Genomic DNA, 70,679 nt, shown 5'->3' with positions numbered 1-70,679 from the left:
AACCTTGATATTCTATGATTCTAAGTCAAATTAGATGATCACAATGGTGCCTTCTGATCTTATAAATCTATGAAATCTAGCTATAACTGTAATCCTTTAACCTAATCCCTACCCTGCACTCCCATCCTCTCACTAGAACTAAACCCTAAACTAATCACTACCACTCACCCTAAACCTTACCCTTATAATCTAACCCCTTAACTCCTAAATCCCAACTAACCCTAACCCTCACTCTAGGGGTAAACCATAACTTGAACCCAACTATAAATTCTAACCCTTAACCCTAATTTAAGCACAATTTCTAAACCTAATCTTAACCCTCCATTCTGCATTCTAGGTTCGCCATAGCCACTGTGTGCTCCCCATATCCCTCTGTACCTCATCTTCCCGCATGTTTCCCACTTCCAATTGCAACCACTTAGTCACCACCTGCTCTGTACATCCCCCATCTTCTTATAGTTTCCCACCTATGAATCGGCAGCCACCTTTTTTTTTTTTTTTTTTTTAAGAGAAGTCTGGCTTCTGTTTCTGAAAACAAAGGAAGTTGGTTACATCATTAGTCTCAGCCTCACGTCTACATCTAAAGATCAAATAGAATTGCAAGTTATTTTGAGTATTGAATTCTTGGCTTTAATCATTGTCAGTAATGAGAAAAGGCAGACATTTTAACAAAGGAAATATTCACATGCTAAATGTGCAGAAAAACAAGATAGTGTGAGACATACAATAAAATTGTGAATTGACATTAACCCTCCCCACCACATGTGCTCTCCTTAAAAACTTTTATCTCAGGTGCTCATCCTAAAACTGTGTGTCTGCACACTAACCCTAAAGCACAGCCACTGGGTGTCTCTCATTGCCTTGGAGGCTCACCCTAAAAAGCACTGGAGAGATATGGGGGTTCTGTTAAGTTTTTAATTTACCAGGACAGAAACATGACAATGACCTGTTTTAATAAGGTTAATATAATGTATATATCCAGGAACAAAGAATGTGGGCCATACTTACAGGATGTGGAGACTCTATCCTGAGAAAGCAGAGACTCTGAAAAAGATTTTGGAATCACAGTGGATAACCACCTGAACATGAGCTCCCAGTGTGAAGCTGTGTCCAAAAGGGCTAATGTGATCCTTGAATGAATAGACAGGGAATCCTGAGTAGGAGTGGCAAGGTTATTTTACCTCTGTATTTGGCACTCGTGTGATCGCTACTAGAATACTATGTCCAGTTGTGATGTCCCCAATTCAAGAAGGATGTTGATCAACTGGAGAGGGTTCAGAGAAGAGCCATGAGAAGGACTAAAGGATCAGAAAGCCTGCCTTATCCTGATACAGACTCAAGGAGCTCAACCTACTTAGCTTAACAAAGAGAAGGTTAAGGGGTAACTTGATTACAGACTATAAGCATCTATGTGGAGAACAAGTATTTGATAGTAGGCTCTTCAATCTATCAAAGAAAAGGTATGGCTGAAACCAATGGCTGAAACCTGAAGATAGACAAATTCAGACCTGAAGTAACGCATATAGCAAATAGCAGGTAATTAGCTATAGTGAGAGTAATTAGCCACTGGAACAATCTACCAAGGGTTGTGGTAGATTCTCCAGCACTGACAATTTTTACATCAACACTGGATATTTTCCTAAAAGATCTGCTCTAGAAATTATTTTGGGGTAGGTCTCTGGACTGTGTTGTACAGGAGGACAGCCTAGATCAGCGGTTCTCAAACTTTAGTAACCCGAGGACCCCCATTTTGATTTAAAATTTTGCTGTGGACCCTCAAGGCCCCTGCTCAGGCCCAGAGCCTGCCCCAACTGCACCCATTCCCCAAAGGCCCCACCCCTGCCCCTCCTCTTCCCCGCCTCTTTCTGTTCCCTCCCCTGAGCACCCCATCGCCCCTCTTCCTCCCAGGGACCTGGGCTTTAGCCCTGCACACAGCACTTCAGCTTTCTGCCATGGGCCCCAGTGAGTCTAACATGGGTCCTGCTTGACAGCCCCCCAGAAACCTGCTTGCGGCCCTCCCAGGGGACCCTGGATCCCTGGTTGAGAACCGCTGCCGTAGATTGTGAGCTATGTGGGTGATGGAAGAAGATGGGTTTTCAAGGCTCAGGAGCAGCCTGAAAGCTGTTCTGCGGCATGCAGAAGGCACTGGGAGGGAAGAGTTGATCAGCAGGGCCCATGGACCCCCTGGAGTACCCTTGCAGATGCCCAAGGGTCCATGGACCCCAGTTTGAGTAATGCTGGCCTAGATGATTGCAATGTTCCCTTCTGGCCTTGGAATCTATTAATCTATTGTGAAGCATGGCAATGTGAGGCTTCAGAAGACTCTCTTTGCAATATAGAATAATATAATTAACAAAGGAAATTAAGTACTTTATATTCCAAAAGTAATTAGGCAGCATATTAAACAGCAACTCCTAAAGTTAAACATTTTAAATCCACAAGCCCAGATAAGATCCAGGCAATAGTTTAAGAAAAATCAGCTGTGGGTGCTCTCTGAGCCATTGACGTTAATATTTAACAAACCGTCGCATACTAAAGAATTTCCACCAGACTGAAAAAAAAGGCAGTCAAAAAAGCAAATGGGATGTTAGGAATCATTAAAAAAGGGATAAGATGGAGAATATCTTATTGCCCTTATATAAATCCATGGTACACCCACATCCTGAGTACTGCATACAGATGTGGTCCCCTCATCTCAAAAAAGATATACTGGCATTAGAAAAGGTTCAGAAAAGGGCAAATAAAATGATTAGGGGTTTGGAATGGGTCCCATATGAGGACAGATTAAAGAGGCTAGGACTTTTCAGCTTGGAAAAGAGGAGACTAAGGGGGGATATGATAGAGGTATATAAAATCATGAGTGGTGTGGAGAAAGTGAATAAGGACAAGTTATTTACTTGTTCCCATAATATAAGAACTAGGGGCCACCAAATGAAATTAATGGGCAGCAGGTTTAAAACAAATAAAAGAAAGTTCTTCTTCACACAGCGTACAGTCAACCTGTGGAACTCCTTGCCTGAGGAGGTTGTGAAGGCTAGGACTATAACAGCGTTTAAAAGAGAACTAGATAAACTCATGGAGGTTAAGTCCATTAATGGCTATTTGCAAGGATGGGTAAGGAATGGTGTCCCTAGCCTCTGTTTGTCAGAGGGTGGAGATGGATGGAAGGAGAGAGATCACCTGATCATTACCTGTTAGGTTCACTCCCCCCGGGGCACCTGGCATTGGCCACTGTCGGTAGACAGGATACTGGGCTGGATGGACCTTTGGTCTGACCCAGTATGGCCATTCTTATGTTCTTATGTTAACGTAAAACTTTAGAGCCTACAAGTCCACTCAGTCCTACTTTTTGTTCAGCAAATCGCAAAGACAAACCAGTTTGTTTACATTTACGGGAGATAATGCTGCCCGCTTCTTATTTACAATGTCACCTGAAAGTGAGAACAGACATTTGCATGGGATGTTGTAGCTGATGTTGCAAGGTATTTATGTCCCAGATATGCTAAACATTTGTATGTCCCTTCATGCTTCGGCCACCATTTCACAGGACATAGTTCAATGCTGATGATGCTCATTAAAAAAAAAAAAAAGATGCATTAATTAAATTTGTGACAACTCCTTGGGAGGAGAATGGTCTCTTGCTCTGTGATTTTACATTCATTCTGCCATGTCATGTTATGGCAGTCTCAGACGATGATCCAGCACATGTTCGATTTAAGAACACTTTCACCGCAGATTTGACAAAACGCAAAGGTGGTATCTGTGACAGATTCCCCCTGGGGTGCCACCTGGAACTGGGGTACCACTGAGCTCACTGATCCACCAGCCTGGGTTCCCTCTCACACTGTAGTGCTGTGACAAGCTGCAAAGCCCTCCAGCCTGCACTTTTACCAGCATTTCCTACAGCTAGGGACACACCCAGCTGCAGTTACATGCAGGCTCTCTGACCAGCCCCTGCATAGGAAGGCTACAGACAAGGCAACTCCCAGCTCCACATGCTCACACCCGCTCTGGAGTATAAACCCAAAATTATACCATCTTGCACTGCACAGGGAACTGTACAGCGTAGGCTCACAACGTTCACCCCCTCCCTCAGTGTGGAGAGGAGTATGCAACAGCCTTTGCCCCTTGAACTATGATTCCCATACACTTCACTCCAACTCACTGATTTAGATAAAGCAAAACAAGTTTATTAACTACAAAAGATAGATTTTAAGTGATTATAAGGGATAGCAAATAGAGCAAAGCAGATTATCTAGCAAATAAACAAAAACGCAAACTACACTTAATATACTAGATAGACTGGATATAAATTAGCAGATTCTCACCCTAGGAGAGGATACAAGCAGGCTGCAGATTCTTACAGGGCAAGCTGCACTTGCTTTACAGCTTGGAATCCCAGGTGTTTCATACATAGGCTAGAAATCTCTTTAGCCTGTGTCCAGCACTTTCCCCAGTTCAGTCTTTGTTCCTCAGGTGTTTCCAGGAGTCCTCGTGTGAGGAGTGAAGAACCACAGATGATGTCACTCTCTTCCTTATATAGCTTTTACATATGGCGGGAACCTTTTGTTCCAAAGCTTGATTCCCAGACCAGTCTGTGGAAAAATACTGACATCTCAAGATGGAGTCCAGCATCATTGTGGCCTGATCACCTGTCCTTGTAGAGTCATAGCAGCTTCACTTACAGGCTGTTTGGAGTGTTCTCAGGAAGGCTCATCACCAGGTAGGAGATAAGCTTCTCCTAAGGCCTATTGTTTTCCCTAATGGTTCACTGTCCTGAATAGGCCCTTCCCAACCAATTATCTAGGCTGAAAGCATCTTGTCTAGTGGGCATTACTGAGGTGTAACTACATCTGAAATACAGATACAAAATAATACATGCATACAAATAGGGTAATCATATTCAGTAAATCATAGCTTTTCCAATGGCAGCTCACATGACCCATCTTGCATAAAATGCATCATAATTATGCTATTACAATATCCTAATAATATCACTATGAAGAATATGGGGTGCAATGTCACAGTACCAATGTGAGATTTCTAAAGGTAGCTACAGCACTTGACTCAAGATTTTAGAATCTGAAGTGCCTTCCAAAATCTGAGAGAGATGAGGTGTGAAACATGCTGTCAGAAGTCTTAAAAGAGTAACACTCTGATGCAGTAACTACAGAACCCGAACCATCAAAAAATAAAATCAACTTACTGCTGGTGGCATCTGACTCAGATGATGAAAATGAACATGCGTCAGTCTGCACTGCTTTGGATTGTAATCAAGAAGAACCCATAATCAACATGGAAGCATGTCCTCTGGAATAGTGGTTGAAGCATGAAGGGTCATCCAAATGTTTAGCGTATCTGGCACGTAAATACCTTGCAGCACCGCTACAACAGTGCCATGCGAACGCCTGTTCTCACTTTCAGGTGACATTGTAAATAAGAAGCGGGCAGCATTATCTCCCGTAAATGTAAACAAACTTGTTTGTCTTCGTGATTGGCTGAACAAGAAGTAGGACTGAGTGGACTTGTAGGCTCTAAAGTTTCGCATTATTTTATTTTTGAGTGCAGTTATGTAAAAAAAATTTATATTTGTGAGTTGCACTTTTACTATAAAGAGATTGCACAACAGTACTTGTATGAGGTGAATTGAAAAATACTATTTCTTATGTTTTTACAGTGCAAATATTTGTAATCCAAAATAATAAAGTGAGCACTGTGCACTTTGTATTCTGGGTGGTAACTGAAATCAATGTATTTGAAAATGTAGAAAAACATCCAAAATATTTAAATAAATAGTATTCTATTACAGCTTAACTGTGCAATTAATCGTGATTATTTTTTAATCTTGCAATTAATGTTTTTAATAGTTTGACAGCCCTAACATATACTTAGTTGAGATTTTGCCCAAACCACTTCCAAAATTAAATTAAATGATTTCCCTCAATTAATATTAACTGTGTATCCAAAACTGATTAAATGTTAGATGATTTAATGCCTTTCTTCAGATGAAGAGTTTAAAATTAGTCTTTATTTCTGCTTCAAGATTTGTTCCTTCAAAAATTGCATACAGAAGTATAAATAACAGACAAGCTTCAAAGGCAGACATATTTGCTGTGGTGAATTTCATTAATAATTGACTCTTCAGTACAACAACTAGAATTTGATTTTAAAAAAGCTGTAAATTACAGACTGTAGAAGCAGGTCTGTTCCTGTTGTGTGTGTCATGGAGTTACAGAGCATATTCTTCTGAACAGGCTACTACCACGATGATTCCCTCATTCTAATTTTCTACTTCTATTTTCTGTTTTTAGATTCCATACTCCAATGCAAAAGCTCTACTCCAGTGCCTTAACCAAACAGCTGGTGAGAACTCTGCCATTCAGATCAGAGCACAGGTAAATCTATTGACAGAATAATTCAGGATTTCACAGCTGACCCAAAGATAGGTCATTTTTAGAAGTAACCCCAGTTCTCTGGGGTTTCCCAGGATGATCTGCACTAATGAAAATTAAATCACAAAAAGATTCAGACAAGTTTTCAAAAAACACAGAGCTGCAAAATAGCTTGGAGGGGTGTCGGGGGGAGAATACAAAGACAACAACAAATCAGGGGATACTAAAAAAAAGAATGCAGAAAGCATGAGAGAATTTATGCCATCTTGATTTCCATGCATTTGTTTTTGAGATGATGCTGAGATTTCCTTAAAATGTTTAATCAGTTGTTATCCTGAGTTTAATCAAGGTTTAAAAATTAAAGTATTAATAAATACAAAGGACATTTTCCATCTCCATTAATTCACCTTTGAAAGACATATAGTTTAACACATAATATTTACAAAATGCAGTGTTCAGAACAGCTCACCTCAGCTGTAAGTCTGCAAACTGACAAATCTCATGCTGCATTTTTCATTTGCTTCACATTCTCCAGTGTGCGAAATTGAAGAAAAAAAACAAAACCTTCCATCACTTGAAAAAAAAAAAAATAGCAGCTAGGACTAGGATTAAATTTGACAGCCAAATCTTTTCATGCTACCTGCACGTTGCACAGTAGATAAATAAAATTTCCAAAAAACCTCTCAAAGTAATATGTCTTAGTTTTTCGGATTGAATGATGACCAACTGAACTGGTTTCTTCGTCTTGGCAACACTAAATCCAATGACAAATCTTTTTGCTCTTTCTCAGAATCCAGAAGTTTATAGCCAAGCATATTTATAGCACCTTTGCAGACTTCTTGTACTTTCTTAATTTTTTGGAAGGAAAGAATATTCCTCCAGGCCTGGGAAACGTTAACCGCATCTCGGGAGGTGATTTTGAAGGCTTCCTTTTTCTTTCCTGGTCCCTGGCCATGTGTGATATTATAGATCCAGCTTTCAAGTTTGGGAGTCAGTCTAAGATCTGCAAATTTATACATGTCTCTGATTTCTGATAAGGGATCTTGAACCAGATCTTCAAAACGGATCATCAAATAGCGATCTTTTAGAAATCTTGGAGGTTTCTGAGTAGCTGTTTCATAGATCTGGACATGACTTCTACAAATTTCCTTCATTACTTTATATTTGCTATCCTCCACTTTAGTGCCATTGGTGCTCAGAACAATCCCATTGTCACGAGCTAAGGCTTTTACTGATTGTTCTCGTGACTTGGCAACAGCTCTGGGATCACGCACCAAGTGAATGATTTTGAGATTCAGGGAGAGGTCAGTGAGAAGGGGATAGAGAACTGTCAGATCAAAGAACCGGACCTCCTTGAGGACAATGTGGCTGTAGGTCTTGCAAGCTTCCTCCACCTTGCTGAATGGGTACTTGCCACAAAGGGTCTTGCAGGCCATTTCATTGGTAATGTCGGTGCGTTGAAAGGAATCACAGGCAGGAGCTGAACAGAGTGCCCGACTCACTGCCCACTGGAAGAGATCGGACAAGTTTCTCTTCCAAGGCATGTAGGCATCAAACACAGACATGTCACACTTGAAGACAGACCTGACTAGGTCTCTAACAGCCATATGTAAGACTTTGGCACTGTTCTGGTACATCGTTACCCACACATGCCAGGCAGGTTCCATCAGGTAGAAGACATCAGGGTGTTGGCTAAACAGTTGGCCAACAAAGGAAGATCCTGACCTCCAGGAAGAGAGAATAAGGATGTGCACCCGAGATGGCTTCTCTTCAGACTGAGGCATGAAGCTGCTATGTCGAGCATACATAAATAGTAAGAATCCAGTCTGAATCATAAGGAAAACTACAACAATGGTGCTGGAAAGCCGAAGTCTCACCATACTGGCTGAAGGAAAGCAACTAATACACTGAAAAGGGAGAGGAAAAGGCTGTTTAGTATTTGGTAACAACTGCAGTGGCATAATAATGATACAACTCACAGCAGACAGACTCCTGTAAAAGACTTTTCTTTTTTGTATTTATGTGCTATGTTGGATATAACTTGTTTCTGACTTATGGAGACTGCAGAGTGAGTCTATCGGCAAGAGAGCTGAGACAGGCAGTAAATGGACTGGGAAAAAGGCAGTGCAAGACTGAGCACAGAGTAAAAGAAAGTTTGGAGTGGGTATCTGGTGTTGCAGAGAGTAAGCTGTTCAACTGTTAGCATACAAAAGTAAAGAAAATCTGAGACAGCAGACTGCGTAAAAACCATATGGCTACTGAGCCCATGTGCATTTCACATTTTGATGTGTCAGTTAGCTCACGCTGACCTGAAGTTCTAAACTTGATCTTTAGTCACTTTTTCAGTATTGCTCCCCAAAGGGGCAGTATGCGCTAGCTGAGATAAATCCCAACCAGTTGAGATCAGTTTAGGCAGGAGTAGAGCCATAGTCTGAGCCCCAGATGTGCGTAAAAAAACATTTAGAAGAACAAAGTGATTATATGAAGAGACGAATTTTAGGAGGGGAGGCAGCATCTTGAGAACCCCTTGCACAGATGACCCAAAATTTGGACCCCAATCCTACCCTGTAACTCCATGAAGCACAGAAAATGTCAAGACAATCACAGTCTTCATTTTAGAGTCTTTATAACTGTCATCTTTTAAAGATTAAGTGACTCTCAACCTTAACTCTCCTATGAACTTCCACATACATCTCTGCTGATATAGACACCCAAACTATTTTGTTCAATTTTACACATATGAAATGTAAAATATATAAGTATAAAAACTTTTACTTAGTGTCAATAATTAGTTTTTGTAATTCACATGTCTGCCTTGTCTTCTTCCCAGACTCCTTTTGTTTTATGTATTATTGTGGCAATTAAAGGGGCATTGTAAATTTTTGAAAAAATTATACTTCTGTCTGAAACTTTTGTTACAAATTACAACTAAAATTAGTATAATGAAGGAGATTGGAATAGAGAAAAAAATCTCTAATCTAAAGTATGATATAAACTGCAAGGAAGCACATGAAAGAAAAATAAGAACCTCAGTAGAACAGACATTTTCAATACATTAGATTTGTCTCCTATTATTTTGCAGGGAGGGGCCTATTCCAGGAATACACATATACACCCAACACCATCAAAGAGTTATGGAAATAACCATACCACTTTATAAGTTACATAAATTCTCATTTTTTCAAATCATAAACCAACCACAAACCCATTTCACTGGATTTCCTTTCAAAAGATGTATTTCCTCACTTGGAGGGGGTGGGTGGTGTACACTTGCTAATTCTGCTCAAGCTAGTGAGCTAAATATATCAGCGTGGCTTGACAGCACAGACAGCAGCTGAAGCTCACCACCTAAACACAACCCCATCTGAGGTAAGTACTCAGCTGGCTAGCCTGAGCCGCTGCCCATGCCATCACAGCCACACTGCTCATTAGCTTGAGCAGAGCTAGCTTGTGTACATCTACCTGAGGTGGGAACCATACCTCCCAGCTGTTGTGTGGACATATTGATCTTGGGGTGTTACTGGTATTTATATGTATTTCTTGGTATTTAAACATTTGTACTATTTTCAGTTGCATTCCCCAGCCATGCTATTTTGAGGCCACATTAAATCTATCTCCATATTAATTGTGTAACTTGATACATTTTTAAACTCTTTCACAAGTTGTAGCAAAGTAAAGTAAAGTGGGTTTCTCAGAAGAAGCATCACGTATCATCTGAATATAAAGATTTTTTAAAATACTTATTGTTTATTTATATTGATATGCCAGGATTCACCAGATGGTGCTGTTACACAAGTTCTTACAATTTCTTTTTCTTCGCACAGAAATAGCATGCAGTCCTTGCAGAAATGGGGCAATGTTGTTAGTTTTGTAATGCAATTTCTTTTGGGAGAGCTTTTGCAAACAATAGGAGAAATTGCTCTCTGTGCTAATCTCTCTACCTAGAGTTAATTATTTTGGTAGAGTTGCTTCTTGGGAACCAGGCACTAAAGTTTGTGATCAAATTTCTGAAAGAAGGGTTTTCATGTATGTCATATGTGAACACTGTGCTCAAGGACTGGTGTACACAAGAATATACAAGTCCACATCATTGATTTCTCCTCCAACAAGAAGCTAACTGTAGGTCCCCAACAACCGCTACTGGTGATTGGCAAAGGGCTGACAATATCTACCGGTCCCACTCTCAGTTGTGCTGGTCACTATTCAAACACATCATAAAAAAATCCCTGTCCCAAAGAGTTTACAATCCATGTAGAGTGTTTTACAGATACAAGGTGGGAAGGGAAACAGAGGGACAGAGAGATGAAGTGACTCACCCATGTTTCCACAACAGGTCAGTGGCAGAGCAGAAATGGAAGCCAGGTCTCCTGAGTCTCAATCCAGTGCTCCAACAACTAGACCAGTGGTCCCCAAACTGTGGGGTAAGCCCTGCCCTCCAGAGGGGTGCAGAGGAATGTTTGAGGGGGTGCAGTGGGGCTTGGGCCAGCTCCCACGACAGGCGGGAGGAAGCGCCACCCTTGCTCTGCCCCCAGCTCCACTCTGCCTCCACCCCAGCCCCGCTAAAATCTGAACAGGCACACCTTCAAGCTCTCAATAAGGCAGATTGACTCTTGTCAGCTTTCCATCTCTATTGCTATTCACAATGTTTCTCAAGCCCTTACCACAGCCAAAGAAACAAATTCTCCCAAACTCATGCCATACATTTGCTGGTTTTGCTCACCTGCACATGGGGAGTCAGCATGGTCTAGTTCAATGGTCCCCCAAACACAGGGCGTACATGAGCCCCACCCTTTTCAGGGAGGCTAGCCATGCAGACCCAACCCCTTGTGCCCAAGGCCCTGCCCCACCAGCCCCCGCATCCGCTGGAGCCCCGAGCACGCCCCCCCGCACAGCTGGAGGAGCCCTGGCCGAACTGCCCCAGGCCGCCCCCAGTGTTGAGCATCGGCCTGCGGGCTGCCCCCAACATCCGTGCCAGCCAGCCGGCCACTCCCAGCGTTGGTACTAGCACCAGTCCACCGGCCGCTCCCAGCCCCAGCCCCAGCGTGGGGCCACTGGCTTCTGGCTGGAGCTGAGCTCCCACCAGCTTGGACGCCAGTTGGTGGAGAGGGCGCAGCATGGCAGGGCCAGGGCTTGGCTTAGGGGAGGCTTAGCCTCCCCTGGCCTCATCGCTGCTGGAACTAGGGGTGGTGCAGCACTGCCAGGCTGGAAGAGGTTTCCATTATGTGCAGGGTTTACAGTTTGGTTCAATGGCTCTCAGCACCCCCACTATACACATTGTTTAGCATTCCTTCCTGGTCTATTGTACCCACTGCCCATGTCCCCAAACTTTTTTGGTCATGTCCTCCCCTTACCGGTAATGGAATCTGTCTGGGGCTCCTGGGGCCCCCTCCTGGACCCAGCTGCAGCTCTGGCCCTGGCCTCAGCCCTGAGCTCCCAGTCACAGCCCCACTCTCAGCCACGGCCTCAGCTCCTGATCACAGCTCCAGCCTTGGCTTTGGCCTCTGGTCGTGGCCCCATCCTCTGACCACAGCCCCAGCAGGAGGGAGAGACAAATTCCATAACAGATAAGGGGGCACGACAGAAAAAGTTTGGGGACCACTGAGCTAGACCATGCTGACTCCCCAGGTACAGATGGGCAAAACCAACAAATGTATAGCATGAGTTTGGGGAATTTGTTCCTTTGGCTATGGTAAGGGTTTGACAAAGCTTGTGAACAGCAATAGAGCCAGAAAGCAGACAAGAGTCAATCTGCCTTATTAGAAGCATGAAGGAGTGCCTGTGCCAGGTAAGATTTCAGTAAGAGAGTTCCTTCATGGTGTTTTGCTACAGTTTAGGCAGATGTGCTGAAACACCAGTGCTTCCCATCTCTCTGTCCGTTTTTAACTTCATTCCCATTGTTTTCTCATTAGTTTCTTGTGAGGGCCATTAGAATTCATAAATAAATCACAGGCAGTAGTTGGGCTTCAAGCCTTTTAAAAAAGCCTCCTCCAAGCTTCCTAGCAGAGACCCATCTTACTCCAACAAGGTGAGCTAGCTGGTCCCTGTCGGTACTACTATTATACTTGTTTCAGAGTAGCAGCCGTGTTAGTCTGTATTCGCAAAAAGAAAAGGAGGACTTGTGGCACCTTAGAGACTCACCAATTTATTTGAGCATGAGCTTTCATGAGCTACAGCTCACTTCACTGGATGGATTATACTTGGCACTCCACAGCACCTCACTCCCGAGGACCACAAAGCATTTCAGACATTAATTAATTTTGCATCACAGCCCACAGGACAAACTAGGACAGGATCATTATCCCCATTTTACAGAGAGTGAATGGAGGCACAAACAAGTTGCCACAAGTCACACAGAGACCTGAGGAAGAGCTAGAAAGCTGGTCTCTCCCCCCACAGAAGCTGGTCCAATACAACAGATTCCCTCACCCACCTTAAAGAAAAGGAGGACTTGTGGCACCTTAGAGACTAACCAATTTATTTGAACATAAGCTTTTGTGACCTACAGCTCATGCTCAAATAAATTGTTTAGTCTCTAAGGTGCCACAAGTCCTCCTTTTCTTTTTGTGAATACAGACTAACACGGCTGTTACTCTGAAACCTGACCCACCTTGTCTCTCCAACATCCTGCGGCCCACAGAGCTACAACAAGCTACATGGAGAAACAGGAAAAACCCCTGGGAACCCTGACCCTCAGCCCGTCCTCTCCACTCCCCTTTGCCCCCCAAACTGGCCCCAAATGCCAGTGGAGGGATTGGAGCTGGGACCCGTTGCTGGGGGGCGGCTCCCTGGGGGCCAGTTCTACTGCCCCGGGGCGGCAGGGGAGCCGGGCTCCGGGAGAGTCAGGCGGGTCTCGCCGGGGGGATGGAGCGGGCAAGGGGCGAGCCCAGAAAGGAACGGGGGCTCGAATACACGGAGCGCGCTCCCCGCTAGGAACCAGCGAACTTGCCATGTAACGACCCCAGCCCAGCCGGTACCTGCAGCCGCTTCCTCCGCTCGCTGGAGACGCCGCCGAGGAGGACGCGCAGACAATGAGCCGCTTTCAGACGTGGCTGAGCCCCTGCGCGGCGGGAGGAGCCGGGAAGGGGCCGGTCCGCAGGCAGCGCCCCCCGTGGAGCGGGAGCAGGGGGCCCCGGGAGTCAGACGCGCGGGGCGGAGCGGGGGTCGCTCGGGTGGGTAGGAGCAGGGCTGGGAAGAGCGGAGGGGACGGTATAGCCCTGCGGCCCCTAGTGGGGTGTCACCGTGGGCTGCCCCCGCCCCAAGCGCCGACTCCGCAGCTCCCATTGGCTGGGAACTGTAGCCAATGGGAGCTGCAGGGGTGACACCTGTGGACAGAGACCCCCCGCCCTCGCCCCTAGGAGCTGCTGCCAGAGTGGTAGTGGTGGTGGTGGGGGGTGTCGGTCGCTTTGGGAGCCGTGCAACATGAGGTAAGCACCACCACCCTGACCCCCTTCCGCACCCGGACCCCCAGCCCAGGGCCCACACCCAGCACCCAAACTCCCTCCCAGAGCCCGACCGCCGCACCCTCTCCTGCACCCCAACCCCCTGCCACAATCAAGGTACCTCACTTTATTTTCATTTACTTCCCATTACTTATAATATAGGAGGAAGATTAAAAAAAATGAAAAATGGGGAGGGGGGAGATAAGAGAGAATGTTCTTTTTCTTGGCTGTGTCCTGAGGGGAAGGTTGAAAATAAAGCTGCAAACAGAGCCCCACTAACTCCAAATCCGCCACTGCCTCGGGAGCAGGGGACGAGGACGTTTTGATGTGTCATTGGGCATTGCTGCATTTTCTGTTATTGTCTTTCCCACTTCATTGAGTAATGGACCTACACTGTCCTTAGTCTTCATCTTGCTTCTAATGTAGTTGTAAAAATTTTCTTGTTACCCTTTATGTCCCTAGCTAGTTTAATCTCGTTTTGTGCCTTGGTCTTTCTACTTCTATCCCTACATGCTTGTGTTGTTTTTTTTTAATGCATCCTTCATAATTTAACCTAGTGTCCACTTTTTGTGGGATTCTTTTTTGAGTGTCAGGTGGTTGATGATCTCCTGGTTAAGCCAGAGTGGTTTCTTACCATACTTCCTATTTTTCCTGTGCACTGGGATAGTTTGCTCTTGTGCCCATAATATCTCTGTAAACAACTCTGAAGGTTCCTATACTCTTTTTCTCCCACTTAGACTTGCTTCCCATGGGATCTACCAATTCTCTGAGTTTGCTAAAGTCTGCCTTTTTGAAGTCCATTGTCTTTATTTTGTTTTCCCTCTGACCATTCTTTAGAATTGTGAACTCTATTGTTTCATGATCACTTTCACCCAAGCTGCCTTCCACCTTCAAATTCTCAACCAGTTCATCGCTGTTTGTCAGAATTAAGTCTAGAACAGCCTCTCCCCTAGTCAGTTTCTCCACATTCTGTTAAAAACTGTGACTAAGCTTTCCATAACTGTTGCTCTTCGAGATGTGTTTCATGTGCCCATTCCACTATAGGTGTTTGTGTGCTCCCGTGCACAGCTGTCAGAGTTTTTACCTTTAGCAGAACCTGACAGAGTGGCCCGAGTGCCCTCTGCTGTCTTGTGCACATTGCATGGGCATAAAGGACTGAGCTGCCCCAGACCCCCTCAGTTCCCTCCTATTGGGATTACTCCAAAAGAGTGGGGAAGGAGGGTGGGTCGTGGAATGGACACGTGTAACACACCTGTTTTTTCTTCAAGTGATTGCACACATCCATTCTACTGGAGTTGACTCACAAGCAGTCCATGTGGAAGTGGGTTCACAGTCTATTCCAACAAGGACTGGAGGACCACTCATCCAAATTTAGCATCATCTTTAGATTGTTGAGATTGTATAATGGGAAGCAAACTTGTGATAGGAAGAACAGGTTGCCACTTGCCAAACATCTAATATGGGCACATGAACCAGAAGTGCCACAGAAGCCACTTCGGATCTAGCTAAATGACCCAATACTCTGTCCAGCAGTTCCATGTTAGCCAATTGGTAACACAGGTGAATACAACCAGCTATCCATGAAAAAATCCTTTGTGTGGAAATGGGCTGCCCTTCATTCTGTCCTCAAATTCAAAAAACAATTGAGACAAAGACCAAAACACTTAAAGTTCTTCTGTCTAGAGTGTGCAGTAACTCCTCTCCCTTTTCTCACACACACACACCCCAAACCCACTTACCAGAAGGAGAGTGGGTTGTGTGTGTGTGTGGGGGGTGGTGGTGGTGGTGAGAAAACCTGGATTTGTGCTGGAAATGGCCCAACTTGATTATCGTACACATTGTAAGGAGAGTGATCACTTTAGATAAGCTATTACCAGCAGGAGAGTGGGGTGGGAGGAGGTATTTTTTTCATGCTTTGTGTGTATATAAAAAGATCTTTTACACTTTCCACAGTATGCATCCGATGAAGTGAGCTGTAGCTCACGAAAGCTTATGCTCAAATAAATTGGTTAGTTTCTAAGGTGCCACAAGTACTCCTTTTCTTTCTCTTACTGTGACAGTCTGAGGCCCTCTTCTTAGGCTAAGGCCTTTGGCTAAGCAACAGAGGCAGCCATAAGCTGGGAAGCAAACCTCACATCCCAAACTAGTCACATTGAAATAAGGTGCTATTGGGCTGTTAGGAATACAATCCTGTCCTGAGCCCCCAGAGAAAGGGAAGTGCCTAGAAGATGTAAAAGGAAACTTAGTTTCATAGCATCCTGTCTGGCAAGAACTCACTTATCAATAGCTGAGATGTGAAATCCTCATTTCTGAGTTTGTTCTATCACTGTAGTCCCCATTTCCCCATTGTTTGTCTGTATAATCTCTGTCTGGTTCTGTGATTGTTTCTGTCAGCTGTATAATTAATTTTGCTGGGTGTAAACTAATTAAGGTGGTGGGATATAATTGGTTAAATAATCATGTTACAATATGTTAGGATTGGTTAGTTAAATTTCAGTAAAATGATTGGTTAAGGTATAGCTAAGCAGAAGTCAAGTTTTACTATATAGTCTGCAATCAATCAGGGGTGGGGGAATTGGAATCATGTTTGGCTAAGGGCAGGAATGGGAACAGGGACAGAGGTGTAAGGCTCTGTGGTGTCAGAGCTGGGAAGGGGGACACTGGAATCATGAAGGAGGGAAGGAAGGAAACTGGAATCATGCTTGCTGGAAGGTCACCCCAATAAACATCGAATTGTTTGCACCTTTGGACTTTGGGTATTGTTGCTCTCTGTTCATGTGAGAAGGACCAGGGAAGTAAGTGGGTGAAGGAATAAGTCTCCTATCAATTATCATAAGGCTTTGGGAAGAACATCTGTACATAAATTGATATGAAAAGAGGAAAACACTTTCGTAAGGAACCTTGAATGGGAACAAAGGCAGACTTTATCTGTGTAAAAAAACCTTGTATATGGAGGATGTGATATTAATGCCCTCAACTCCCCTAATCTCATGGCTGATGTAATGGCTATTAAAAATGCTGCCTTCATAGAAAGATGTAACAGAGAGCAGGTTGCTAGAGGCTCAAAGAGGCCCATCAGCTTTGTTAAGACTAAGTTCAGTCTCCATGTTGGAATAGTGCTCTGTATAAGTGGAAACATCCTGTCCAAGCTAAGACATTATCTGATTAAAATATGACCATATCGATCATTGTTGCAACCACTATTATTTATTTGCAACAAATCTTGTACAAAATGTGGCATGTAAGATGTCTATGAAAAAGTTATGATTTGCTCATTATGATTATGCTATCCGCATGCATGTATCTTTTTTGTATTTGAAGTTATAAGTATTGGCCCTATACCTGAACTTCAAATGTTTGCTCCTGGGGTAATGCCCCACAAGGTATTTAGCTTGCACAACTTGGAGGGACTATTCAAATTAAGTGGCTCATAAAGAAATACTTAACTAACAATGGGCCATGGGAGATGCCCATCTGAATGGACTGTCCTATAAACATACTGTCTGAAGTATAGGTAATGGCTTCCTGCTATAACTAAGTGAAATTGGGCATAGACAGGTGACTTGCCCATGTGACTCCAAACTCCCATCTTTTACCTGTAATTTTCCACTAGCTGTGCTAAGGTCTTTGTTTAAAACAATGGGTTTCCCTCCACATGGTGTCCTAGAGACACCTCCATTTTGCCTCTTTCCTGCTCAAACCTCTAAACTATGAACTTATACTAATGGAAGCATTCTAACCAAGGGACTGAGGTCCTTCCAATGATTTGAAAGCAACCAGAAACTTATCAAGGCAGCAGTTTATTCCATCACTGCTACAAGCCTAAACCAAAAACTTTGCAATTTACAGTATGTATTTAATTCCTTTAACCATTTTAACTCTCACCTTTCTCTTTCTTTCTTTTTATAAATAAACTTTTAAATACTAAAGGACTGGCATCAGCGTAAATTTTTGGGTAAGATCTGAGTTATATATTGACCTGGGTTTGTAGCTGGTCCTTTGGGATCAGAAGAACCTGTTATTTGATTAAATTGGTTTTAAAGAACCAGTCATCTCTAAGTCTAATGTTTTCAGTGGTAATACAAGGACTGAAATGCCTAATGAAACTGCTTTTATGACTTCTTGTTAGCCAGTGTTGTAAAACAGAAGTTTACTTTTGTTGTTGGTTTGGTATATCCTATGGGGGATTAGCTACCAGTCTTGGGGTGTTTTTGCCCTATTTCTCAGAACTTTGTCCTGAATTTGGCATTCTCAGTTGTGACCCAAAAAGGCACGGTTACAGTGGCGTAGTCAGCAGGATCCTGCTTTGAGCAGAGGGTTGGACTAGATGACCTCCTGAGGTCCCTTCCAACCCTGATATTCTATGATTCTATGATCCACAGAACCAGGTCAATTAAGCTTTGGATCAAAACATCATGCTATTCAAAATTTGCATTTTGATATTGAGAGTTTTAAAGGTTAAAGATCAGTGACCATAAGCCAGAAGGCATCAGCAGAAGCAATCAAACTGCAGGCCCTGTGTATTGAACCTGTACAAAGAATGGCATATTTTCGAATGCAAGAAAAGCAAGCTGCAGAGAAAGCTAAACAAGCTGAAGAGAGGGTTCACCAGATGCAACAAGAAAATGGCAGACTTAAGCTCCAAATTAAAAAAGCAATGGAAAAACAGCAAAAACGGTATCACCTTGAAAGTCCAGTTTATAACATATGATTCTAAACTGTTGCCTGTGTTTAACTAGTTTTTCTTTTGCCAGGGAAAAGGTCTGTCTAACCTGGAGAAGGTGGAAAATAGCTGTTTGTCTGTGCAGAAGAGCAGTTTATATGTGAATAAAGTTTCTAAATGTCTAATATCTCAGAAGTGAATCTGGAATTAGATGAAGCACAGGGAGAACTCGTTGATCAGGAAAATGTTTCTCTAGAGCGGATTAAGGTTGATGGTCAGGTTAAAGTCCTAATTGAGGAAAAAAGGGGTAGATTTTTTGTGGATGATGGATTGTAGGCAAATAAAGCTTGTGAAAGTAAGCCTGAACAAGGTAGAAGTGATTTGTTTGAAGTAGTTCAGTGTAATAAGACTATCTGTGGAGAATAACCACCAGTTTGGGTTGTTTCAGAGCCGTGTTAGTCTGTATTCGCAAAAAGAAAAGGAGTACTTGTGGCACCTTAGAGACTAACCAATTTATTTGAGCATAAGTTTGGGTTGTGTCTGCCCTATTTCTCACCAGTTTGTCCTCAATTTGGTATTCTCAGTTGTGTCCCATAGAGGCATGGTTACACAAGCCCTTTAAAAATCTTACAGCCATCAGGTTGGAAAAAGGGAAGTAGTTATCCACAGGCAGATCAAATGCCAATATAGCTGCTCGGTGTACACTAATTGAGCTGCTCACTAAACCTGGATATTTCAGATACAAAAGATAGTCCAGCACATGCTGAATAGATGCAAGGATTGGGGAGAACCCTTTCAGCCTCGACCCGACAGAAAACCTTTTCCACTTAGCAAGGTAACTTGTCCTTGTTGATGTTTTTCTACTCTTCAGCAGTACCTCCTGCAACTCTCTGGAGCAGGATGCCTCCGCCGATGTTAGCGATGAAGTCTCTAGGCCCTCTGGGGACGAGCTTGGAGGTTAGGTTGAAAGAGGTGGCTGCGATTCTGCAAAACTAAGTCTGTGTGAAGTGGGAATAACAGTGGGGGACTGATTGAGAGGTCCACGAGCTATGAAAACCAGTGCTGAGGGGGCCATGTAGGGGCGATCAGTATAAGACTGGCCTTGTCCTGTTTAATCTTGCACAGAACTCTGGGCAGAAGAGGGATGGGAAGAAAAGCATAGAGCAGACACTCTGATTATGGAAGTAGAAAAGAACTGGTCAGTGAGCTGGGGCTGTCTCCTGCTCTGGAGCAGAACTGGTGACATTTTGTGTTGTCCTTTGTTGCAAACAGATCCACTTGGGGAGCTCCCTAGAGCTGGAAAATGGACCTTGCGACATCTGGGCAAAAGGAACACTTGTGGTGATGAATAAAAAACCTGCTCAGGGGATCTGCCAGCATATTTGGACTCCCAGGAGGTGGGCTGCTTTCAGAAGTATAGAGTTGCTGATACAGAAGTCCCAGAGCAGGATTGCTTTTCGGCGGAGTAGTGAGGACCAGGCTCCCCATTGCTTGTTTACATAGAACATGGTGATTGTACTGTTGGTCTGCATCAATCCACCCCTTTCGCTGATGCAAGGAGGGAACAACATGCAAGCTAAAGGAATAAACAGCAGGGAGCAGGGGGCTATGCATAGACTGAGATCTTGGGGAGACCAGAGACCCTGTGTCAACAGGTGTCCCATGTGAGCCCCAGCACCCCAGCTACAAGGCATCCATTTATGACGAAGTGGGACTGTTCTTAATGTTTCCTCTGAATACTGTAGGGTGCCTCAGTTTCTCCTATGCATTTCTTAAGTCTCTAGGTGGTGGGATAAGGGCGTGTAATTGTTGCAGAGCAAAGAGCCAGTGTACATAAATGGCTGACACTCTGTCTCCTGGCAACTGATGGCCTGGGCCCTTCCCCCCTGCAAGGTGATAGCTAAAGGGTTGGAGAAGAAAGGAATCAGGTGACCTCCTGGCCCGGGAAAGAGACAAAGCCCAGAGGAGGAGGGGCTGGAGGGGGAGTCAGTTTGGGCTGGCTGGGGACGTGGAGTGAAGTGGAGACGTGGTTGTCTGGCTCACTGCCCCCAAAATGGACCCAGCTGAGGGGTCCTGTTCTTTGTACCTACAAGCTCTGTTTTAGACAGTGTTCCTGTCATCTAATAAACCTCTGTTTTACTGGCTGGCTAAGAGTCACATCTGACTGTGAAGTTGGGGTGCAGGAACTCGCTGGGGGAAGTGCATGGAGGGACAGAGGATGCTGAATGCTCCAAGGTCAGACCCAGGAAGGTGGAAGCTGTGGTAGCTTTTTGCCTGAAGACAGACTGCTCTCAGAGAGGAGACTTCACTCGAGTCCTGACTGGCTTCGTAGGGAGCAGTTCCAGAGCATTGCCCGGGGACTCCGTGACACCATTACTAAGGAAAGAGAGTGCTGAGATGGGGCTAAAGCAGGGATGGGCAAACTTTTTGTCCCAAGGGCCACATCTGGGTGGGGAAATTGTAAGCAGGGCCATGAATGTAGGGCTGGGGCAGGGGGTTGGGGTGCGAGTGAGGGGTGTGGGAGGGTGTGCGGTGTGCAGGAAAGGGCTCAGGGCAAGAGTGCAGGAAGGATGCGGGGTGCAGCAGGGGTCTCAGGGGGTTGGGGTGCATGAGGCTTGTGGCAGGGGTCTCAGGGCAAGGGGTTGGGGTGCAGCAGGGGTTTGGGGGCTCAGGGCAGGGGTTTGGGGTGCAGGAGGAGCTGTGGGGGGCGGTGCCTGCAGGTGAGGGCAGCACACAGAGCCCTCTGCTCCCCTCCCTCCCCGGGACGTGGTGCTGGCTGCTTCCAGGAGTGGTGCGGGGCCAGGGCAGGCAGGAAGCTTGCCTTGGCCCTGCTGCACCATGGGTCTGGCAATCCTGTGTGCTCGATTGCAGGCCCTGATGGGCCAAATCTGGCCCAGAGGACATAGTTTGCCCTCCCCTGGGCTAAAGGAACTCCCCTGCATACACTGGTTGGGTCTAGCCACAATCTAGGGACAGATATGTTCGTGCACATACCAAATGTTAGTTTCCTCCTCTTCCAGTCCTGCTGCTTTCAAGCACCCTCCTCCCCATTCCCACTCTTTCATTCTGTTGGGAACACTGGGGCATGGCCACTAGGTAACTCGAGGGGATGGAAGACCACGAGTGTCGATGAAGCCCCCTCGCTCTAGGCCCCGGTGTCCTTGGCCCCCCCCCCTCCTGCCTGGAGGCACTCGCAGCAGCTCTGCGTGCTAGGCCCAAGTGTCCTTGGCCCCCCCGCCTGGAGGCACACACAGCAGTTATGCTGAGAATCTGGAACAGTATGTTGCAGAGTCAGACTGCCTGAAACTAAGCAAGGCCAAACAGGGGAGATATGGAAGAACAATGCTGAATAAAGCAGCTTTATGTATAGTTTAACAAATGATACAGAAAATCAGGGAACTAGCTGGGAACTGGATTGGCTGGCTATATGGATACTTGGAGCAGCTTGCTATTGGATAAGTATGCTGGGAAAAAGGATGTATAAAAGCCTGTGTAACTTCCTGCTCTGTTGTACAGGATATGAGATTCAAATCTCCCTGTACCTTTTTGAAGCTTCAAATAAACTTTTCTGCTTCTCCATCCCGTTGTGATTATTGGGTGTAGCACACCGGGTAACGAACCAACTCAAGCTGTTGTTCAGCCTCTCGGCACTGGGTGCCGGCAACAGCTTTTGGCGTCCCTGGGTGGGCGATGAGGCTGCAATTTAGCCTTGCCCGGACCCCTCCTGGAGGTCGAGGATTGCGGCGAGAACCAACGCCCAGTGCGCACCGGTGAGTTCATCGGGGGCCTCGGAGAAGACGCGATTTGATCGACCCCAGAGGGCACAACGGTGCAACGCACTCATATAGTGGAGAAGCTGTTGTGGACGGCGGTGAAGAACCGGTCCCTTAGACGTGGGGGAGGAGCAGCTGCAGGCCACGGTGAAGAACCGGTCCCTTGGATAAGGTAGGAACCTTTTAAAATCTGGATTATATGCTCTGTTGGAACCTGGGGACGCCCAGAGTTACCCTGTAGGTATGGGACAGGGACAGAGCTCGGAGGTTAGGGCACGGTGTACGCCCCTAGAGTGCATTCTAGCAAACTGGAAGGTATTTGGTGCGGATCCGATGACTAAGAGCCAATTAAAATGATTCTGTACAGTTGACTGGCCTCAATATCAACTAGAGGACCAGGAGTGGTGGCCACCAGGAGGGTCAATTAATTACAACACGATCCTTCAGTTACTCCTGTTCTGTCAGAGAACAAGGAAATGGAATGAACATATGTATGCGCATTTGTTTCTGACTTTATGTACTCGACCAGATATTTTACAGTGCTGTAATCTGACTCCAACTGGTTCGGTAGCAGCTAATGTTAGTCCCCAGACCCCCACCCCCACTGTAATGGCAGAGCTGGTGTCCCCTTCGGCCCCTACACCCACACCTTGTAAGTCCCCAGTAGTTGGCCTATACCCCTTAATCACCGAAACTAAAGTCGCCCGGTCTGGATCAGACAGGCGTCCTGCCACAACTATGCAGGTTTATACTCATGTGCCCTTTAATCCTGTGGATTTGGCTGCTTTCAAAGCACAGGCAGGAGAGTTTTCCACCAACCCAAGCAGGTTTATATCAGTCTTTGAGGGGTGCCTCAGTAGTCACAAGCCGGACTGGGATGATTGTAATGTCCTCCTGCGAACCCTATTGTCTGAGGTTGAAAGACAACAGGTTGTGTCCAAGGCAAGGGAGGAGGCGCAGAGACGGTACGACCGGGATCGTATTAATGTCCCTGACCCGGATGCACAAGTCCCCCGAGCAGACCCCAGGTGGGATCCAAATGATCCTGGGGATATGACCCGCCTTACCTCCTATAAGGAGTTGCTTTTACATGGACTCCGTCACTCGGCTGTCCGACATAATAATTGGGCAAAGCCATATGAAGTAATGCAGGATTTAAAAGAAAGCCCAGGGGCCTTTCTACAGCGTATTCGGGACACCATTCGACAGAACACTAATGCAGACCCCGAAGATCAGGCAACTGAGTCAATTATTAAGGGAATTTTTACGAGCAGAGCAGCCCCTGATATTAAGAGAAAGTTACAAAAAAAGGAGGATTTAATGGGTATGACCATGGCACAAATTTTAGAGACTGCAAACTGAGCTTATAGTCTGAGAGAGACAGAGAAGGAGAGAAAGCAAGTGAGATTGATGGTAACAGCGGTACAGGCCGGCACTAAGAGAAGTGGCCGGGGAGGAAGGGGCCGTGGATGCGACCGTCCGGGCCTGCAGGAGAGACGACTGGGTCGCAACCAGTGTGCCCTGTGTCAACAGGAGGGACACTGGAAAAATGAGTGCCCAAAGAGGAAAGAAAAGGGAGGTGCCCCTATGATGGCGATGGTGGAGCAGGAATAGGGGTGTCAGGGGAGACGGACCACCCTACCCCCGGAACACCGAGTAAAGATGCGGGTGGGAAGCTCAGAAATAGATTTTTTAGTGGACTCTGGAGCGGCCCGAACTGCTGTAAATCAGCCTCTTCAGTTGCCAGTAGCAGATTCCCTTACTGTGGTGGGAGCCACAGGCAGGGACACCAAGTGCCCAGCGTATGCCCCAGCGGAATGTGCTTTGGGAGACAGGACTATATCCCACAAGCTGGTATACCTCCCTGAGTGTCCAACACCTCTGCTGGGACGGGATCTACTTTGTCGCCTCGGTGCCACCCTGCATTTTACTGAGGACGAAATAACCCTTACCTTACCCCCTGAGAATGCCTGGATCATGACCCTTGCAGTTGAGCCCTCAGCCATGCAAGCCCCAGAATGGAGTCTGTGGGAAGACCAGGTGTACCCCCTCGTATGGGCATCAGGGATTCCAGGAAAGGCCACCCACCAGACCCCTATTACTATTCAGCTCATACCAGGGAAAGGCCCAGTGCAAGTAAAACAGTATCCAATCAAGAGGGAAGCCAGAGAAGGTTTACAGGAAAATATAGATCGATTCCTAATGTATGGTATTCTCCGGGAATGTCAGTCAGCCTGGAACACTCCCATTCTACCCGTACAGAAGCCTGATGGCATGTATCGGCTGGTACAGGACCTAAGGGCAGTCAATGAACGGGTTAAGACTCTGCACCCTCTTGTCCCTAACCCGTACACCTTATTGGCTTCTATAGGGGGACAGTATACCCATTTTTCAGTCCTTGATCTGAAAGATGCTTTCTTTACCATCCCAGTTGCCACCCCATCACAGGAGATCTTCTCCTTCGAGTGGGAGGACCGAAAAAGGGTTAAAAAGCAACTTTGCTGGACAGTGTTGGCCCAGGGATTTAAAAACTCTCCCACCCTTTTTGGCCAGGCTCTGGCCAGGGACCTACAGGAGTGGGATAATGAGGAGGCTCTCCTTCTGCAGTATGTAGATGATTTGTTAATTGCCGTGTGGGCCAAAAACCCTGCCTTAAAGCCACCGTGAGCCTCCTGAATTTTATTGGACTCTGGGGATATCGTGTAGCACGGAGTAAGGCTCAAATTGCCCTCCCAGAGGTACGGTACCTCGGGTTTCACATATGGCAAGGGGAGCGTCAGCTTTCAAGCGAAAGAAAGGAAGCTATCTGTCAAGTTCCTACCGCAAGTAACCGTAAGCGGCTCAGGGCATTTTTGGGTATGGCAGGCTTTTGCAGGATATGGATCCCAGAGTTTGGACTGTGGGCTAAACCCCTGTACGACTGTGTAAAAGGAGCAGATCATGACCCCTTCTATTGGACCCCAGAGGCTGACAGGGCATTTAAAATCCTGAAAAGAAAATTGATGGAAGCCCCGGCTCTGGGCCTGCCAGATCTCTCTAAGCCGTTTCAGTTGTATGTACATGAACGAAGGGGGGTGGCCCTAGGAGTGCTTACACATCTGTTAGGAGCATGGAAGCGTCCTGTGGCTTATTTTTCTAAGCAATTGGATCAGGTTGCAAAGGGTTGGCCGGCATGTTTACGGGCGGTCGCAGCTACTGCCCTATTGCTTGAGGAAGCCGAGAAGCTAACATTGGGAGGGGTTATGCAAATCTATACTCCCCATATGGTCCAAGCCTTATTGGATGCAAAGGGAGGGCTTTGGCTCACCCAGGCTCGGATTGCTCGGTACCAGGCTAAGCTGTTAGAGAACTCTGAAGTCACCCTACAGCCTTGCCCCACCCTTAACCCAGCCACTCTCTTGCCAGAAACAGAGGAACAGAAACATGACTGTTTAGAGATCATAGATGTCCAGTACTCCAGCCGTCCGGATTTAAAGGATGTACCTCTCCCAAATGCAGATTATGAGTGGTACACTGATGGTAGCAGTACTGTAATAGATGGGCAAAGGAGGGCGGGTTATGCTGTTGTGACCCTCCATGACACTGTGGAAGCTGAAGGTTTGCCTGCTGGGACCTCTGCCCAGCTTGCCGAACTAATAGCCCTGACCCGTGCACTTGAACTGTCAAAAGGAAAGCGGGTCAACATTTTTACTGATTCAAAGTATGCTTTTGGTGTGCTGCATGCTCATGCTGGCCTATGGAAGCAAAGGGGAATGCTGACAGCCCAAGGCTCCCCAGTCAAGTACGGGCCCCAAATCCTCCGGCTCCTAGAAGCCGTACAACTCCCCTCGGAAGTGGCGGTGGTACACTGTAAAGCCCATCAAAGGGAGGATCAAGATGTGGCCAGAGGTAATGCCCGGGCAGATAGAGAGGCTAAGCATGCTGCCACCCTGCCATCCCCTCAGGCTGAGAACGCCCATATGCATGCCCTTATCCCATCAGTAGGGGAGCTTCCAACCCCTCAGTACTCTGAGAAGAAGAGACAGCTAACTGACAAACTCCGTCTCCGGGAAAAGGAGGGATGGCTCCATTCCCCAGAAGGGAAGGTCTTCTTACCAAAGGGCCTAATCCGGCCAGTGCTGCAGAAACTACATCAAACCACTCATGCTGGCAGGGAAACACTTATCCAGCTAATGGGAAAATACTTTATCACTTCCGGACTCCGACCCCTGGCTGCCCAGGTACAAGCAGATTGCTTAGTCTGCCAAAAGAATAACCCCCGACCGGGACATCCTGTGCCACCAGCTGCCCTAGAACCCACTCCGGGCCCCGGACAAGTGTGGCAAATAGACTTTACTAAGTTTCCCCGGACCCAAGGGTTCAAATATCTCCTTGTTATAGTGGATCGGTTCAGCGGATGGCCAGAAGCCTTCCCATGCCGTAACTGCACTGTCAGGACAGTGGCCCTCAAGTTTGTTAAGGAGATCAATCCTCGCTTTGGACTCCCGCTGTGGATGGAATCTGACAATGGGACACGCTTCACGTCAAAAATCATTCAAAGCATCTCACATGCCTTACAGATCCCCTGGAAACTCCATACGCCCTGGAGACCGCAAGCCAGTGGTGTAGTGGAGCGTACCAATCAGACCCTTAAACGGCATCTCTCAAAAGTGTGCCAAAAAGCCTCACTGCGATGGCCTGATGCTTTGCCCCTCGTCCTACTCCGTATCCGCGTTCTCCCAAAGGGTAGATTAGGGCTCAGTCCCTTTGAAATTATGTTTGGAAGGGCATGGCCCATGAATGGCACCCGGTTCTGTCAGGGGAATGGGAGTTGGGTAATGTTTTTTTGTCACAGTATATGTGTTCCCTGTCTGCTGTTCTCTTGTCTCTTCACAGGTATACCAAGGATTCCCAGCCTCTCCCCTTGGACTCTCCCGTTCACTCCTTACAGCCCAGTGACTCTGTGCTTGTTCGCACCTGGAAAGATGAGCCTCTCCAGGAAAAGTGGAAAGGACCCTATACCGTCCTGCTGACCTCCCATACAGCGGCAAAGATCGAGGGCCACAAGAACTGGATCCATCACTCTCGTCTGAAGGCAGTACCTGCCCCCTCGTCAGCAGAACAGTGGACCGTCCAACCTGCTGACTCCTCATCTAGTGACGATCTCGGGCTAAAACTACTGTTTAAAAGACACAAATAGCGGGCACCTTAATGCTAAAATGGGCCCACCCAGGTATTGGAGACCTTGGGTTGGGAAGACTCTGCTAATAATTAATTGGGTAACATTGTTATTCTTTGTATTGGTATTTCCAAACTGTGCATATCGGGAGCATAACTCCTTTGTTTTGCTTGCGCACCATGTTGCTAATTTAACAAACCAGACTGATTGCTGGGTGTGTGCTCCAACTCCACTATCCCCCAAAACGGGAATGCCCCTTGACATGCTGCCCTTGACCCTAGCAGAATTAGCCACCACCAAAGAGCAGGAAAGAACGAACTCACCGTTCTGGAACAAGACCTCTTTACAGCAAGCCACCTATCAGGACCAGGAGTATTCAGTTGCAGTACTCACTGAGGGAGTGTTATGTTTTACCCGAAACCAATCTGATCCCTATGGGCATCCTGTGGGAAAGAGCTCCTGTGTTATTACACAGTGGGCTGATGGGTATTGGATAAAGACCAACAGGGGAGGCCAACGGTGTGGGTGTAATGCTTCCTCCCCTTTTAGGGAAACACAAATAATCTTACCACAAAAAAGGGGTTTGGAAATGTAACTTGCCGTCCAGTTAATATCTCCAATGTAGCAAGCCAATGGTGGGTTTGTAGTGGTCCCTATGGCGAGTGTAATTTGAATGGCACAATTAGAAATGCCCCCACTTGTACCCAATCAGGAGGATGGGATGCCCCCCTAGGGGCATATGAACTGTTTGGAAAAGCAGCCTTAAATATCCCAGGAATCCCCTTAAGAAACAGTCCTTACTGGGCCCTACAGGGTCACTATTTTGTATGTGGCCGAAAGGCTTACAAGGTGCTGCCAGCCAACTGGACAGGTAGCTGTTATATAGCTCATGGAGTTCCTCATCTTTCCATAACTGCCACACTGCCCAAAGGAAAGATTAGAAATGCCCGAGACACCTCTGTTGAGTCACAAGAAAAGACCCTGCGGCGACTGACTAAGGCATTGGAGGGCAATATGAAGAATCCCCTCACAACCGAGAAGCTGGTAGGGTGCTCTGTACTGGGAATAGCGCCACTGTTTACTGGGCCAGCCCTGGCATGCATAGGCCGCTATACTGTAAGGCTGCAGATGGTACTTGAGAAAGTGGCCTTAGAGTTAGAGGACTCGGTTAGTGATTTAGGGTCAGCAGTAAAAACATTAAATAAAGAGGTACAGCAGCTCAGGACGTTTTCCCTCCAAAACAGGCTGGCTTTGGACTATCTTTTGGCATCCCAAGGAGGGGTTTGTGCCCTCATTGGGCCCCGATGTTGTGTATATGTAAATGATAGCAGTTATGAGATCTATGAAAAGGTGGTACAGGCTGAGGCCCATGCCCGAGCCGGAGCACAGGTTGCCTATACTGCCCCAGAGAACGATTGGTTGCAAACCTTGTTTTCAGGCTGGGGTTTGTCGTCTTGGCTTGGTGGTTTATTTAGCCTGCTATTGAAATTTCTCTTTCCTGTATTGCTTGTATTACTGGTATTATGCTGTGCGGTATCATGTGTCAGGGCCCTTTTGCAAAAGTTAATAAGTCATTCTCTTCAGGGCTATCACAAAGTGCTTATGCAAAGTTATATTGTAAAGAAATAAGTAGCCCAAGTGAGAAAACTCAGAGCCAAGGCTGTTGAGTGTTCTCAAAGGGGGGAGTTGTTGGGAACACTGGGGCATGGCCACTAGGTAACTCGAGGGGATGGAAGACCACAAGTGTCGATGAAGCCCCCTCGCACTAGGCCCTGGTGTCCTTGCCCCCCCCCCCCCCCGCCTGGAGGCACTCGCAGCAGCTCTGCGTGCTAGGCCCAAGTGTCCTTGCCCCCCCCGCCTGGAGGCACACACAGCAGTTATGCTGAGAATCTGCAACAGTATGTTGCAGAGTCAGACTGCCTGAAACTAAGCAAGGCCAAACAGGGGAGATATGGAAGAACAATGCTGAATAAAGCAGCTTTATGTATAGTTTAACAAATGATGCAGAAAATCAGGGAACTAGCTGGGAACTGGATTGGCTGGCTATATGGATACTTGGAGCAGCTTGCTATTGGATAAGTATGCTGGGAAAAAGGATGTATAAAAGCCTGTGTAACTTCCTGCTCTGTTGTACAGGATTTGAGATTCAAATCTCCCTGTACCTTTTTGAAGCTTCAAATAAACTTTTCTGCTTCTCCACCCCGTTGTGATTATTGGGTGTAGCACACCGGGTAACGAACAACTCAAGCTGTTGTTCAGACTCTCGGCACTGGGTGCCGGCAACAATTCAATAATTCTTTTCTCTTCAATGTTGCTGCCATCCACCCTCCATCCATCCAACTCTTTTCCATCAGCCTTCCGCTGATTTCAGCTCCTGGCTTGCTCTCTCTTTCTCTCCTCAAGTTCCCTGTCACAGAGACTGACCCCTTTAAAGGGATATGGGGCCAGCCCCACTTGTGCCATAATTAGCTGTCTCACAGCCTAAGGGGGCAACCTACAGAGGGGGCTGGGCTTCAGAGCCCTAGCTCCAGCTCAAGGCACAGCTTCAAAGCACTGGCTACAGAGCTATTTTTAGAGTGCTAGGGCAAGCCCCAAGTGGCCCGAGTCCAACAACCTGGGCTGGGAGGCTTGCTCCCACGGGCTCCAAAATGCTGCGTAGCCAGACCTGCTGGGGCCAGAGGACAGCCTGATCAGCACCTGGGCCTCATAAAAAGGCAGAGAACAGAGTTTGGTGAAGAAACCACAGGGAAGCTCTGAAGTAGGGTCTGGAAAAAGCAGGAGACTTCATTGAAGCAGCCTGTGAGTCAGGGCTGTCTGCCAAAGCAGGGAATGCTGAAAGGAAGTCCAGAGAAGCTGAGACTATGAGAGAACTCAGTGCTCTATCCCAGAGCACAGAGACTTACAGGTAGCCCAGAAGAAGCTGAGAAGTGAAGAGGAGATCAAGCAGGCAGGGGCATCCCTAGGGGGTGTGGGATCTGGGACATAGGCGCTGAGTTTCTGTCTGCCAGAAGGCGCTCCCCCCCCGACCCGAACCCCACTCCATTCCTTTCCCCAAGGCCCCACCCCCACCCCACCTCTTTCCACCCCCTCCCCAGAGCGCATGGCACCCTTGCTCCTCCCCCCTCCCACCCAGTGCCTCCAGACGAAACAGCTGATCAGCAGTAAGCACTGGGAGGGAGCGGGAGGTGCTGATTGGCAGGCAGAAGGGGCTGGGGGGAAGGGGAGGTTGGTAGAGGGGGCTCCTCCTTGATCACCCCCCTGCCCATATCACCTCCCCATCCGCCTCCTCCTGAACTGCGGGACCTCCTAAAGTGCAGGGCCTGGGGTGGTCGGCCCGATTGGCCATACCCTAGGGACAGCTCTGCAAGCAGGGAAGACCAAGCAGCCCCGGTTTTCAGTTCTCCCACTCACCAAAAGTTGTTCACTTGACCTGGTCTTCACCAAGCACTGCTCTCTCTCCAGTCTCTCTGCTGCTGCTATTCTCTCTCCAGCCATGTGGCCTCTTTCTGCACCACCAATCTCCCCCCTTCCTCACATGCCATCACTCTGCCTTTCTGTGACTCCCAGTCCATCAGCACTAACTTCTTGTCCACTCTGACCTTTCCTCCCTGCCATTGATATGGTTGTTTGTTCTCTCCGTGCTTCACACCTGCCTCCATTTCTCTCTCTGCATAGGATCTTGATGATTTCTTCTGAGAGAAAACTGGCAAAATAAGATGTGACGTATGATCCCCTACAACTCTTGTCTCCTTCTCTTAGGTCATAGAGAAATTTCTCATCTACTCTCCTCCTCTAACCCCTCTACTTGCCCCAGAGACCCCATCTCATCTCCTGAACTCCCTCATGTCCCCTTCCATCTGCTACCTTACTCTTCTCCTTAATCTCTCACTCACCTTATAATACAAGTACACTTTGGTCTCATCTTTAAAAAAAAACAAAAACAAAACAACCCACCAGCCTTGACCCCACTTGCCTCTCCAACTACTGCCCCATTTCCCCTCAAAGCTCATTGAAAGCACTGTTTTGTTATCAGATTTGCATGTTACACTCATTTATTAGGTTTACTTTTCTGGGGGGGAGGTTCTGTAATTCTATAAATGTACTGCTTGTTTCAGAGTAACAGCCGTGTTAGTCTGTATTCGCAAAAAGAAAAGGAGTACTTGTGGCACCTTAGAGACTAACCAATTTATTTGAGCATAAGCTTTCGTGAGCTACAGCTCACTTCATCGGATGCATTCAGCTCACAAAAGCTTATGCTCAAATAAATTTGTTAGGCTCTAAGGTGCCACAAGTACTCCTTTTCTCTGTACTGCTTGTGTCACTTGTGTTCTCATACAGAGCTCTACTTCTGCAAGTTCCCTCCCAATGGAGCTATCCTACAGGACCTAGGTTACCCAGGGCTGGGTTCTTCCAGCCCCAGAATCAGATGAACACACACATCTGAGAGGACTGGGTTACTCAGCACTCCCAAGCTGACCCCGTATATGTCCCTGGACTCTGCAGGCTGGGTCGAGCAGCACTGCCAAGCTGTCACCCTCATACGCCATGGGCACCGCGCTGGAATAGAGCCTGCCTGAGTGGGCTGGGTCGAGCAGCACTTTGAATCTGCCACCCTCATATGTCCCAGGTTCAGCATGTCCCTATCCCCACTTTCACATTACAATTGTTCTGGTAGTAGCACACTTGATGAGCAAACCCCACAGGATTTTTGGGTGCTGCAGGGATCTTTAGCTTAGGTATGAGAAGCACTGCTACAGAGCTAATGAGGAAGCCAAAAAAACACACGGGGAGAGGGGTGTGGGAGAAGCAACCAGCTTAACTATGAAAGTTATTTTCTGCAATGTAACCATAGAGGAGTCAAACAAACAAAACCGTTATAATATTATAAAAGTCAGGTTTAGAAAACTATAACTGATCACACAAGTCAGGGTCAGAAGGCTAGAGAGAGAGAGAGAGAGTGGTGATGGTGGTAGCTGAGGGTCTGGAGTGCTGGAGACAGGCAGAGGCCCCAGCGCGATCAGTCAGGAGAAGATGAAGTCCCAATAGAACTGATGCAGATTTTGGATCCAGGCATCAGAACACTTGCTTGAGTATGGGTAGTGGTTTTTGTAGGGAAGAACAATGGTTCAAGTACATTAGAAATGGTTCTGAAAACACTAGATTTGTTTGTGGCTAAGTATACTCAAGGGAGTATACCAAAGTTGTTTTGTTCAGGCTAGACAATAGGAACTGATCATTCCTGGCTATGGGTGGTGTTCCTGCGAGGGAGCTCACAATGCAATTAGGCAACTTCAGTATTTTGGATACCAACAGAGGATTTATTACTAGAATCGGTCTGATAACTTCTGAGCTGGGTGTGTGCAGGCATGGGTTCATTAACATCTGGAGCAGAGATCCCGCATCATGCAGTGCTTCCCTGCTTTTCTGGTCCCAGAGTTTCATATGGTTCTTGCCTTGGAATCTCTATTCTCAATTCTGTATGCTAATGGAGATGCCTCCCTGTCCCATCTTAGATGCAAATGAGGCTAGGAGAATTTCTGTAATCCTGTCACTCTTGTCCGGAGGGGTTTAGGTGTGATTCCCACTGCCTTTTCATTGCTTTTTATAAATCTTTCTTCTGATCGGCTTTGGTTCAAGAGAGGCTGTCGGGGAAGGAAGGTCTTTCGTGAGTCAGACAGATTGGGTACTGCGCCCTGGATCCCCAGGAACACAGAGCTGATAGGTAACAGTTTACAATCAAGTATCAGGGGGGAGCCGTGTTAGTCTGTATCCACAAAAACAACAAGGAGGCTGGTGGCACCTTAAAGACTAACCGATTTATTTGGGCAAAAGCTTTCAGGGGAAAAACCCACTTCTTCAGATAGTTTACAATCACTGTCTGAAGTTCCTTTCCTCCAATTCCACCCTAGACTCTCTCCAGTCTGACTTCAGCCCCTAGCACTCCACTGAATCCCTTTTCCAGTATGACAGAATATACCTGTGTTCAACCCTACACACTATTGTATTAATTTTTGCCCAAAGCATGTCTTTTCAGGTATCATTTGAAAACTCATAATGTGCTGGTCACTATTGTTCTGATAAAATGTGTGGCAACACTGTATGTAAAGTTATAAGATTTCCCTGTATGATGTCCTTAACACATGTTCCAAGCCCCACAGCTCTGCCCAAACTGAGGTTGGCAAATATCTGTCCTAAACAAAGGAATGTCTGTTCTGCTTAATTTTCATTTAAGTAGTAAACAGTCATCAAGCAGGAAGGGAAACAAAGAAGACTCATACAGGTGAGAAAAAGCCATCAGGAAACATCTTTCCACACAGACTGTCTCCTAGTGCCCAGCTGGAAATATTTTTCAAGAGAAGAACTGAAACTACAAAAAGGAGGGTCAAACACCCCAAGACACCCCCCTCTCTCTCCCTGCCCATTGCATTCACTCTACCTGAAGCAACAAAGGAAGCATTTGTTTGTCTCTGGGGGAAGGATCCTGACCTACATGTTCTGGTCAGAAAGACTGCTGAAAGCATGTGGTAAGAAACTTTGCTTGAATCCGATACAGTTTGTTAGTTAGGTTTTATTAAACAGCTTATCTTTGTTTTTCTTGGGACCATTTCTGACTAATATGCCTCATTACTTATACTCACTTAAAATCTACTTCTTTGTAGTTAATAAACTTGGTTTACAGCTTTATCTAATCCAGTGTGTTTAAACTGAAGTGCCTGAAAAACCATTTGAGATAATAAGCTGATATAGTATTTCCGGACTTAAAATATTTTGTACTGTCCAGGAGAGGGCTGTGGGGGGGAAATCTGGGACAGAGTGTGTTGGGGTTACCCTGCAGTATACCCAAGGCTGGTAAGAGCCAGAATGTAACCCAAGCGTGGGTGGCAGGCTGCTGTTCAGACAGACACTCAGGGGGTGGCTTGCATGCTGGAAGGCTGTTTGAGAGTGGCCCAGGTGGGAGCTACTTCAGCAAGGCATTGTAAGACACCCAAGATTTCAGGGAAAGGGTGACACACCTGCACATTAGTCTGGATTGTACACTGGTATGTCACAGCCAGGTTCTCCGATCCCTTTTGGTAGCCAAAGTGCAGAACCAGTACTCCATTCTCCTCTATATGTCAGTTACCTTCGATACCATCGACCATGCTCTTCTTGAAATCTTGTCCTCTCTTGGCTTCCATGATTCTGTCTTCTCCTGGTTCTCCCCCCCTCTCTCTAATCACTCATTCAGCATGTCCTTCAGAGGATACTCCTCAACCCTCCTTAAAAAAAAGTTTTTTTTCTTTTTTTTTTTTTGGGGTGGGGGGGGGAGTTTCACAGAGTTTTGTCCTTATCCCTCTACACCTTATCACTGCTAATCTCCTCCACAAATAAAAATTAAACTATCATCTCTACTGTGATGAATCACAGATCTAATCTGTACTCTAGGCCTGTTTCCTTCTGTCCAAACTAAATTTTTGGTCTCTCTCTAACATCTCCTTATGGATGTCTAGCCTTCACCTCAAGCTCAACATGGCTAAAAGAGAGCTCTTAATCTGTCCCCCACCCACTCCCCCCACCTCCTTTCTCTATCACTGTGGAAACCATCATCCTGCCTGACATTCAGGTCCATAACCTGGGTGTCATCTTCCACTCAGACCTCTCTAGGTCCTCACATCCAGGCTATATCTAAGTCTTGCTGATTCTTTCTGCATGACATCTAACATATGGTCTTTCTTATCAATTCACACAGCTAAAACTCTTATCCAGTCCTGCATCTTGATTACTGAAACATCCTTTCCTTTGGCCTTGACAAATGCAATCTTGCCCTGCTCATCTCCATTCAGAATGCCGATGCTCTGACCCCGTAACTACTCTCTTTGAATCCCTCCACTGACTCCCCCCCATTCTCTATTGCACCAAATGTAAGATGCTTATACTCACTTTCAAGGCTTTTAATGGTCTATGCCCATCCTACCTATCATCTCCAATTCATGATCAAGATGTTGACTCTCTCCTCTGATTGGCCAATGATACCTCCCTCCATCGCCACTTGTTAAATTTTCAGGCAAGCACCTTCGTGCTTCCCCCCATCCCATGATGTTCCTCATGCTTGTGCCTCCAGTAAACAGTCACAAAGCTGCCCCATTAACCGCTTTTAACTCCCTCCTTAAAAGACTCTCCTTTGCCATGATGCCAACAAACAAACAGTGGCTGCACTGTTGGTGTACTGCCTATCATGCTGGCCAGAGCAGCCTCAATGCTTCCTTGTAGTCACCTATCTGTTAGTACCCATTTGTCATCAATGATCATACTTTAAATTTTATTTTTGGTTAGAGACAATCCTTTTGTCCTGTGCTTGTACAGCACCAAGCACAATAGGGTCGTGGTCCATGACTAGGTGCTATGGTAATACAAATAAATAATAAAGCCTCAAAATGATAATTAATGTTCCCATCCCATCATCCAATTAAAAATGACACCTAATATTGCATTTTCAAAATATTTCACATTTAATAAAACCTAATTTATATCATGTTAACATTCTGTCCTCAAAACAAAGAAGCAACACAGAAAGCAACAGGACTGTTGCCTGTTATGATTTTGGAACATGGACATTAACATACCAGGCCAATGAAAGCATATATTGAACCACAACATCTTGGGAAGTGTGCCTTTGCCTCTTCCCCATTCTTTTAAAATCTCCCCCCTCCCATTCCTACTCCTCAACACAGTTAATGGCTTGATAGAACTTGAGTTTTCAGAACTGATTGGTGGTGCCTTTATATACAAAACTAAGACAGTACAAGTAGTTTACATAGTTACTGTTACCATGTGGCTTTCAATTATTATATTGTGTATTTTAGACAAATTAAAAGCATATCTGATCAGCCAAAGGTGGTATAGATTTCAGCAGAACAGGTGCCTTGTTGGTTTCAATGGGTTTTGAAATGCAGTCATATTGCAAAAGATAACATTCTTCTTGAACTGTCCAAAATGTGAGAGCACACACTAATCACAAAGCAGTGCTCTCTCACAGCAATGTGATATCTACAAAATAAAAATGTCCAGACACGTTAGACTGTTGTAGCATTAACAGAACATGATCCAGAATGTAATTTACAAAGTTCCCCATCTTCAGAAATATGAGAATTCTAAAGAGAACGAAAATTAAGTAGACTCTCTTATCCTGAGTCTCTTTAAAGTCATTTCAGGCATTTGCTCAGGACTGGTGCTGTTTATAAGAGGAAACTGGCAACACTGGTATTGTGGTCAGCACCTGATTCTGGAACACAAAGATTTTTATCCTGTCAAACACCCAAAGAAAGATAAGCAGGATACTAACATACTGGATCCAGGCAAATTTGATCATTTCCCAGAACCCTGGCTGATATGTGGTAGGAGTCAAGGAGCGTTACATAAGAAGCATCTGAAACGTCTATTACACCAGCTAAACTTGAGAACTTAAAATTAAATCCAGCACAACTGAATAGATGTATGTATGTACATCTGGAGAAGGAAGAGGTTAGAAATAAATCCAGAAAAAAAAATTGGACTAAAGGAATTGAACATTCTTTTCATAACCATTGGAAGATGGAGCCATAACAGAGCTAGATCAGGTTTCTAAAACTGCATTAATGTTCCGAGTACAAGTTGCTGCACCTTAGGATCTACATATTTGTCAAGAAAAGTTTAGGAACATTTCCACTCCTTTGATATTACATACAGATGAAGTGAGACAGACACTGTATTTTAAGTGCAGAACATTGTTAAAATACCTTGTTACCTCAATGGAGTTCACATAACTGCTAAAGGATATAAAATAACCTCCACTGGGTAATGGATAGTGGCATTAATCACAAATGGCGCATTTGCTGCTCTTCCTACCAGCCAAACAGGGTTGGGATCAGAAAGCACTGTTGTTACTGCAATGAAAAAAGAATGAAGGCTCTTAAGGGGCCTTTCAAACTGATACCCAAAACAAATCCCCTGAGAACAGCCACCAAACATTGTTATATGTCATCACAGATAAACTGTCCTGGGGCTGGTATCCATTAGTTCAGACTTACCATTTCTATCTTGATATGCTGCAATGATGTTAGTGACATCGTAGTCACTTGCAAAAGGGCTGGTGCCATTGATCACAGATACCTGTTACACAAGATGATACTTTAATGCCAATATAAAACCTTCATGCCCCACTCTCCAGAAAGTTGCTTTTATCAAATTTGTTGCACAAAGAGGTTCTGTCTGTAAAGATAAATAATCCCAGTCCTGTGTCTGAATGGCTTTGCAGCCACAGGACCTTCTCCCACCCTCCAGCTCAGCAAACACCTTAGTTTAGAAATTCTGGGTAGGGGTAATTCTGGTCATTACTGATGCAGAAAGGGTAATGAGAAGAAAAAGGTTCTCCTCACATTGTATCTGACGTCTACTCCACAATGGCTAAGTGACTGCCTCTGGTGCAATTTCAGGTCTCCGTTCACATAAAGCTGGGACCCTGGAATAGGGGAAGACGATTGGATAAAAGCCATGCTCTGCATCACAAACGTTGACATCCTCTGAAACAGTGAACAGAAGATACAACTGAATACAGGAAAACTCTCCAAAAATCTTCTACCTTTATAAGTCTACAGAATTTCTGTATGGGTTTTATTTTACATCTTCTTGGCTCTTAAATTTTAGTGTCAGATAATTTTAGACATAGAATCATAGAATATCAGGGCTGGAAGGGACCTCAGGAGGTCATCTAGTCCAACCTCCTGCTCAAAGCAGGACCAATCCCCAATTAAATCATCCCATCCAGGGCTTTGTCAAGCCTGACCTTAAAAACTTCTAAGAAAGGAGATTCTACCACCTCCCTAGGTAACGCATTCCAGTGTTTCACCACCCTCCTAGTGAAAATTTTTCCTAATATCCAACCTAAACCTCCCCCACTGCAACTTGAGACCATTACTCCTTGTCCTGTCCTCTTCTACCACTGAGAATAGTCTAGAACCATCCTCTCTGGAACCACCTCTCAGGTAGTTGAAAGCAGCTATCAAATCCCCCCTCATTCTTCTCTTCTGCAGACTAAACAATCCCAGTTCCCTCAGCCTCTCCTCATAAGTCATGTGTTCCAGACCCCTAATCATTTTTGTTGCCCTTCGCTGGACTCTCTCCAATTTATCCACATCCTTCTTGTAGTGTGGGGCCCAAAACTGGACACAGTACTCCAGATGAGGCCTCACCAACGTCAACTAGAGGGGAACGATCACGTCCCTCGATCTGCTCGCTATGCCCCTACTTACACATGAGGCTTCAGAGATTCCAAGGTCAGAAGGGACCACTGTGATCATCTTTTAGTCTGACCTCCTGTATAAACACAGTTCATAGAACTTCCCCCCAAATAGTTTCTACAGCAGAGGTGGGCAAACTACGGCCCGCAAGCTACATCCGGTCCATGGGACCATCCTGCCCAGCCCCTGAGCTCCCGGCCAGGGAGGCTAGCCAGCCCCTGGCTCCTACCCTGCTGTACCCCCTCCCCTGCAGCCACGCCGCCGCACGGCTTGTGCCTGCCCACCACCCAGGCTTTCCAATAAGCCTGTCCTGCTGCTCTGAGCGGCCTGGTAAGGGGGCAGGGGGAGCGGGGGGTTGGATAAGGGGCAGGAGGTCCTGGGGGGCAGTCAGGGGACAGTTGGATGGGGTGGAGGTGTGGGGGGCAGTCAGGAGACAGGGAGCGGGGTTGGATATGGGGTGGGGTCCCGGGAGCGGGGGGTACAGGGAGAAGGGGGGGTTGGATAGGGGGTGGGGTCCTGGGGGGGCAGTTAGGGACAGGGTCCCAGGAGGAGGCGGTCAGGGGACGGGGCGGGGGGGGGTTGGATGGGTGGGGAGTCCCGGAGGGCCTGTCAGGGGGCAGGGGTGTGGATAGGGAACAGGAGGGGTTGGATAGGGGATGGGGTCTGGGGGGTAGTTAGGGGCAGGGGGTCCCAGGAGGGGGTAGCAAGGGGACAAGGAGTGGGGGGGCAGAGGTTGGATGGGTCGGAGGTTCTGAGGCGGGCAGTCAGGGGGTGGGAAGTGGGAGGGGGCGGGGGCCAGCCTTCCCTACCCAGCCCTCCATACCGTTTCGCAACCCTGATGTGGCCCTCGGGCCAAAAAGTTTGCCCACCCCTGTTCTACAGCATATCTTTTAGAAAAAACATCCAATCGTGATTTAAAAATGGTCAGGGATGGAGAATTTACCATGACCCTCGGTAAATTGGTCCAATGGTTAATTACCCTCACTATTAAAAAATTACACATTATTTCCAGTCTGAATTTGTCTAGCTTCACCTTTCAGCCACTGGATTGCGTTGTACCTTCCTCTGCTAGACTGAAGAACCCATTATTAAATATTTGTTCTCCGGATAGATACTTATAGACTGTAATTAAGTCATCCCTTAACCTTCTCTTTGTTAAACTAAATAGATTGAACTCTTTGAATCTATCACTATATGGTACGTGTTCTAATTCTTTAATCATTGTGGTTCTTCTTTGAACCCTCTCCAACTTAACATCCTTCCTGAATTGTGGGCACAAGAACTGGCCGCTGCATTCCAGCAGTCATATCAGTGCCAAATACAGAGGTACAATAATCTCTACTTCTACTCGAGATTCCTCTCTTTATGTACTGCAGGATCACAGTAGCTCTTTTAGCTACAGTGTCACACTTGGAGCTTATTTTCAGCTTATTATCCACCATGACCTCCAAATCATTTACATAGTCACAATTCCCAAGATAGAGTCCCCCATCCTATAAGTATGGCCTTCACTCTTTGTTCCTAGATGAATACATTTATATTTAGCCATATTAAAACATATATTGTTTGCTTGCACCCAGTTTACCAAGCAATCCAGATTGCTCTGAATTAAGTGACCTGTCCCCTTTATTATTTACTGCTCCCTCAATTTTTGTGTCATCTGAAAACTTTATCAGTGATGATTTTATGTTTTCTTTAAGGTCACTGATAAAAAAATATTAAATAGCGTGGAGCCAAGAACCAATCCCAAACCCACTCAATGACAATTCCCTGTTTACAATTACATTTTGAATCCTATCAGTTAGCCAGATTTTAATCCATTTACTGTGTGCCATGGTTCATTTTATATCATTTTAGTTTTTTAATCAAAATGTCATGCAGTACAAACTCAAATGCCTTTCAGAAAACTACACAAATGTATTTTTTTGGTTATTAGAAGTTAACTACTTTAACTGCTACTCAAACTAGTTTATAGAAGCCCCATAGAATTCTACATGTCACATTAGGGAATCCAACATTTTATAGCTGATGAAAAAGACAAAAATTTGGCCATCTGACTTAGTGGAAACCCAATGATTAAGCAAATGTAAATTCAGCTGAGATAAATACTTTAAAAATTCTCATCACAGGATATGCTTGCTGAGAAGCAGGAATTCTTGCCCAAAGGGTGAACGGAAGTAGATGGCTCCTTGGCCCTTTTTGGCGATTCCTACATTAATTTATTATAAGGGCAAAGCATGAAGAATTTCAGAACCTTCCACATATTAATAATTGCCACAAAAAAACCCAACCTTTGTTAACATACATTTAAGGTTGACTGGTAGTGCACCTATACTTAAACATCTAAAAACAAGGAAATATAAAGTTATGGTAAAGGACTCCCAGACCACGGTTAAGCTTAAGTCTTCTTCTCTGCAGCTGGCAATAAACACCAGGACAAAACAAAATCTGACCTATCCCTAACAAAATCTGCCATTTCCTGTGTCATCTTGTGTCCAACACAATGCTTTACAATTATTCCTCATCTTAACACCTACTGAAACCTCACTGTGGCAGGTGTAGCTGGCACCTGATCTAAGGATTAGTTGCAGCAAGTTGCCAAAGCTTGTGCTCCCATTTCAGGAGAGGTGCATGTGCAGGAACAGGTGCAACTAGGGTGACCAGATAGCAAATGTGAAAAATCAGGACAGTGGGTGGGAGGGCAATAGGTGCCTATACAAGGAAAAGTCCAAATATCGGGACTGTCCCTATAAAATCGGGACATCTGGTCACCCTAGGTGCAACTAAAGAAACGAGAGATCCTTTTTTTCTGGACTGTGATATGCAGGAGGTTCAAGCAGATCACAATAGACACTTGGGCTCTAAAATCTAAGAACATATGAAAGTGTTGTAGGAATATCTGCTAAAATGGCTGCCACCATTACCCCTAGAGGCTGACATTTCACTGGGTACAGCAAGAAGATAAGGGAATATAAGTATGCAGCATCCTTTTCTCACAAACTCTTGCATATTCTCAGTGCCCACTAGAACACCACAGCTGCACTGGCATTCACACAGTGACATGCACTCTGTCTTCTGCACTTTATAACTGCCTTGGAGAGTTCTAGCAGTCTGGTTACATATGCACCATAAAGCTCAGTCAGGAGTAACCAAAGGTGATGTCCCTTTGGTTGGAAAGTAGGGAGAAAAATCAAACATTGATTTAGTTAGTCCTGACATACAGCAGACTTAATAAAAATGTAAATAATGATCTTTTTTATTATCTATTACATTACTGCTACAGGAATGTTGCACTCAGCACTCAAAAATCATTGTGACAGAGTCACCTACATTAACAGAATCTGAGCTACTCACATGTAATTGGTAGGAGAAAGTCAGAATGAGCTGGACCGCAAGTACTTGCTCTGTAGATTGTAAAGGAAGCTCTAATTTAAAATGTAATTGGTCCATTTTGCCATCATGATTCTTGTCTTCTTCTCTAGTCTATAAGACACAAGAACTTTATCAGAAATGCATGGCTTGGTAATGGTCTCTTATTACAGGCAGATATCTGGAAGTTAATTACAGCATACAGACACTAAAAAAAGAATCTCAAGATGAACAGACTACATGTGCGGGGGGAGAAAGGATACATCCTTATAATGCTACATTGAAAACATCCATTTTGCCTTGGACTCACAGCAAGCAGACTAGAGAAATGACAGGACTCTATCAATGTTCGGTTCCGTATCAAGCGGAGTGCCCCAGGGGTCAGTCCTGGGGCCGTTTTTGTTCAACATCTTCATTAATGATCTGGATGATGGGATGAATTACACCCTCAGCAAGTTCACGGATGACATTAAGCTGGGGGGAGAGGTAGATATGCTGGAGCGTAGAGATAGGGTCCGGAGTAACCTAGACAAATTGGAGGATTGGGCCAAAAGAAATCTGATGAGGTTCAACAAGGACAAGTGCAGAATCCTGAACTTAGGATGGAAGAATCCCATGCACTGCTACAGGCTGGGGACTGACTGGCTTAGCAGCAGTTCTGCAGAAAAGGACTTGAGGATTACAGTGGACAAGAAGCTGGATGAGAGTCAACAGTGTGCCCTTGTTGCCAAGAAGACTAATGGCATATTGGGCTGTATTAGTAGGAGCATTGCCAGTGGATCGAGGGAAGTGATTATTCCCCTCTATTCAGCACTGGTGAGGCTACATTTGGAATACTGCATCCAGTTTTGGGCCCCCTACTACAGAAAGGATGTGAACAAATTGGAGAGAGTCCAGCGGAGGGCAATGAAAATGATTAGGGGACTGGGGTGCATGACTTATGGGGAGAGGCTAAGGGAACTGGGCTTATTTAGTCCGCAGAAGAGTGAGGGGGAATTTAAGAGCAGCCTTCAACTACCTGAAAGGGGGTTCCAAAGAGGATGGAGCTAGTCCAGGGGTGGGCAAACTTTTTGGCCCAAGGGCCACATCTGGGTGGGGAAATTGCATGCAGGACCATGAATGTAGGGCTGGGGCAGGGGTGCAGGAGGGAGTGCGGCATGTGGGAGGGGATCCGTGTGCAGGAAGGGGCTCAGAACAAGGGGTTGGGGTGGAAGAGCGGTGTGGAGTGCAGGAGGGGACTCAGGGCAGGGGGTTGAGAGTGCAGCAGGGGTGTGGCAGGGGGTTGGGGTGCAAGAGGGGTGCAGCAGGGGCTCAGGGCAGGAGGGTTGCGGGGTGCAGCAGGGGGTTTGGGTGCAGGCAGGGTATGGCAGGGGTTTGGGATGCAGGAGGGGTTTGGGGTGCAGGCACAGGGGTGGCAGTGTCGTGCAGCTTCCTGCCTGCCCTGGCCCTGCACCGCTCCCGGAAGTGGCCGGCACCATGTTCCCCGTTCCCTGGGGCTCACGGCACAACAGGGATGGCAATCCCACAGGCCGTAGTTTGCCCACCCCTGAGCTAGGCTGTTCTCAGTGGTGGCAGATGACAGAACAAGGAGCAATGGTCTTAAGCTGCAGTGCGGGAGGTCTAGGTTGGATATTAGGAAAATCTATTTCACTAGGAGTGTGGTGAAGCACTGGAATGGGTTCCCTAGGGAGGTGGTGGAATCTCCATCCTTAGAGGTTTTTAAGGCGCGGCTTGACAAAGCCCTGGCTGGGATGATTTAGCTGGGATTGGTCCTGCTTTGAACAGGGGGCTGGATTAGATGACGTCCTGAGGTCTCTTCCAACCCTAAACTTCTATGTTCTCACAAGGCTGTCAGGTAGAACAGTTTGCCACTGAAATCAGAACAAGGCACTTGGGAACTATACCAAGAGGTTAGAAGCTGAAAGCACTATCAAATAGCCAACCAAAAGACACTCTACACCAGGGGTGGGCAAACTTTTTGGCCTGAGGGCCACATCGGGGTTGCGAAACAGTATGGAGGGCCGGGTAGGGAAGGCTGTGCCTCCACAAACAGCCTGGCCCCCGCCCCCTATCGCCCCCCCCACTTCCCGCCCCCTGACTGCCCTCCCCCAGAACCCCCAACCCATCCAACACCCCCTGTTCCTTGTCCCCTGACCGCCCCCTCCTGGGATCCCCTGCCCCTAACCATCCCCAGAACCCCACACCCTATCCAACCCCCCCGCTCCCTGTCCCCTGACTGCCCTGACCCCTATCAACGCCTACGCCCCATGACAGACCCCATGGGACCCTCGACCCATCCAACCCCCCCACTCCTTGTCCCCTGACCGCCCCCTCCCAGGACCCCTGTCCCTAACTGCCCCTGCACCAGGACCCCACCCCCTATCCAACCCCTCGTTCCCCACCCCCATACAACCCCCCCCACTCCCTGTCTCCTGACTACCCCCCCAAACCTCCATCCCATCCAACCGCCCCCTGTCGCCTGACTGCCCCCCAGGACCTCCTGCCCCTTATCCAACCCCCCGCTCCCTTACCAGGCCGCTCAGAGTGGCAGGACAGGCTTATTGGAAAGCCTGGGAGGTGGGCGGGCGAAGCCAGGCAGCGGAGTGGCTGCAGGGGAAGGGGGACAGCAGGGGAGGATCCAGAGGCTGGCTAGCCTCCCTGGCCGGGAACTCAGGGAACAGGCAGGACGGTCGCAGGCCGTATTTTGCCCACCTCTGCTCTACACACAATCCTTTGTGACATTTCTTTTCTTAGATCTTTTCCAGTGTCTATTTTCTCTTTATCCAATGCATCTATTTGTTCAGTATTCTCCATTCTTTCTCTCTCTAATGTTTTTCTAATTATACCTTACCAGCTTATTTTACCTCTGCACCTCCTTCCCTCATATCTTACTCTTTCATTCTCTGCCATACCATATATACCCTCACGGTCTGCACAACCCCCCCACTCCCCCAAGCCCATAAGGGCCTTTTACTTGGTGTCAGCCACTTCCCTCATCACTGGAGGCTTCTCAAGCTGTGTGTGGGGCAACTGGCACGAACCCCAAACACAGATAATTAAGACAACAGGGCATCCCAATTAGTACCCACCTACCACCCCACCCCATTGTAGGTAACCTACTGAGATGAGTGGAACTCGCAGTTGGTCTTCCTGGAGGCGGTTGAAGGCTGGAAATGTGCTCCAAGCCAGGAAGTTGCCTGGGTCAGCTCCAGTCATAGCCACCAGCAACACCTCATACTGAAACTGTACTGTGGGCTGCTCCATGTAGGTACTTTGTTTCAGCCAAAGTCCTGCAAGTAGAGAGACAATAGAAGAATCAGTGCTGGGAATGAGGTTGAAGGAGGAGTGAAACTTGGGAGGGTCAGGCCTCTCCCTGGTGTTGTTGCTGTCCTTCCACTGTTTCACTCACGCAGTTAAAGTTTGCCCTGAGCTGGGGGATCAGACAGGGGTCTGAGCCCAGTGGAGTCATGGGCACCAGGTTTGTATAATTTTTGGTGGTGCCCAGAATGGGTCCAAGAAGAGCTGTCCTGTCCATAGGATGGACCAGGACAACTGCCCCGGGCCCTGCGCTTTGGGGGGATGTGGGATTCAGGGCAGCATAGGAGGTTAGCAGAGGGCCTGGTGCACAGAGGACAAGCGACCTGGTCCCAGTCTGCTCCGCCCCGCCCCACCAGTTCCCAGCGTTGCTCGGGGGAGGAGGCGAAAGAGAAAAGAGGTGGAGCGGAGGCAGGGGCTTGGGGGAAGGGATGGAATGGGGACAGGGAGGGGGAGGAGCAGGGATGGGAAGAGGCGAGGCGGGGCAGAGTAGGGTGGGCTGGGTTGCTCGCTGCTGCCAGTGCCAGCCCTCGGCTAACGCCCCAGGCCGCCCCGGACCCTGCGTCCTCCTGAAGAGTGGGGCCCCCCAAAGCGCAGGGCCCGGGGCAGTTACCTCAGTCCATCATACGGATGGAATGGCTCTGAAAATATAAGCCCAAACATTGGTGGAGCCAGGCCCACCTTCCTGAATCCATATTATGTGCTGCCTGTGAGTGGAGTCTGTTCCCAGGCAGATTCATCCAGTGGAATTAAAAGAAAGCCTGTGAGAAATCAAGGCCATAATCCAACCTGACAGCGCTGTTCTGGCACCAGGCCACCCCAAGTGGCATCATTACCTCAGAGGCTCTGTGGGACATCACCATCTCCTGGGAGACTGATGGCAGGCAGGCAAGGCATGGGGGTCCAGGGTGGAGGAAGGTGCTGCTTGGAGGGCTGGGTGATGGTATAGTCCCTAAGGGAGCACTGGAGGGACTGATGGCCAGCAAGGTGGGGTCTTTGGGGCCCCACAGCCACAGGTGTCCTTGCCACGCTGTGGCTCTGACACTCCTCAGTAAGTAGGGTAGCACCCAGGACAGGACCTCCAGGGTCAGGGAGTGTCAGGTTGCGGGTGGATGGTTGGGTGCCTTAGTTTCCAAGAAAAACAACGAGGAGTCCGGTGGCATCTTAAAGAGTAACATTTATTTGGGCATAAGCTTTCATGGGTAAAACACCCACTTCTTCAGATTCATGGAGTGAAAATTACAGATACAAGCATACAGATACTGATGCCTGTATCTGTAATTTTCACTCCATGCATCTGACGAAGCGGGTATTCATCCATGAAAGCTTATGCTCCAATACGTCTGTTAGTCTATAAGATGCCACAGGACCCTTCACCGCTTTTACAGATCCAAACTGACACGGCTACCCCTCTGATACCTGAAGAAGTGGGTTTTTCACCCACGAAAGCTTATGCCCAAATAAATCTGTTAGTCTTTAAGGTGCCACCGGATTCCTCGTTGTTTCTGTTGATACAGACTAACAGGCTATCCCGATACTTAGTTCCCAAGGAATGTCCTCACTGGGCTCCAGCCCGGCAGGAGCCTAGGTCCCAGCAAGCCGGGAGGGGGCGTCTCCCCAGAGGGTAAACCGGGGGCAGCAGGGCCTGGAGGCCGGGCGAGGGTGGGTGCCAGGCTTCGGCACCGGACGTGGGCTGGGCCCAGGCTGTCCCCCGGTCGCGGAGCTCACCCTGGCTCCGATACGCCACCAGCAGCGGCGGCAGGTAGGTGAGTGCCCACAGCAGCAGCAGCCCCAGCGCCGCCGTGGAGCAGAGTCCGGCGCGGTAGCGGACGCCGGGCCCGGGGTGGGAGAAGAGCTCCAGCTGAACCATGGCGGGCAGGCCTCGGGCACACGCTTAGCTCGGTGGCTTGGGGTCCGCCAAAGGCCAGACTCCGTTACCAGGGCAACTGTTATAGACTGAGATTGACAAGAAATCAAACCAATCAGAGCGCCCGACTCCAACCGGGTGGGAGGAGTACGACCTTATCCAATGACAATGCACCCCTGGGCTCAACAGCGAATCAGAGGCAAAGCCTGGACTGAGCCAGGGTGCAGGCTCCGCCTCTACTTTTCCGGGCGTCGGTTGTCAAATTCGGCCCGCGCGCCCCCGTCCCCTTCCCGCAGTGCCCAGGATCCGCCGCCGTGCGGGAGAGGAGGCGGCTGCAGGCTTGAGTCCTCTCCCGCCCCGACTGGGGCTCACGGTGACGGGCGCCTCACGGTTCAGTTCAAAGGGCCCGTTCCGGGACGAGCCGAAACAGGGGCGGCAGGGCGGGGCTACGGGCCGTGCCATCGCTGCCCGCACCTGACCCCGTGGCAGGGGGCTCCTCATGATCCCTGCTGACGCGAGGGAATCGCTCCCCTTCCTGTTTCTGACACAGAAAGCGCCTCGCTCCAGCTCCCCTCTCTCGCGCTGGCTGCCACAGTTGCTTCTCGCTGGGCGTGCACGGGGCTTTCCGCCTCCCGACGGCACAGTGCCGCGAGTGGCTGTCCCCGCGGGCCAGGGCCAGGAGCAGCCTGCGGTGTTTTGTTACTCCAGCCATACCGAAAGGGTGGGGGACACCGCGCCTGGCCCTAGACACGAACCTCAAACCCGGCGCAAAGCATTTAACTCGCCGTGACCTCTCGAGTCACGTGACTGCCCGGGGCCGGCGCTCGACGGGCGGCAGGTAGCGCTTTGCACGCGGCACGTGACCCCAGTGTAAGGTCCCCGGATGTCAGAGCTCTGCCCATCCCGGTTGCTCGGTCACCGTAGGCCGGAAACCCCGCCCCTTCGTCTGGTTACTAGGGAACTTGTGAGCCGGAAGCCCCGCCCGCTGAGCTGTTGTTGTGACGGTGACGGGCCTGGCCAGACCTGGCACCAACCCCCCCGGCCGGACCTCCGGGCACCGATCCCCGCTGGCTCCGCTTCGCCCCGTTCAGGGCCCCGCACCATGAAGTGGATGTTCAAGGAGGATCATGCGCTGGGTAAGGGTGCGGGGCCTGGGGCTGCGCTGGGTCGGCTCACCGACCCCGCCGAGCCCCCGTGGGCCCTGAGCCACTGCTCCTCCGCCGCCCCTTGGTCCCACCAGGCTCCTAGCTCGGGCGGTGCCGTACGCACAGACTGGGGCCATTCTCAGCCCGCAAGCAAGGCCCTCCTCTCAGGCACCATCTCGCCATAGGCCTCCCTAGTTCACCCTCTCCCTGCCCCCTCCACTGGGCACTGACCCTGCGCCACACGCAGTGATACCCATCTAGGCTACCCCTCTCTCCAGTCCACCCCTCCCCCGCAGGCAGAGGGCCCTGACCCGCCTCCCCCAACCGCCCAGTCATCTCCGACCCATTGCAGATCTTTAGAAGAGACACGTCCCTGGGGACCCCAGTACTGTGTCTCCTCCTGTAAAGATGCTACATGTTACCCCGGAGTTTGGTTCCTTAGGTAGCATAGGGAGATATGAAAGAGAGGGCTGGAAGGAAAGAGAAAATGGGGAGCTTCTCCTACGTGATCCTGTCTCCTTCATCTCTTCTATTTCTCCTAGGTCTACCTCACATTGCCCAGGGTGTGAGCCATGTTGTCATTTTTCTAATTAAATGTTTTGTTTACAGAGCACAGATGTGTAGAGTCTGCAAAAATCCGAGCCAAATACCCAGACCGTGTGCCAGTAAGTAACCCATGCCAATCCTGTAATGCCACTTCTTCCCCCATATCCTGATACTCTGTCCAGGTGAAGTAAACTTCCTCTCCGATCACAGCTGTTAACACAACCCTCCAACCATCTGCCCCCAACTGTGTACTGATAAGTAACTTCCATCCCCTGACTTCCCAAATAATACCTTCTGGACACCTTTTTGGTCCCAGCACTGTCACCCTCCCAGTGAGTGATCTCATCGGAGCAGCCCTCACCCAGCTGCATCCTAGTGACTGCTTCCTCAATGCCTGATCTCTAGACAGGTGACATCTCAGTGATTCACCCTCTGTGCATGCTCATATGCCTATGCCCTGACTACATCCAGGTACGTGACACCTTGTACCATGTATCAGAGGGGTATCCGTGTTAATCTGTATCCACAAAAAACAACAAGGAGTCCGCTGGCACCTTAAAGACTAACCGATTTATTTGGGCATAAGCTTTCCTGGCTAAAAAATCACTTCTTCAGTTGCTTATATCTGTAATTTTCACTCCATGCATCTGAAGAAGTGTTTTTTTAGCCAGGAAAGCTTATGCCCAAATAAATCTGTTTGTCTTTAAGGTGCCACCGGACTCCATCTTGTACCATATTCATTTCTCTGTCCAGGCATTTCCCTGCCATTGCAGGGGCCTTGGGCACTGCTGCACTTTGATCCCTCCTATTCTCTGCCTGTGACACACAATACTCTGGTCTCCTGTGGGGTATATACTGAGATCTAATTTCATTTATTGGGTTTTGTAGGTGTTGTATACTTATGATATACAGGAGATCAGACTAGATGATCTGGTGGTCCATTCTGGCCTTAAATTCTATGCCTCGGTTACATCTTGGTGAGCTCTCCATGCATGCACCCAATCTGACAGGATTCTAGTGGGTGATCCCTTCTGCGCAGCTGCCCATATGACCAGTTAGTAGTAGATGACTCTCCCTCCCCTCTAAGATCATGTCCCTGTAAGGGATTCCCCTCTAGCTGTGTCCTAGTGAGTTAAACCACCACACCTCATGTCTCACATCTTCTAGCCACATACCTGTGAGCAAACCTCTGCACCCCTGTTTGAGTACCAGATATTGACCCACCCCAATGTCCCAGTGCATGAATGAACCCCATCAGGCAACCCAGGAAGCAACCTTGTGATCTTGTTTATCTACTCCTTCCCCTAACTCTGTTCCCTCAAGCCCACATCAACTCCATTCTAACAGTTGCCTTAATTTCCTCAAGTTCATGCTGATCCTCCCGACTCTGACTACTTCTTGATGAGCTGAACCTGCCCCCTCCCAATCCAACTGCCTCCTGGTATGCAGTCCCTAGTCCATCAGCAATCTCCTGGTGATCAACTTCACATCTTGACAAGTATCCCTCTCCCAAACTGCCTCTTTGAGTAAGGATAACCAGAGTTCTATCCAGACCACCTTCTAGTACCCAGCCCTGGGAGAGAAGGAGAGACGTCAGAGCTGGTATTCTGATATGTGGCAACCCGCAACCAAGGATAGCTAGAATCAATCCCAAAATGCATTGGCACATTCCATCCTCAGCAAATGCTTCATTTATTGAAGCTTAAATCTCAAACATATTGACTTGCCCTCTGGGGCAGATGTTTGACATATCAAATATTTCTCCTCAGCCTGTGGCTGATCTTTTAGGCCTTATCTATACTAGTAGAGTGATCTATTGATTACTGTTAGAAGGCAATGTGGTGTAATGGATAGAGCACTAGACAGGTACTGAGGAGACCTGAGTTTTATTCTCAGCTCTATTCCTGCTTGGTCAAATCACTTTATCAATCTGTGCTTCAGTTTCTATCTATAAAATGGGAATAATGATGCTTACCTCATTTGTAAAAATTGGTAATGCTTTGAGATCTGCTGATGAAAAGTACTGTGTAAGAGCTAAGTATTAGTTACTACTAATTAGTTAGCACTGCCATTTGACTTGGTTCTGTATAATACACAAATGCCCCCAGAAGCATTTAGTCTGAAATAGACACATGGGTGCAGGTGGTAATTGTTATTTAAAAGAAAAAGAGAACTTACTTTTTTGAGAAGTAGTGGGTTCTGGACACTGGTGTTTGGCATGAGTGTGCCCCCTTACCCGATAGGAAAAGGCCACGTCAGCAAAGTCACAGTGTATGATTGACACCTGCTAGAACATGGGGGTAACATCTGTGCTAGCATCTGAAGGTGAGCAAGGTGGGATCCATAACTGACAATGGTCACTAAGGGGTTATATTCCTACTGCAGCTGGGCCTTACCTTTGGTACCATTTGTATAGCTTGTTAATACCAACAAGTATTACCAAGTATTTTGAATTTAATTGAGTAACCTTAATTCTAACCCAACTGGCTTCAGGTGAGTAAATCTAATCTGACTCCACCCAGTTTATGGTGATGACAGGGGAGGGATCACTTGATGATTGCCTGTTCTGCTCATTCTCTCTGAAGCACCTGGCATTGGCCACTGTTGGAAGACAGGATACTGGACTAGATGGACCATTAATCTGACCCAGTATGGCCATTCTTATGAGTAATTGTCCTCCTCTCTCTTTTGTATTTTACTTTCCTTCATTCATATGTCCAAAGTGCAGGGATCCATCTCAGCCACAAACACCCCCAACATTAATTCATTTGAGTTACTGATTCATGCACCTGTCCTGTGTCTGAGAGAGACAACAGCATGACTATGGTTTTGGTGATCCAGGTTCAGGACATCTAGACTTTATGGATTCATATTCTGCTCTGTAAATCCAGGCTAACAGGGGTTTGTAAGGGTGGCAGGTCCCCATGGCATCATTCTGAACCTGGGTATTTGAAATTTAGTTAAGAGCCAAGAAGGGCTGGGGGTGTCTATGAACCTCTAGGTCCCCAGCTGGGTTATTTGTTGAGGTGTTTCTGTGAGCCTTGGGCCCCCACCAGCTGTGGTATTCTGGGGGCCTCACAATTTAAAAAAACAACAACCAATTTTCATAAATACCAATTAAGGCATGAAACTTGATCCTTTTTTAGGCTATTCTTGTTCTCCGTAGCTCTGCCCACCATTGTAACACATACTAGCTGTCCCATCCTCCCCTACCACCAAGTAGAGCTTCTGGAACCGGAAGAAATGAGCAGAATCCTCTCTGAAGCTCACTCTGGGACTGACTCTACAGATTGAACATATTCGTGCAGCATTCGGATATGAAAATGATGGGCAGTATACAAACACTTGAGAGAGACTGGTACCTCTGTTTCAGGCCCCTCCCCTCCAGCACACCCTGGTTTCCTCTATAAGGTCTGGCTCATCTCTGTTCTTGTCTGGTACTTGGAGGAACAGACAGCAGAGGGTCAATATTAGGCAGGTCCTTTCCTCCATCTGCAGATATCTAACCCTCCCTCAACCCAACATCCTCCTTTCTTTTGCTTCTGTGGCCATTCTTCCATCTTCCCCTCTCCCCTCCTTCTTCCCCAACCTTACCCACCAGGTTCATGGAATTTAAGGCCAGAAGAGACCATTGTGATCATCTAGGGCTTGTACACACTAGCGCTCACTTTGGTATAACTTAATTCACCCATGAGTGTGGAAAAGCCACCCCTCTCAGTGATGTAAGTTACATCAACCTAAGCGCTGTTGTGGACAGCACTATGTCGGTGGGAGAAGCTCTCCAGCCGACAGAGCTAGCACGGCTTAGGGAGATGGAGTAATTATGCTGAGCAGAGAGCCCTCTACTGTTGGCATAGTGCATCTTCACTAGCAGGGCTACAGCCGTGCTGCTACATTGGTACAGCCCCTAGTCTCACCCCCTGGATAATTCAGAACAAAATTTCACCTAGTGATTCCTGCATTAAGAACAGTAACTTGTAGAACAGCAGTGTGGAACATCTGCTCCCCCTGATGTATATATGTAGCTTGCATGGCATATCCAGACTTTAACTCACATTTTAAAAAGTTCTTTTCATTGCAAAGATGATCTTCCAGATGTAACCTGAGTACAACCAATACAATGTTGCTTTTCTGAGTCTTCCCAGCCAGAAACAGTGACTCACAAGAGGTGAACTCCTGCGGACCCCTATTTATTTTATTGGGGTGTTAGCTCTAAAGCCCAACAACACTTTAAATGTCTCACCATTAACCATGAGTCTCTGGCTGGCTCCTCGCTAGAATTTCTTTCTCCATGCTTACATTGACAAGATGTACAAGTGCTCATATACAAATGCTAGAAGTGTGAATACTAAGATGAGTGAACTAGAGTGCCTGGCATTAAATGATGATCTTCATATACTAGGCATTGTGGAAGCTTGGTGGAATGAGGAGAATCAGGGTGACACAGTGATACAAAATATATAGGAATGACTGTAGGTTTTGCTTGGGTAGGAGTGGCACTCCATGTGAAAGAAAGTCACAAAGTAAAAAAAAATCTTAAATGAATCAAACTGTACCTTAGAATTTCTAGGGTTAGAAATGTCATGCTTGAACCATAAGAGGATAGCAGTAGGAATATACTACTGACCACCTGACCAGGATAGTGATGGTGATTGTAAAATGCTCAGGGAGATCTGAGAGGCTACAAAGACAGAAAAATACAATAATAGTGAGGGATTTCAACTATCATCATATTGACTGGGTATATGTCACCTCAGGAAGGGATGCAGAGATGAAAATTCTAGACACCATTAGTGACTGCTTCTTGGAGCATCTTGGCTTGGAATCCACAAGGGAAGAGGCAGTTCTTCATTTAGTCCTAAGGGGAGCACAGGATCTGGTCCAAGAGGAGAATATAGTTGAACCAGTTGGTAAAAGTGATCATAATGTAATCAAATGGAACATCCTTCTAGGGGGAAAATGCCAAAGAAACCCACCAAAGTAGCATTTAACTTCAAAAGGGGAACTACACAAAAAACAAGGAAGCTAGCAAATAGAAATTAAACGAAACAGTCACCAGGGTGAAATGCTTGAAGACTGCATTGAGACTGTTTAAAAACACTATAATAGAGGCTCAAACTAAATGTATACTCCAAATAAAAATACAAAAACCAACTACAGCAACAGTAAGAGCACCTCAAATGTCACTATGGCTACACAGCAGAGTAAAAGAGGTGGTTAGAGGCAAAAATGCATCATTTACAAGTCAAATCCTAGCGAGGAAACTAGAAAGGAGCATCAACACAGGTAAGTAAAGTGTAAAAGTATAATAAGGCAGGCCAAGAAAGAATCTTCAGAGCAACTAGCAAAAGACAAAAACTAACAGCAAAAAAAAATTAAGTACCTCAGAAGCAGGAAGGCTGCCACATGGTTAGTGGAGCCCCTGGCCGCTCAAAATTCAAAAGGAGCATTCAAGGAAGACAAGGCCATTGAGGAGAAGCTAAAATTAATTTTTTGCATTGCTCTTTGCTGCAGAGGATGTAGGGGAAGTCCCCACACCTGCACCATTCTTTTTAGGTGACAAGTCTGAGGAACTTGCCCAGATTGAGATGTCAGTAGAGGAGGTTTTGGAATAAACTGATAAAATTAAACAGTAATAAGTGACCAGGGCCACATAGTATTCATCCAAGAGTTCTGAAGGAACTCAAATATGAAATTCCAGAGCTACTAACTGTGGTATATAACCTATTTCTTAAAGTTAGCCTTTGTACCAGATGACTGGAAGGTAGCTAATGTAATGTATAGTTTTTTAAAAAGGCTCCAGAGGCAGTCATGGCATTTACAGGCCAGTAAACCTAACTTCAGTACCAAGCCACAGTCACAAGGGAAATCATGTCTCGTTAATCTATTAGAATTCTATGAGGGTGTCAACAAGCACATAGGGATGATCTGGTCGATACAGTGTACTTGGACTTTCAGAAACTCTGACACCAAAGGCTCTTAAGCAAAATAATAAGTCATGGGATATGAGGGAAGGGGCTCTCATGGATCAGTATCTGGTTAAAAGAGGAAACAAAGGGTAGGAATATATGGGGGGAAAGTGCCCCTAAAAATATTTACTGGGACCTGTGCTGTTCAGCATATTCATAAATAATCTGGAAGAGGGTGTAAACAGTAAAATTTGCAGATGATACAAAATTACTTAAGATAGTTAGGCCCAAAGCAGACTGCAAAGAGTTACAAAGGGATCTCACTAAAGCTGGGTGACACAGTGTTATATGATACTCAATGTTAAATGAAAAGTAATGCAAATTGAAAAACATAATCCCAAATACTTGCAAAATTTTGAGTTCTAGATTGGCTGTTACCATTAAAGAAAGAGTTCTTGGAGTCATTGTGGATAGTTCTTTGAAAGCATCCGCTCAACATGCAGCGACAGTCAAAAAAGCTAACAATGTTAGGAACCATTGGGAAAGGGATAGATAAAACAGAAAATGTCATAGTGTCGCTATATAAATCCATAGTATGCCAACACCTTGAATTCTGCATGCAGTCCTAGTTGCCTCACCTCAAAAAATAATATTAGAATTTGAAAATGTGTAGAGAAGGGCAATGAAAATAATTAGGAGTATGAAATAGCTTCCATATGAGGAATGATTAAAAAGACTGGGACTGTTCAGCTTGGAAAAAGAGCTGGCTCAATGGGGATATGACAGAGATCTAAAAAATCATGAATGCTATAGAGAAAGTGAATAGGGAAGTGTTATTTACCCCTTCACATAAACACAAGAACCAGGGGTCACCCAATGAAATTAGGAGGCAGCAGGTTTAAAGCAAACATAAGGAAGTACTTCTTCATTCAGCGCATGGTCAACTTGTGGAACTTGTTGCCGGGAAGTTGTGAAGGCCAAAAGTATAACTTGGTTAAAAAAAGAATTAGATCTGTTCATGGAAGATAGGTCCATCAGTTGCTATTAGCCAAGATGGTTAGGGACACAACCCCATGCTCTGGGTGTCCCTAAGCTGGACTGCATGATTCACTCAATAATTGACCTCTTTTGTTCATTCACTCTGAAGCATCAGTCAGGATACTAGCTAGATAGACCATTGGTCTGGCCCTGTATGGCCTTTCTTCTGCTGTGGAGAAGGGGGTATGCCATGTTGGTCCTAGTTCCTTTAGATGGAGGTTCACCCCTGCACAGTTCTGGGTCTGGTGGATGCTGTGGGAAAGGGGTGGCAGCCTCAGCTGAGTCCCACATATATAGCTGTGCACTATACTATATTTAGTGGACTTCACTATCCTATAACCTCAGTGCAGCCAACAATATTAAGATATAACAATACACTTAAATGGTGCTCTTTGTCAACTTGGTCAGTAATGCATTTCTATATGATAATTGCTGTCCTAACCATGCTACAGGAAACCTTATTAGAGCAGAACACCCCTCACCCTGCCCGGTACCCATTTGCTGGCTTTGATACAGCTGTAGTGCTGATGGAACCAGAGCTGGAAGATTCCTTGCAATCCTAAGGCCAAGACATGTAGGGTTTTTCCCCAGCTTTTTTAAATGAAAACTTTAATTCTGTAAAATCTTTTTGGGGTTACTGCTCCATTGGATCTGCCACTGGATAGCAACTAATCATAAAGGTCTATTCACTGCCCAAAAATTCAATTAATGCAGAGTTCATGTTAACCAGTAGTGCCTCATACCCTTCCAAATGTCAAATGGCCCTATACTTAAACCTCTGAAAGCTAGGAAATACGTATTTAATGTGCACACCAGCCTTATTCTGCAACCCTAGCTCTCCCACCCCTAGAGCTTGCAATAGCCACTAGGAAAAAACTAAGTATGGATCATCCAGAGCTAGGGTGACCAGATGGCAAGTGTGAAAAATCAGGTCGGAGTTGGGGGGGTAATAGGTGCCTAATAAGAAAAAGTCCCAAATATTGTGACTGTCCCTATAAAATCAGTACGTCTGGTCACCCTATCCAGAGCTGCTGTGTAATAAGCAGATATGAAAAATGACTAAGTAAATGCACCATTTTCTGTGCTGTGGTATGCCTCAACGATATTCTCACATGCCTGCACTCCATATGCTCTTGACTTTTTAAGAGTATCAGTATTAACTGGGGTGGAGATTACTTGATGCAGGTTCTTATGTTGCTAGAGCGCATACTGCAATATCAGAGGTGCATCTGTACTGGGAGGCAGGGGGAATCATGGGTCCCTTGTTTTTGTATTGAGTTATATAGGTTAAGTAAGTAGTGGAGCACAACGGTCTGTTCTTGTGAGGATTTCTAGCAGTCGGGTAGTATTTGTAACAGTGCGTTACAGTGCTGGGGTAAATGTAGGTGATGTTCCAGAGAGTCCTTAGGATGAAGGCCAAGGAGTGCTAGCATCTGGTAACTGGGTGAAGTGGTTGAGCATAGCACAGTTAGCTGGTGTTCACTATGCCTGACCTAAACATAACTTTTGCTTTAATGAAGACAAGATCTGTTAGACTTTTCCTACCGTACTCGTGCTCTGTTCCAACCGTACTCCATATTATCTGATAAGGTAGAGTGGTATGATGTCTGTCAGGGGTAGTTTTGGGCATTGCTCAGTGGGCAGAGTTAAGGTTGCAGCGTGGGGCTGGTGTGCACATCACATCTGTATTTCCTGGTTGACAGAAGATTCATCAGAGGGACGTTTGTATGCACTGTAGTTGTAGCTGTGTCAGTCCCAGGGTATTAGAGAGCAGAAGTGCATGAGATAATATCTTTCATTGGACTGACTTCTGTTAGTGAGAGAGAAAGCTTGTCTCTTACCAACAGAAGTTGGTCCAATGAAAGATTTTACCTCACCCATCTTGTCTCTCTATAGGGGCATTTGACATTCTGGAAGGGTACAAGGAACTGATTGTCAACCTTAACTCTGCAATAATGAAGTTTTGGGCCAGTGAAATTCCCTAGAGTTTTTTTAAGTAATATGGTAAGGATGGTGGCATGGTTGAGGTGCATCTGTGTGGGGAAAATGTGAGCTCTTCCACAGACCTCATCATCACTCAGCTACCAGTATTGCCCTCCTCCTGGCTCCTCTGTGCTACAGGGCTTTGTATGCCATGGATTATGGAGGGAAGGTGCTTCTCATCCCATTGCTTACCACATGTATCAGCTGGAGGCAAAAAGGGGGAGAGGATAGGAGCCAGAGATTCCCTACCCCATTTCAGGGGGCTATTAAAGAAAGAAGGGGCTCTGTACCACCCTTTGCTACATAAGAGGATTGTGGGAGTGTAAAGTGGCAGCTTCGGCTGAATCAGATAGAATCATAGACATTTAGGGCTGGAAGGGAGCTCAAGAGGTCATCTAGTCCAGTCTCCTGTGCTAAGGCAGGACCACGTAAACTTGACCATGCCTAATAAGGTGTTTGTCAAACCGGTTCTTTAAAACCTCCAGTGATGCGGATTCCACAACCTCCCTCGTAAACCAGTGCCAGAGCTGAATTTTTCTTACAGTTAGAAAGTTTTTCCTGATATCTAATCTAAATCTCCCTTGGTGCAGTATAAGCTTGATACTTCTTGTCCTTCCTCCAGTGGACATTGAAAACAATTGATCACTTTCCTCTTTATAAATAGCCCTTAAAATATTTGAAGACTGTTATCAAGTCCTCCTTCAGTCTTCTTTTCTCAAGATTAAATACTCTGTTGTTTTGAGCTTTCCTCATGGGTCAGGTTTTCTGAACCTTTTATCTTTTTTGTTGTCCTCCTCTGGACTCCCTCCAATTTGTCCTTATCTTTCCGAAGTCTGGCACCCAGTATTGGACACAGTACTCCAGCTGAGGCCTCATCAGTGCCAAGTAGAACAGGACAGTTATCTCCTGATCTTACGTACAACACTCCCATTAATATACCCCAGAAAGATATTAGCCTTTTTGGCAACTGCATCACATTGACAACTCATTCAGTTTGTAATCCACTATAACCCCCATTCCTTTTCACCAATAGTACTACCTACAGATGTGAAACAATATGAAAGTATTTAGGAAGCAAACTCAAAGTTCCTCCTACACAATCATTCAGGTCTTGAGCAGTCCAGGCAAACAACACATGTTACAACAAAGCTTAAACTTGTTCTTCATAATAATTTTAAAAACAATACTAGCTGCCTATTTAATTTTAAAAACAGCAAAAAATATCCACCTCCCTTTCCATTTCTTAGAAGGAGTCTTGAAGTTTAAATCTCCTCAGTGTGACAGATATGCTTGCTTTGATCTGCTTAGCTCTTGGAAGTCCAGGGGCTCCAGGCTGCTGTCCCTGTGCTACCCAGGGTCCTTAGGGACAGCTCTGTCCATCATTAGGGAATTTTTTCCCCGAGAACCCCCGTAACATTTCACGAACCCCCAGAGGCTCATGAACCCCAGTTTGGGAACCACTGATATAGAGGGAACACTTATCTCAAATGTTTACTTGCGGCTGGGTACAGTACTATGGTCTTTTTCCCACTCCTGGCACCCCTATCAGTTGTTGACCTTGCTTGGTGGGTCTTCGGTGGCTCGGCCCTCCAGCCAGGTCATAGTCAAAATGTACCCTTTCTTGCATAGCTAAGAGTCCAAAAAATGAACAACCTCTCTGTTCTCACTAGGGCCTTCAGCTCCAGCTCTGGGCCTTTTGAATTCAGCCCTTCTCTCAGGCTTCTAAATCAGTGGTCTCCAAACTTTTTTGGCTCGCGCACCCCCAGGGTAAAGACAAGAAGACCTGCTGCAGGCGCACCACGGATGGTAGAAGACTGGAAGACCTGCCGCAGGCACGCCGCTGACGGAGGGGAACACCAGCTGGGAACGTTCAGAGCTGCCACCGAAGGAAAAAAACGGCGGAGTGCTGTCCGGCGGCGCTCCTGCTGCCACGCACCCCTTGGGATCATCTCGTGCACCCCTGGGGTACGCGCACCCCAGTTTGGAGGCCACTGTTCTAAATGAGCTCTGTCCCCTTCTTGTGGCTTGGGTTAGACTTGACCCCACTTCTCATGGTTCACACCACTTTGCAAGTGCGGGAACTCAGGACCACCCACTACTCCAGGTTTCAACTCTGGGATCCTATAAACAGCAGCCACATACTGCTCAGTTCAATTTGTTGCTCCTACTTTCCTGGGCCTCTTCTCACATGCCCCCTTTATTTTGACCCTCTTTTTCTGCAAACCCAGGTATGCAGTAAAGCCTGGCTAGTCCTCAGGTTCCTGTGGCCAGAGAGGCATACCCTTCCTTGCTTCTCTGGTCCCTGCAGCTCTTTTATATGAGCCCATTGAGCTGATTGGCTGATGCTAGCCCTTAGCCGAATGAGGACCAGGTCTCTGTAACCTGCCAGATGGCTGCCCCAGCAAGGCCTCTCTAGGCAGACCCCAGGAGCACCCACCTTTGCTGCTCCTTTCTACACTGCTCCTTGGGGCAGTGTGTAGCAGACCAGCAGGACCTTCAGCAGGGGGCCAGGACAGCCTGATACACCATCTCTCTCTTTCACGCTCTCTTTCTATGCACTTTCAGTGACCCCTTGTTCAGTCAACCCCACTAACCCCACTGGGCCACTTACACAGCCCAGATGAGGCAGAGGAAACTTCTGGGCATGTAGATTTTAAAGGACTTAGAAATATCATCTGTTAAACAGTAAGCTAGGCTTGGTTTATGCTTAAAATTAGATTGACCTGGCTACATCCCTCAGTATGAAAAATTCACACCCCATAGTGAGGTAGTTAAGCTGATCTGACCCCTAATATAGACTCAGCTAGGTCAATGGAAGAATTCTTCCATCAAACTAGTTACAGCCTCTCGGCAAGGTGGATTAACTATAGGGATAGAAAAACCCCTTCTGTTGCTGTAGGAAGTGTCTGCACTATGTGACTACACACAGCTGCCAGCTTCTAATTTTTCCCAGGGGTGCTTAACTCCAGCCCCAGGCCCTGCCCCCCCTCAGCCCCCACCCCCAAGGCCCCACCTCCCTCTTCCCACTCCAACCCTTCCCCCCTTTCCACCCCGAGCTCACTCCATCCCCGCTCCTCCCCCTCCCTCCCAGCACCTTCTGTATGCCACTGAAGGCTGCCGGTGTGTGCTAAGCACCCACTAATTTTTCTCCCTAGGTGCTCTAGTGTGGACATTGCCAGTCTCCGGCCATAGATGCGCTAGCAGTCCTTTACCCCGTATAGGAATATTGGTATGCTGTCCTGGCAAAGCACTCCTACTGTGGACAGAGCGATGCTGGCAAAGCTGGGTTTTGTAGCAGTATCGGAATCCCCTCCTCCCACAAACAAAACAAGCTCTAGCAGTAAAAGCTTAGCTTTGCCAGTGTACAGTATAATTGCCAGTGTAACACTGTTGAAAAAAATAAAATAAAAAGCAGACATCATTCTGGGATGTATTAGCAGGAGTGTTGTAAGCAAGACCCAAGAAGTAATTCTTCTGCTCTACTCCATGCAGATTAGGCATCAGCTGGAGCATTGTGTCCAGTTCTGGCCACCATATTTCAGGAAAGATGTGGACAAATTGGAGAAAGTCCAGAGAAGAGCAACAAAAATTATTAAAGGTGTAGAAAACATGACCTATGAGGGAAGATTGAAAAAACTGGGTTTGTTTAGTCTGGAGAAGAGAAGACTGGGTGGGGGCATGATAACAGTTTTCAAGTACATAAAAGGTTATTACAAGGAGGGAGAAAAACTGTTCTCCTTAACCTCTGAGGATACAACAAGAAACAATGGGCTTAAATTGCATCCAGGGCAGTTTAGGTAAGACATTTGGAAAAATTTCCTGGCAGCGTGGTTAAGCACTGGAATAAATTTCCCAAGGAGGTTTTGAAATCTCCATCGTTATCTAACTGGCTCTTACAAATCTCCAAACACCTGTCAGGGGTGGTCTAGATCAGGGGTGGGCAAACTTTTTGGCCCAAGGGCCATATCGGGGTTGCAAAACTCTATGGAGGGCCAGGTAGGGAAGGCTGTGCCTCTCCGAACAGCCTAGTCCTCGCCCCCTATCCATCCCGTCCCACTTCTTGCCCCCTGACTGCCCCCCTCAGAACCTCCGACCCATCCAACCCCTCCCCCCCCCACTCCTTGTCCCCTGACTGCCCCCTCCTGGGACCTCCTGTCCCAAACTGCCCCCCCAGGACCCTACCCCCTATCCAACCCCCCTGCTCCCTGTCCCCTGACTGCCCCCACCCAACCCCTATCCACACCCCAGCCCCCTGACAGGCTCCCCGGGACTCCCACGCTTATCCAACTGTCCCTTGACCCCATCCCCAAACCTCCACCCCATCCAACCATCCCCTGACTGTTCCCCGGGACTCCCTGCCCTTTATCCAACCCCCCCACTCCCCACCCCCTTACCGTGCTGCTCAAAGCAGCAGGAGCTCGCTGCCCAGTCAGAGCCAGCCGCACTGCCTGCGTGGCTGCAGGGTAGGGGCCAGGGGCTAGCCGCCCCAGCCAGGAGCTCAAGGGCCGGGCAGGACTGTCCCGCGGGCCGTAGTTTGCCCACCTCTGGTCTAGATAATACTTAGTCCTGCCATGCGTACAGGGGACTGGACTAGGTGACCTCTTGAGGTCCCTTCCAGATCATAGAATCATATCACCAGCTAGTTTGATCTCCTGCATAACAGAGGCCATAGAATGTCCTCAAAATGATTCCTGTAGACAGCTTCAGCCTTACAATGTAACAAGATAAAAGCAGAGATACAGTTTACAGGCTTGAAGCCAGCCTTTGCTTAGACCCATTTTCCTTATTTATCACTAGCACCCCAGTCTTCTCCAAAACAAATGAGGCATTAGGATAAAAGGTCAGGCTAAGGTTGCAGAGGATATCAGTGGTAGACATGGTGTAAAGGAGTTTTATCAAATTGCAAGAACTTTCTCAGCATACACCCTTACTTATGCTGTGACCTTTGGCTCCAGGGAGTAACTACATCACTGAGCTCATGATTATATGTTCAATGCACCCTTAAAGGCCCGTGCTTACTGAGTAAGAGAAAAGTAAGGGATTGCTATATCAGGCCAGCCCAGTGGTCTAGACCCATATCCTGTCCCTGACAGTGAACAGTGCCACATGCTTTAGAAGGTACAAGAAACACCTTAGTAGACAATTATGGAACATATGCCCATAGGGGAAAGCTTTACTTTCTCTAGCCCAGTGGTTTTCAACCAGGGATACACATACCCCTGGGGGGGGGGGGGGGGAATTCCTCTAGATATGTGCCTAGTTTACAACAGTCTACATCAAAAGCACTCGCAAAGTCAGTGCAAACTAAAATTTCATACAGACAATGACTTGTATATATTGCTCTATATACTATACACTGAAATGTAAGTACAGTATTTGTATTCCAATTGACTTATTTTTTATAATTGTATGGTAAAAATGAGAGTCCACAGTTTCAGTAAGAATGTGTTGTGACATCTTTGTATTTTTATGTCTGATTTTGTAAGCAAGTAGTTTTACAGTGAGGTGAAACTTGCGGTATGCAAGACAAATCAGACTCCTGAAAGGGGTACAGTAGTATGGAGTGGTTGAGAGCCATTGCTCTAGCCCATTCACTATTTTATATACCTTTATCACATCCCCTCATTGTCTGAATAGTCCTTATGGTTTTTCACATTCCCTCATTTTTGTCACCAATCTCAGAACATCCTCTGTATTTGCTGTATCTTTTTTGGAGGCAGCGTGCCGCCAGCAGCAGCACAGAAGGGTGGCAATACCATACCAGGCAACCCTTACTTCTGCACTGCCGCCTTCAGAGCTGGGCAGTCAGAGAGTGACGGCTGCTGACTGAGGGCCCAGCTCTGCAGGGAGCAGCGCAGCAGTAAGGGTGGCAACACCAGACCCTTCCATCCTTACTTCTGCACTGCTGCTGGCGGCAGCACTGCCTTCAGAGCTGGGCTCCTGGCCAGCAGCCGCCACTCCAGCTCTGAAGGCAATGCTGCCGCCAGCAGCAGCACAGAAATAAGGTTTCAGAGTAGCAGCCGTGTTAGTCTGTATTCACAAAAAGCACAGGAGTACTTGTGGCACCTTAGAGACTAACAAATTTATTTGAGCATAAGCTTTCGTGAGCTACATCGGTTGCATCCGATGAAGTGAGCTACAGCTCACGAAAGCTTATGCTCAAATAAATTTGTTAGTCTCTAAGGTGCCACAAGTACTCCTGTTCTTTTTACAGAAATAAGGGTAACAGTACCACAAACACCCCCTCTTCCCTCCCCCACACAATAACCTTGCGACCTTCCCTCCTCCCCCCCACCCCCGACACACACCCCCACACCTCTCGCTCCTTTTTGCATCAGGACTCCGACAATTACAACAACATGAAATTTCAGTTTTAAATAGCTGAAATCATGAATTTTATGATTTTTAAAATCCTATGACTGTGAAACTGACCAAAATGCCCTGTAAATTTGATAGGGCCCTACTTATGCATACTAACATTTTGTTTTCTCTTTTGACTACTGTTGCACATTGAGCAGGGTGTTTTGAGCTGTCTAGAGGGGATGAATCCAGTTAGGATGGATTCATTTCACCTTCTATTTGACATCCACCTGCCCATAGCATTATAAGACTGTCCTAGCGAGAGAAAATAATCTGTTTAGATCCGCCCAGAAAAGCCTCATCTTTGTATCTATGCTTTAATAGGTCATTGTGGAAAAGGTCTCAGGCTCTCAGATTGTTGACATTGATAAGAGGAAGTATCTGGTTCCATCTGACATCACTGTGGCCCAATTCATGTGGATCATCAGGAAGAGGATTCAACTGCCATCTGAGAAAGCAATATTCCTCTTTGTAGACAAGACTGTCCCACAGTCCAGGTGAGAGGCCATTAGACTGGAATTTGTGTGCATTTCACTAAAGATACATAAGCTCAGTGGTGCAAGTATGGCGGTCCGGTCCAGTCCGCCATACTAGTAAGATATTTATAACTGGTACTCCGTACCAGAAAGACACAGGAGGCCGCCGGGTGGCCCCACACCAGCAGCTCCTCTTGCATGGCTGTACCACCCCTGGCTCCGCCCCCAGCCTTTCCACACAACTGCATCTCCTGTCTGGGGACTGTACAGCAGCCACATCAGAGGACAGGGTTGGGGGTGGTACAACTGCACCGGAGGAGTGGCCCCATGTTCTGCTCTTTTCGCTGCTGCAGTTCCGGAGAGCCCTGCGGTTCAGAAGTCTCTGACACAGTGGGAGGAGGACAGAGCCCCTCCCCCCAGGTAGTGTGGGATGGATCATGGTGAGGGTATAGGGAGAGCGCAGGGGTCCTGAGCTGGGAGCGGGAGAAAGTCATGTGAGGAGGTCACATGTCTCCCCTTTGTGCCCCCCCCAGGAGGGCAGCATGCCGGTAAGAAATGAATTCTGCTTGCACCACTGCATAAGCCTGATGGACCGCATTCTGCTATGATGTTAGTGTTAACCCCCTCAATAGGATATACTGAGGAGCAGCTCGCTGAGGAAGTAAAGGAAGAATGGTTTGCTATTTTAATATCATTGCTCTAATTTTTCTCATTTTATTTAAATGCTGGCAAAATACAAACCCCCATCTTATTTATAAGAATAAGCTGGAAGAAAAGATGATTGTAAAGCAACTCAGTTGCGACATGCATCAGGGAAGGGTGGTGGGGAAGGTTATTGAAATGCCATGTTAGGTGTCTAAGACATAGATGGTGAACTTCTTGCCAAGAAAGGAAGTTTAACAAAGTGGACAGCACTTCAGCAAGAGTTCAGGAATCATTTTAGTATCCAGGGGCGAGGATCACTAAAATCCTCTTAGACTTTAATTTCTTTGGAGCAAGTACTGTGCTTACTCTATGTTCTCTACAGCACCAAGCATGATACCAACAGTCAAAGTTCCATTGAGAATGTTAAGGTTGCATGATTAAATGCTCAAAAGTGAATACCATAGTCAGGATTCCTGGAACAACCCTTAAATCTGCCCCTGGTATGTATGAATCATTATGATGCAGACACCTACTTTCTTAAATAATACAGTGCAGAATTATAATCTTGTAGGGTGCAAAGTGAATGAAGGGAATGGCCCCTTGTCTTATTCACTATGCATTTTATATAAAAATAAATTTTATTGGCTGTCTGGTGTACACAGAATGATACATTGTAGTAGCAGATACTACATAGGCACCAAAGGTTGTAGCAGAAGCTACATGCTGTTTCTCAAATAATGCAGTATAATCATGTTACTTACTAACATGGCAGAGATAAGGCATTACTTGATATTTGAATGCTTAAAACCATGCAACCTTAATGGTCTCTTTAGACAATCTGCAAAGGATTTTTTAAAAAATTGCGTGTTGTGTCCCCCCCCCTCCCCCCTTTTGCTACTTTATTGTGTATGAGGGCCTGAAAGGGATTTTTTTTTCCCTTCCTGCTTGGTTACTCAAGTCTGATCTTCCTGGTATTGCAGTAACATCTTTTTGGGTGTGTATCTCAGACGTGAGTTGTTAACTTTCACATATTAACTAGATGGACAAGAATGTTGACTCTTTAACAAAGGCATCTTTTTGCCCAAATGTTAACAAAAAACAAGGTTTAACTAGAGGGTCACACACTTCCTTGCTTCTGTAGGTCAAGCTCATTGCACATAGCAGGGGGCTCCTTGTATTCCTCCATTTCCCCACATGCTTCCTCTGTGCCACCCAGCTACTTCTCTGTTTAAAGGACTCACTGCAACACCCACATGATGGCCCCAGCATCTTCACCCTTACCTTAGGGCTGAAATCTTTCTTGAGTCCCTGTAGCCAGCCACAAGCATCATCCTTACTTCCCTAGCTCCAGTCAGCAACTGATCTGCTCTGTCAAGCAGCTCCTTTTATATGAGCCTGCTGGGATCTGATTAATTGCTTCCCTGCAGTCTCTGCAGCCTGGAGGACTCGTCTCTACTGCTGTTTCCTGGGGTGGGGTGTGGTAGGGCTGCGAGGCCTCCAGCAGGGGGCCTTAGGGCCTGGTACACCCCATCACATCCCCTTATTCACTTCTCCCCCCATGTCAGGGTCCCAATTCTCTCCCCATGCCAGGGGCTTTTGTGTGCACCCCCACTACCTCCCATCCCCCCTTTCCCTCCACTATTCTTCTTTTCTTTTCTTCTCTTTTCTTTTTCTGAGTGTCAACATTTTGAAACAGTTGGGAGGATGGGCAGAGTTAAAATGAGTGGTATTAGACTGGAATGTGTTACTGGCTGCCTCAACTGATTCCTTGATTTGTAGACAATTACAGAGGTGGTTGACAGGTTTCAGAGTAGCAGCCGTGTTAGTCTGTATTCGCAAAAAGAAAGGGAGTACTAGTGGCACCTTAGAGACTCACCAATTTATTTGAGCATAAGCTTTCGTGAGCTACAGCTCACTTCATCGGATGCATCTGCTGGTTCTACTGACCACAGGCTAGGTGCTCATGTGTCCTCCATTTCCCCTTTCCTGTTTTCTACTTCCCACTAAAATGAAAAAGGTTCCACTCATTGTTGCGCAGCACATTCCTTGAGATGTTATTGATGCGATGTGGCATTCAGGGGTCATAGTGTTATCTTCAAACAGAGAAATGCTGTCAAGTGAGTGTAAGGCTTCACATGCTCAGCCAAACAGCTTCACTGAAAATCCATTCCCCCCACAAGCTACTCCTCTCTTGTGATAACACAATCTCACAGTGCCTCAGGCCACCTGCAGGGGCACAAAACTGACTGTCCAATTTAAACAACAAACAGGAAATAAAACCTGTTTTTTGACAAATCTTTCAGGCCATTATACATCATAAAGCAGCATAATAGGTCACAGGACTTTTTTTTCATTTTAAAGATCACTTAATATTCAACAAACACCTACAAAATGTCATTAAACACAAGTTGCAGCATCTGGAACTATTTGGCTAGACAGCACCAGAGCAGCCTGTTCTATACAAGGTGCACACTTAGGACGATGGCATATAGGGCATGCTCTTACCTCACTGTACAATTAATGAGACATGACTACTACAGACATCATCTGCAGTGAATGAGGCAGAGTATAATAGAAGCCTTACCTTCTTCAACGCACCCTCTAGCAGATTAATTCCATCATATGCAGTGAGGTTAACCACACGTGCATGCTGAGTGCAACCTTCCTTTCTTTGGAATGTTGGTATTCCCAAAGTATTGGAACTGCATAAAATGAGTCTAAAGCCTTCATCACATGGTCAAATCAAAATGTATTTTCACATGGACACTGAAAAGGTCCTTCTCGTCAATGAGGATTGGTTTCCTGCCAAATTTAAACTTGCTACCCTCAGACATTTTGGAGCAAGAGTTAGATTAGTCTCTTTTTATTTTATCATAGGTGTTCATTCCCCCAACCTCTCATTTAAAGTGGCTGAATTTGAAATATTTTTTGCACAAACTTTCAAAATAAATTCACCTTTGATACAGACTGGGCCTTGAAAATTAGTCCAACAGGGTATGAACTGAACACTGGAATGGGGAAGGGGAGTTATCAATGGAAACGTTCACACAAACTTAAATCTAGGTGGTGATGTTGCTTCAGCTACAACAATAGAAGTGGGCTATTGAGGGTGTGATCCCACTAAAAGTGATGACATCCCAAGACTTCAACCTCTCTAGACTGTAAATATACCAGTGCATTAGGCCTCAAACAGCATCTACTAAAATCTACATTTGTGAAATGCATTTGTGTAGCTCCACAAACTTAACAGTAAAAATCCAAGCATTTTGCAGATTCCCAGAAATTCTTTATGAATGCCAGTGCTAAAACATCTGGCCTCAGAAGCAATCAGGGATATTGGTGATGACTAAGGGATGTGGATGGCTGCTGTGTTTCTCTGGAATCAGTAGCATTTCAGATATTCTCATTCATGTATTTAAACTTACACTTCTAGTCTAGAGCTTTGTTTTTCATTGTATCCCCTTCTCTCTGTTTGCCATACAGTAATTGTTACCATATGCAGCTCTGCTGCCTTGAACAACTTCTCATTGTGTTTTCTTTTTCTTTCCCCTTGTTCAAGCCTAACTATGGGGCAGCTTTATGAGAAGGAGAAGGATGAGGATGGATTCTTATATGTGGCCTACAGTGGAGAAAACACATTTGGCTTCTGAATGCTGGGTCTGGCTGCTGCACCATCCCGCAATGTATCTTGTAAATAGCCAATTGTTTTCCGTTATGACACCCACAGAGGTTTCTCCCATACACATCATGCATTTGTAACTGGATTAATTTCCTAATATATTGATAGGTCTTGTTTTATTAGACTGGTAAATTATCAGAGTTTTTCGGGGGGGTTTTCCTTTATTGTGCATTGTCCTCATGGCTACAAGTTCCCAGAGCCTCACCCCTCTGGAACACATATTTAATTACATTGTTTATATATTGACGCAAGTAGTTGGGCTACTAAAACTAGTAAAAAGAGGAACATGCATTTATTCTGGATTTAGTTTGAGGTGTTAGCTTGACAAGAATTAAAATATTAATTGTAAGGGACACTGGCTTCACTAGGTTATTCTGAGCAGTAGCAAGATGCTTATCATATTGAACTGAGTTTATGTTCCTCTTTCTGAATTCTATTAAGGAATAACTACAATAAAAATTCCTCCCACACTGTTATGCTGTTATGTGGCCAATGTCCTTTCTTTACCTTAATTTTGGCCAGCAAGTGGTGCGTGTCAAGATTCTACAGTGAGGGAGCACACTGACGCACATAAAAGGAGGAAAAAAGGATCTGTCCTTGGGGACCAAACCACCATGCCTGGAGCAGCCAGTCCTCATTAGGAGAGGAGCCAAGAGTTGCCAATAGGACCCAGCTGTCAGTCCAAGGATACTGGGGAGGAGGGACCTGGACAATGGGATTGCGTACATGGGGAAGAGCTGACAGTCAAAATACTGGACAACATATGCAGGGGCAGAAGAGGACCAGGCAGCAAAGGAGTGAGAGAGAATAATACACTAGGTAGGAGATGGAAATTAAATGAAGGGCAAAAAGAGACAGTAGAACTAATTTTTTCCAAAATCAATAATTGCACAGAAGACAGTTAAATGTATAAACCCTGTTCTAGGTAAGCAACTGCTGCTGATATTGCATGACTCTGAATGAGAAGGAATGTATTCCCAAGACAATCCTTCTATTCTTTTAAGTACGGATGCTCCCCGATTTACGCAGGCGTTCTATTCAGGAACGCCTTGCATAAGTCAAAATTTGCATAAGTCGGAAACGTATCTCCAACCATTATGCAAAAAAAACCCCCCAAATCTCCTATTTCTAGCTTATGGAAGTTTTTCTGTAAGATCGGATTTGGGTTTGTGTACCCCGGGGAGTGTCTGTAGAAGAGGTCCAGATTGGAATTAGCAGAGAGGGGGCAGACCAGGGCAAACATAGGTGAGAGAAGGTTATATACCCTTACAAGAAGTTTCAGTTCCCCCAATGGTTCTCAACCTATTTATCATTGTGGGCCGCATCCACTATTACATGTATGGCTCTGAGGATGTCATATGGGCCGCAGCTCTGTGCTGATTGGGCCACAAGCAGCCTGCAGGGCACAGATTGCGAACCACTACTCTACTTCATGAAAATTAAAAGCCACTCCAAATTCATGATTGGAAAATAGGTATAGTCACATCACAACCCTCAGTGGGTACATCTGTACAGCAGCTTGGAGCTAGAATTCCCAGCTTGGGCAGCCATACACATGATTGAGCTAGCATACTAAAAATAGCAGTGTGGGCATGGTGGCTCAGGCTAGTCACCTAAGTACAATCATGTCCATGGTCCTAGGTACATACTTGGCTGGCTAGCCTAAG

General features: G+C 46.6%; 3 protein-coding genes and 1 long non-coding RNA gene across 8 annotated transcripts; 2 read left to right on the top strand and 2 right to left on the bottom strand.

The window, feature by feature from the left end:
* Positions 1-5,862: 5,862 nt before the first annotated feature.
* On the bottom strand, positions 5,863-13,468 carry LOC311528893 (carbohydrate sulfotransferase 5-like). Of its 3 annotated transcripts, none has more exons than XM_084644387.1 (2): positions 13,339-13,396; positions 5,863-8,299 (listed from the first exon to the last, which is right to left on the bottom strand). In XM_084644387.1, exons 1-2 carry the CDS (start codon positions 13,339-13,341, stop codon positions 7,091-7,093), a joined length of 1,212 nt encoding a protein of 403 aa, XP_084500513.1. In that variant the 5' UTR covers positions 13,342-13,396; the 3' UTR covers positions 5,863-7,090. The 3 variants fall into 3 exon arrangements, with proteins under 3 accessions (XP_084500513.1, XP_084500515.1, XP_084500514.1); XM_084644389.1 differs by lacking the exon at positions 13,339-13,396 and adding an exon at positions 10,709-10,999; XM_084644388.1 differs by having other exon boundaries at positions 5,864-8,299; positions 13,367-13,468.
* A 7,735-nt stretch (positions 13,469-21,203) lies between these two features.
* LOC311529132 lies at positions 21,204-29,624 on the top strand. Its single transcript, XR_014713775.1, has 2 exons — positions 21,204-22,439; positions 27,143-29,624. It is a non-coding gene; the product is annotated as an uncharacterized lncRNA (long non-coding RNA).
* Positions 29,625-35,890: 6,266 nt separating this feature from the next.
* Positions 35,891-48,123, bottom strand: TMEM231 (transmembrane protein 231). 3 transcript variants are annotated; one of them, XM_084644704.1, is made up of 7 exons: positions 47,987-48,123; positions 45,170-45,339; positions 42,035-42,163; positions 37,820-37,963; positions 37,472-37,553; positions 37,222-37,327; positions 35,891-36,796 (listed from the first exon to the last, which is right to left on the bottom strand). In XM_084644704.1, the coding sequence occupies exons 2-7, from the start codon at positions 45,311-45,313 to the stop codon at positions 36,625-36,627; spliced, it is 777 nt and encodes a 258-aa protein (XP_084500830.1). In that variant the 5' UTR covers positions 45,314-45,339; positions 47,987-48,123; the 3' UTR covers positions 35,891-36,624. The 3 variants fall into 3 exon arrangements, with proteins under 3 accessions (XP_084500830.1, XP_084500828.1, XP_084500829.1); XM_084644702.1 differs by lacking the exon at positions 47,987-48,123 and adding an exon at positions 47,706-47,980; XM_084644703.1 differs by lacking the exon at positions 47,987-48,123 and adding an exon at positions 47,093-47,319.
* Positions 48,124-48,187: 64 nt separating this feature from the next.
* Positions 48,188-69,488, top strand: GABARAPL2 (GABA type A receptor associated protein like 2). Its single transcript, XM_084644705.1, has 4 exons — positions 48,188-48,367; positions 48,986-49,041; positions 64,537-64,709; positions 68,893-69,488. Exons 1-4 carry the CDS (start codon positions 48,334-48,336, stop codon positions 68,981-68,983), a joined length of 354 nt encoding a protein of 117 aa, XP_084500831.1. The 5' UTR covers positions 48,188-48,333; the 3' UTR covers positions 68,984-69,488.
* The last annotated feature ends 1,191 nt before the right edge of the window (positions 69,489-70,679 follow it).

This window comes from Lepidochelys olivacea (genome assembly GCF_965140295.1).
Source record: "Lepidochelys olivacea isolate rLepOli2 genome assembly, chromosome: 12".
In the NCBI taxonomy this organism is placed as follows: Eukaryota; Metazoa; Chordata; order Testudines; family Cheloniidae; genus Lepidochelys; species Lepidochelys olivacea.
This window is presented reverse-complemented; position numbering and strand designations above follow the sequence as displayed.

What these genes read in the sequence shown, in the direction of transcription:
- TMEM231 (XM_084644702.1), bottom strand. Translation starts at nt 47,943, where the DNA reads ATGGCTGGAGTAACAAAACACCGCAGGCTGCTCCTGGCCCTGGCCCGC. An exon ending in GAGTAGACGTCAGATACAAT is followed by an intron (nt 37,554 to 37,819) that starts GTGAGGAGAACC and finishes CTTGTGTAACAG; the next exon opens with GTATCTGTGATCAATGGCAC. An exon ending in AGCATATCAAGATAGAAATG is followed by an intron (nt 37,328 to 37,471) that starts GTAAGTCTGAAC and finishes TTTTCATTGCAG; the next exon opens with TAACAACAGTGCTTTCTGAT.
- GABARAPL2 (XM_084644705.1), top strand. Translation starts at nt 48,334, where the DNA reads ATGAAGTGGATGTTCAAGGAGGATCATGCGCTGG. An exon ending in AATACCCAGACCGTGTGCCA is followed by an intron (nt 49,042 to 64,536) that starts GTAAGTAACCCA and finishes ATGCTTTAATAG; the next exon opens with GTCATTGTGGAAAAGGTCTC. An exon ending in AAGACTGTCCCACAGTCCAG is followed by an intron (nt 64,710 to 68,892) that starts GTGAGAGGCCAT and finishes CCCTTGTTCAAG; the next exon opens with CCTAACTATGGGGCAGCTTT.